Here is a 72,089-nt window from a genome sequence, read left to right on the forward strand (position 1 = left end):
CATATCCAAACTGTTGCTGCTAACCTTCCTCACCACCATGCAGACGTCATGTCCATTGTCAAATTCCTCCACTTTGCCTATCACATTCATTAAAATCTTCCCGTCCTCTCCTGCTGAACTCAACTATGGTACACCTTGGTTTACACTGAGGGCTTCGGGGTTTATTAATTTCATTTTTGGGGTGGGTTATTTTTAGTTTTATGTAAGATGTCCAAAAATCAGGGGGGTTGGGGGCTCTCACTTAGCATGTACTGTAAGCAGTAATGTATATCAGACACTGTCACAGGGTTCTCTACTCACTGCTGGGATGCCTCCTTGAGGCTGTGTCTGTGGAACAGCTCCGCCCAGTTTGGCAGCCTCTTTTGTCTCTCAGTCACGCTATGGCCCCTCCTACACTCCAGGAATTGCAGGACTTCATCTTTGTGAGTCAGGATGCTCCCTCTTCATGGCTTGGAGTATTGCCTTTTCATGCCTTGGTCTTCCAGACAGGTCACTATGTGGTCTTCCCCTTTCCAGGGTATCAAAGTCTCACTGGACTGGCTGATCGGGGACTGTTTCCAGCAGTCCTCCAATCCAAGGCAATGTCACTTCCCCAGTGGCTGATAAGAGAACCTGGGCACACCCAATGCTTCAGGTTCCAGGACAGGGACCCTTGAATCAGCGACCAAGGTCTGCACCATGCCAAATCTTGCTGCTGTTTCCCTGAGCCTTTTCCTGCTCCATCGCCCTTCTGGGTAAAACCTTCATTCAGGTTCAGGATCCCAGGATTTCTACTATTCCCCAGGTCTCCTCCTTTCCTTCTCTAAGCCCAGAGAGTGACTGCAGGTTTCTACACTACAGCCCCTTTCTTTGCAAATGTCCTGGTTTTATACTAGCCCCACTTGCTCCCACTCAGGTGGGCTCCAGACTTAATTAGTGTTTGCTCATGAAGCCTAACTTTCCCTCAGGTGTAACCTCTTGGGGTCAAATTAATCCCATTCCAGACTAATGTAGGGTGAACACCCCCATCACATTCATATTCTCATTGCAGCGATATATAATGTAATAAGTCAACTCTTTATAGTGTTCCCCAATGTATCAGAATGTTTCAAAGAGCATGGTCTTAAAGCACACTGGAGAACCTTTAGTGCACACCAGCAGGGTCCATGTGGACCAATTAATGTGCAACACGTTAGCGCACTTTAGAAATCACATCTCTGTAGCCCACATTACTGCTCCACGTAGATGAGCTCTTAGATAAAACTAACCATTTCTGGTGCTTATTGGGCAAACAGCAGTTTCATTTTATTTTTTTTATTGGGGGTGTTTTATAGACTAAAAACAGAAGTCCAAAGCCGTACTTATATCTCAGACCTTTCTTCTTAGTGCGTCCTGCCACATTTTCTTTGCTCTTACCCACCAACACCAGCATCACTATGTCCTTTGTTCCTCCTTCTTCTCTCATCTTCACACTTTCTTCTAAGTGAGGCCCCCCAGACAATAACCCAGATCAGCAAAATGCTCTCTCCATCTTGACACTATGTAAGAGAAGAGACTTAAAGTAAAAAACATAATCAAAATTACTCCCTTATTCTGAGTGGAGTATCATGGAAACTTGGAGTGCACAGGAGTAGGGTAATATACCTTTAAATAATTTGTGAGACCACTAGTGGTGCTCTATGTGTTTTAAGAAGCTTCTAGAAACCACTCAGAGCAGCAGGAGGTAGCCGGTAGACCTTGGGTGTTTAGGTAGATTTTGTCAAATGTTTATTTAGGACCCAACTGTGCCCATGTGTTTTGTTTGTGTTGCTATTGTTGTGTAGGGAGCAAAAAAACCACAACAGAATAGTAGTTTTTTCAGGAACAGTCACCAGGCAGTCTCATCCTAATGACAGGGATAATATTTCTCATCAGGCATTGTAACCTCAGCTTTCCAAATGCTTCTAGAGCCCTTAGGATTCCAGAAAATGAGAATAAAAGGATCCGAGTGCTGCAAGCTAAACATCAGGGGAATTGAGGCTACCCAACACCTTGCGGGCTCTAATCCAGAAATGACATAATATAAATGAGCAATTCTGCTATTCACCTTCTCTCATTTCAATTATCTAAAACATGCCACACCATACCAGGGCTGGGATGGAAGAACATACCATTAAAGAGCTACTGCCACCTAATATCATGAGACAAGATTTATCTTATCAGACTTCTGGTTGATTATTATAAGGCCATAGAAGCTCAGAGATAAGAGAGAACTCATCAGCTTGCTTGTCAAGTGGATTTCTCAGACTCTCCCTCAGCCCTATGCAGAGACCTTAGAATTCCATAACATTTCAGGGCTAATATCTGTGCCTCACACAGAAAATGTTAACCAGTTCTTCTGAATACTTCCAGAATACTTCACAGGGCTACATTCTCCTTTGCATCCCACCCCTTTTGTGCTGCCTCAGTGCCACAGAGTGGACAGAAAGCAGCTGGAACTGGCAAAATGCGAATGCTCCTGATGTGTGAGAGCTATCAGCTGATGCAGAACATATCTCTGGACCCCACCCCAATCAGCACTGGCATAGGGAACATATTGGGGAAGAGTTGGTGTGATCAAAGCCTTATGTGCTATAGCAATGCTCACCAGTCCTGCAGTGAGCATGGCTTAAATTTAGAGCAGCCTTCAGGGGGCTCAGCATACTGCAAATCTGCCTTGAGAATCAGTAAGCCATAATAGGTTCCCTGACAGCCTCCTCCCTTTCTGCTTGCAAAGCGAAAGCCCGGCAAAGCAGAGAATGTGGATCATTTTCTTTCCAGTATTTGGCTTCAGAATGCCAGCATTTCCATGGTGGCTATGTAATTCAATTAATCATTTACTTAAACTTGACTCTAGAGTAAATTTCTAGGGAAAAAAACAAAACTATAAACGAACATCACTGAGTGTTAAACAAAATCCAGGACAGGAAAAGAATAAAACAAAAGATTAGTGCAAGAAGCAAAGGATTTCTAGGCAACACCGTAAATGTGGGGAGAAACTATTCTTTAACAAATTTTTAAAAGCTTCTAGATAACATTTAAAAAAAAACAACACAGAACATCTGTAAGATATAAATGTAAACCTAGACTTGTCAAAATGTATTCTCTAAATAGTAATGTTTCGCTACTTTGATACTCAGGGCTTGTCTGCATGGTGCATTAGTCCACAAAGAGGGGTGTAAATTCTAGTGTGCGCTAGCATATTGCTCACTAACTGGCCTATGTGGACCCTGCTGGCATGCACTAAAAGGTCCCTAGCACATTTTAATGTAGTGTTGTTTGAAGTGGGACTATGCTAACATGCACCAGGGAACTTTTAATGCATGCCAGCAGGGTCCACATGGGCCAGTCAATGTGCAACAGACTAGTGTGCAACAGAATTCACATCCCTCTAGTGCAGGCTAATGCACTGTGTGGACAAGCCCTTATAAAACTGGAGGTAGTATCAACTTTAATTCATTCTTATGTTAGATGGACAGTGAACTATCTTCAATCCATGAATATAATTGTAATTCAGAGTAAATGAAAATATGCTTAAATTCATCTTTTCACTTTTTAGACATTTTTATATTGTAATTGATAAAATCCTAAAGCTATCAGATTGTGTTTCGCTTTTCTCTGCAGAAGACAATTGAAAAGCACTTTATAATACAGACCATAATGAAGAGTCTCATTTCCAAACTTCACCTTTGCAGAATTCTGTTCACCTAGGGTGAATATTTATTGTTTTTATTAGATATGTAAATTATGATCAGTTTTTTTTCCAATGTCATCAGTCATCATTATAAAGGATGATCAAGAAGATTTTTCTCCGGCAAACTTCAGGACAAATTTGCTAGGCTGATTTACACAGTGCATTACACAGAAAATCAATGATACAACTGAATAAACCAGTGCTAGCCTTGCTGGAATAATACTGGCATGAAAAGAATGCAAGGATCTAGAGCTAGTATAGAGCAACACAATGTATATTACCCAGATACAAACCCCCTGTTTTGAGATTCTTAATCTCTCACATTATAACACTTCACTTCATATCAGGAGTAGCTTTTTTTTAGGGTGATCTTGGGGCCAAAGCTAAGATTTGTCTATGGATAGTTGAATCAAAGGCACCAACAAATCCTCTCAAATCCAAGACACAGAGACATAATCAATGACATTGGAGCCAATGGAATTACTACAAGCATACAAGAGCAAAATCTGCCACAAAGTTCCCTGTCTTCTCTGTCTATTGGCTGAACCTCCTGTCTGGTCTTGAAAACAATACTCTTACATTAATAAGTGTCTGAGAGTACTGGGGGCAATACAGGCAAATGGATTCTTCATGATTGGATGAAATGATAGCCTGCAAGTGCCTAGAAGCCTCAGCTTCACTGCTGCTCACTCTACAAACACATAACAAAAAGACAGTCTCTGCCCCCTGAAACTGACAATCTATGGAGCTATACTGGTGTGATTTCTTTCAAGAGATGCCAAGCTAGAACTAGAGGGCACCATAGGGATAAAGTGAGACCAAGATCCATTGGTCTCCAGCATCTTTGGTGCAGTTTGATTACTGCTTTTTCCTGTCACTAACGTTTTGCAAATGATTGAGTCAAAAGTTTCAGGTAGCTGTATCAGCGACTACAGAATTGTATGTTAAATTGCTTCCATTTCTTTGTGTGTTTCACTTATTATATAGGAAAGTGTTACATACACATACACATGCACACAAGCTCATGTGCATTTTAGATGTCAAAAGAATAGGGGGCCAAGTTTTTGAAGTCCTGCATCATGTGTAAGCCATTTATACCCGTGCAAAATAGATGCTAAACATTATCATTGTGATATGGTAGCATTTTACACCCGCTCCACCCTGGTGCAATGACTACACAAGGTGCAGGGCAATGGATGTTCAGGTTTCTGGGCAGATTACATACCTCTTGATTACAGTGTAGAATGTGTTAGGAGATGATACTCGAGTGGATGGTTCAGAAGAGGATCCTTTAAGAAGAGTGTGATCGTACTGACCTCACTTTCACCAGACTGACAGCTTGGTGAAGAAAGCTAAACTGAATATCAAAATCATCAGCAAAACTCTCCTCTCTCTTTGATTGTACGGTTTAAGAGGAGCCATTCAGCTCAATTTATTCTCTACACAGGAACTTCATTGATTGTCTCAGACATTCATGCAGGAAGGAAGAAGAGATAACATTTTTAAGTGATTGTAAGATGGAGCAAACTGCTTTGTGAGAGTAATATATACCGTAAAGTTTCTTTTGTGTAATCTGCTACTGAAAAGTAACAGGAATTTACCTTTTTGGAACAAAGGAATCATTACAGATTATCTAATGATTACTGAAGACAGAAACTTGAATGCTGGGATATAGATTCAGATATATTTTGGATATTAAGACACAAAAAAGTTTTATTGGGGGAAAACTTGTAGAATACTGCCCCATTGACTTCACCTCTTATCATATCCCTATTCGGCTTCAGTAATAAATAGAGACTGTAAAAGCAGCAAAGAATCCTGTGGCACCTTATAGACTAACAGACCTTTTTGGAGCATGAGCTTTCGTGGGTGAATACGAAGACAAAGTGGGTATTTACTCACGAAAGCTCATGCTCCATAACATCTGTTAGTCTATAAGGTGCCACAGGATTCTTTGCTGCTTTTACAGATCCAGACTAACATGGCTACCCTCTGAAACAGAGGCTGATCACATCTTATTGACTTCAAAGGATATTTTGATCTGATCTAATCTTATTGCCTGCAATTGGGATTTCAGTGATTTAGAGAGAGAGTTAATCCTGACTGGGAACTGCTGATATCAGTAGGGATGTGATTCGAATCATGTGTCATAAAAATCAGTATGGATTTTCTACCAATCACATCTTCTGGCTGTCAAAGGGGATACCCTGATTAACATTTAGGATTAAATGTTGTACTTGATAATGCAAAAATGCAAATGAAAACTCGGTACTCAAGTGTGTGATGGCTGTGCATATTCCACCGAGGTGGCGGTTTAGAAATGTATTTACGGAAAGTAAATGCAGGGAGGAGTTCAAACTGTAGATGTTTTATGTGGAATTTTGCTCATTTTAGTATAATTTGATTAAATAGCAACACAGAGGGTCTCTAATGTCAAACAGGTTGTTTGGATGATGTTGTCACTGTCGTGCTAAACTTTACGCTTCACAAGATAGGCACGACATAGATTTTCAAATGTGGACACAACCAGTCTATTGACTAGTATTTACGTACACCCTAATTTGTTCAAGCAAATGCGAATCCATTCATTGAATCAATTTATGGGCTACTACTCAATATTCAAATGCAAACTTAGATGCAAGAAGGCAAATGTCTTTACAGACATACATTTTGTAACCATTGTCAAACTGTCTGAAGTGAGTGCCAACCTCAGGGCAGACTGTTACAAAGCACGGCACAAACCCCAATCTTGTTGTGAGTTCCATACTTAGATTTCACCAATCACATATCTAGTGTGAACTCCTCAAGCACTACAACAGCCTTAACATGGAGTCATAGACAATCCCTTTGGATACTCAGGTCTATCTTGCCACCCAGGTAAACTTGCTTTTGTGGTAGATGGTCCCTTACACCAAAAACCACAACAACATTCACATTACTCCTAGTCCCAAAGGACCAGTCACTTACCCCTGATCAATTGGTACTCTAGATCTTACATCAAAGACACCGCTTGTAGCCAATCTTGTAATAAAATTAATTAAGAAAAGGAAACTAGAAATAAGAGAGTTATTTACAGGTTTATGGCAAGTAAACATACACACACAAATGAATTACAGTCTTAGGTTTCAAAAGTTAATAGAAGCTGTAAGATGCAAGCTCTGAATGTCCTTCAGGGCTGACCCAAGCTAAGCAATTTGGGGATCTCTTGCTTAAGCTTAGAAATATTGCCCTCTCCAAATTCCAAGCAGCACAGTGATACAGATCCTTCTGGTCAGGATTTTTATTCCCTTTCCAGAGTTCAAACTGTGATGGGACGAGGGTTCATGCATGTCCCCTCTTATGGGAATGCAAGGAGCAATCAATAAAGTCTTTTGTCCAATGATGTTCCATAGCAGCTCACCTGGTTTCTATAGGCCTTCTTTTGTTGGGCAAGAGATGACACCTCTTGTGGTAAACTAGTATCTCACACTTGGTAATGCTTCTCTCCTGCCTTGGGCGAGGCAGGAAATTCCATTTTCATAGCAAACACTTTTATAGTTGCAAAGCAAACCTTAAATATTACCTCATGGGACACAGATATTGCAAGTCAGACTAATGCATGCAGCAACTCACAAGCATTTCATAAAATCCAAATGCTAAACATATCTCTATAAATTGAATACCTACTTTCACAATACTAACACACAGGTGAACCAACCTGGTTTCCAGCTATGCATTCGTCAGTGTTCAGTGAGGCCTAGGTACACAGGGAGACGTTGGCAAACCAGTAAAGTGCTTGAAACCACTATGGCTTCTTGTTAAAAAGCGACCTAGTCAGTAGGCTGTAAAGTGGCCATGCAGCTTGACCAAGGCAGGAGGGGAGGGGGGGGTTGGGTGTCACAGAAAGGGCAGCTTGACCCCGCATCCTTCTTGATAAGAATTGTATTGAAGTTGCTGATACATTTTAGAAGAGCAGGATTTGCTCCAGACATGTCTATTGGGGTCTCAGGAACGAAAACTCTGGAAAAACTCACACCTGGTTAATCAATAATCAAAAGAAGCCTCTTGCTTGACCATTGGGATTGCTTGCTTAACAAGTTTTCTTTAAGGGACATGTCATTCTATTACTAATGTATAAATAAGGGGAAAAGCTTGAGACAGTTAGACTCGTTTGGGGACTCTTTTGGACTGTCCTTCTGGATCCATCTAAGCCATCTTTGATCTCTACTCCCCTAATTGGCTTCTCTAGGCCAGGCCAGTTCCTTGGCACAAACTGGAATAGCCTAAAGGCTGCTCTAACATGTATACCAAAAGGCCGTTACAGCATCCAGCAATCAGCAGGGAATAGGGATGCCATGAGCACAGCCCATCTCTTCCTTGGTCATGCCATGTGTCTGGGCAGCAAGGAAGGAGATGGCATGGGAGTCTCTATTGCATCTGCATGCCACCTGGGAAACCACCTACACTGATGATTCTCCTCTGGCCAACTAAACTGGCTTTAAGGAATCTTTGCAAGAAGCCCTCAAACAGGGGATATCTGGCCTAGTATCTTTAAAATTTATTTATTTTTATATAATATATATATATATATTTTCAAAGTGTTGTATCACCAAACATGAACTAAGTCCATATGATTATTATGGCAATTTCATCGATGCCGTCAACAGGGTTATGCAGTATAGAAATCAGTGAAAAAATTCACTTTAAGTGTGGCCTCTCTTGCAGCACTGGAGCCAGGGCTGCTTGGATTCTAATCCCAACACTTGAGTTTATTAATGTGTAAAAATGCAAATAATGATGCACTGTCTACATCACAGGGGTACTGAGAGGACTGAATGCTTCCCATTAAGTTGTGGGTTTAAACCACAGACCATCACAGCAGGAGCTTCCAGATAATTTGCATCCTGCTACACTCTTTGAAAGGGTGAGTTTAGCCTGCTGTCTGGGGGTAAAGTCATGGCCCCATCTTCAGCCTATAAGAAAGATGGTTATAGGTTTCCCAGTGGGCTCTAGCCTACAGTAGTCGTTGCATTCCTCGAGCATAATTTCAGCCCTTATATCTAGACTCTGCACAGAGGGACAATATAGGCTCTTCATAACCCCGCCTTCCCTTGCACATGCATGCAGGGCTGGGCACATTCTATTCCTTAATCTCTGTAAAGCCCTTTGATGCAGGCAAACCAAGTGCCATTAAATGGACACTTTTCTTTAAATCTCTCTCTCTCATATATCAGTTACTAAACCAATCACACTAGGTTGCAGACCAAAATGAAGTTTGAAATCTGCACCTTTTAATAAAATAATCTATATGAGGGCAGATGATATTTGGTTATGAAATTTATCTGTAAATATAATTTAAAAATTCAACCACAGAGTGCTCTGAACTAAGAGGTAAATATTCAGTGTAATGCAGAGCAGTCGAACTACATGATTCCTATTATAGTTAATGGGAGTCTTAGAGTTAAATCCCTGAGCATCATGCTAAAAATTTACCCCCTAGTGTTTGCAGATGGAGCAAAAGGATTATTGTACATACCAGCAGAAAATAAAGCCACAACAGATATTTTGACCAGAAAGCCTTCCTGATCAAGAAAGGCTCAGCAGAAGATTTAGCTTTGTTAGTTATTTTCCTGTAGGCTCTTCCTGAAGGACTTTTCCTATTTGAGATGACATTATTGGTTTGTGTTTCATTCACTTTTATTTTCTCTTTTAATTTTACAATCATGCTCAAATTTCTTTTTGTATGTCACTCAATAGCCCAATCTTACACCACTGAAGCCAATCAGGGATTTATCTTTGACTTCAATGGGTACAAGATCAGCTCCAAACACTTGTTTTGCAACACCATTAAGGGACACAAGGATACAGCAAATGTGCAACCGCTGTTGCAACCTTCAGTTTATTTAATTGCATGTGCAAATGGGTGATTGTCTGTGCAATTGCCTACTTTGTGTATAAATGGCAGCTTTTGTGGGGTATACCCCATTTTGAAAACATGGCCGTGAAGAACTACAGTTTTGTTTTTGTAATATCTTTTCTAAACATGTAGGTAAAAAAAAAATTCTTAAAAATCTAACTTTGATTCCCATTTTCACTAGATTCATAGACTCATGGGTCAGAAGGGACCAATATGATCATCTAGTCTGACCTCCTGCACAAGGCAGGCCACAGAACCCTATCCATCCACTTTTATACAACCCCTAATCCAGGACTGAGTTATTGAAATCCTCAAAACTGGTTTGAAGACCTCAAACTGCAGAGAATCCACCAGCAAGCGACCCATGCCCCACGCTGCAGAGGAAGGCGAAAAACCTCCAGGGCCCCTGCCAATCCGCCCTGGAGGAAAATTCCTTCCCGACCCCAAATATCGCGATCAGCTAAACCCTGAGCATGTGGGCAAGTCTCACCAGCTAGTACGCAAGAAGGAATTCTCTGCAGTAACTCAGTTCCCATCCCATCCAACATCTCCCTGCAGACCATTGAGCAGACTTATCTGGTGATAATCCAAGATCAATTGCCCAAATTAAACTATCCTATCATAATATCCCCTCCATATTCTTATCCAGCTTAGTCTTGAAGCCAGATAAGTCTTTTGCCCCCACTACTTCCCTCGGAAGGCTGTTCCAAAACTTCACTCCCCTAATGGTTAGAAACCTTCGTCTAATTTCAAGTCTAAACTTCCTAATATCCAGTTTGTACCCATTCGTCCTCGTGCCTACATTAGAACTAAACTTAAATAATTCCTCTCCCTCCCTAACGTTAACCCCCCTGATATATTTATATAGAGCAAGCATATCCCCCCGCAGCCTTCTTTTGGCCAGGCTAAACAAGCCAAGCTCTTTGAGTCTCCTTTCATAAGGCAGGTTTTCCATTCCTCGGATCATCCTAGTAGCCCATCTCTGGACCTGTTCCAGTTTGAATTCATCCTTCTTGAACATGGGACACCAGAACTGCACACAATATTCCAGATGGGGTCTCACCAGCGCCTTATATAACGGTACTAACACCTCCTTATCCTTGCTGGAAATACCTCGCCTAATGCATCCTAAAATCGCATTTGCTTTTTTAACAGCCGTATCACATTGGCGGCTCATAGTCATCCTGCTATCGACCAATACCCCATGGTCCTTCTCCTCCTCCGTCGCTTCCAGCTGATGCGTCCCCAACGTATATCTAAAATTCTTATTATTAATCCCTAAGTGCATGACCTTGCACTTTTCACTATTGTATTTCATCCTATTACACTTACTCCAGTTTACAAGGTGGTCCGGATCTTCCTGAATAGTATCCCTGTCCTTCTCCATGTTAGCAATACCCCCCAACTTTGTGTCATCCGCAAACTTTATTAGCACATTCCCGCTCTTTGTGCCAAGGTCAGTAATAAAAAGGTTAAATAAGATCGGTCCCAAAACCGATCCTTGAGGGACTCCACTAGTAACCTCCTTCCAGCCTGACTGTTCATCCTTCAATACAGCCTGCTGGAGTCTCCCCTTTAACCAGTTCCTTATCCACCTTACAACTTTCATATTCATCCCCATCTTTTCCAATTTAACTAACAGTTCCCCATGCGGAACCATGTCAAACGCCTTACTGAAATCGAGGTAAATTAGATCTACCGCATTTCCTTTATCTAAGTAATCCGCCACCTTCTCAAAGAAGGAGATCAGATTGGTTTGGCACGATCTACCTTTAGTAAATCCATGTTGCAATTCGTCCCAATTACCATTGACCTCTATGTCCTTGACTACTTTCTCTCTTAAATTTTTTTCCAAGACCTTACATACTACAGATGTCAAGCTAACAGGCCTATAATTACCCGGAGCACTTTTATTCCCTTTCTTAAAAATAGAGAATACGTTAGCAATCCTCCAGTTGTACGGCACAACCCCCGAGTTTATCGATTGCTTAAAAATTCTCGCTAACGGGCTCGCAATTTCACACGCCAGTTCCTTTAATATCCTCGGATGGAGATTGTCCGGGCCCTCCGATTTTGTCCCATCAAGCTGTTCAAGTTTGGCCTCTACCTCAGTCGCAGTAATATCCACCTCCAAATCCACATTCCCATTTATCATCCCTCCATCATTGCTAGTCACTAGTCTTATTAAAAACTGAGGCAAAGTACTTATTTAGATATTGGGCCATGCCTAAGTTGTCCTTAACCTCCATTCCATCCTCAGTGTATAGCGGCCCCACTTCTTCTTTCTTTGTTTTCTTCTTATTTATGTGGCTGTAGAACCTTTTACTATTGGTTTTGATTCCCTTTGCAAGGTCCAGTTCAATGCGGCTTTTAGCCTTCCTCCCTTTATCCCTACATGTTCTGACCTCACCAAGGTACCTTCCATTGCTAATCCCGCCTTTCTTCCACTCCCTGTAAACTTTCTGCTTTCTCCTAATCCCCTCTCTGAGTTGCTTGCTCATCCAGCTTGGCCTATAACTCCTGCCCATGGTTTTTTTCCCCTTTCTCGGGATGTAGGCTTCCGACAATTTCCGCAGCTCCGACTTAAAGTAATTCCAGGCCTCCTCCACATTTAAATCCGCAAGTTCCTCCGTCCAATCCACTTCCCTAACTAATTTCCTTAACTCTTTAAAATTAGCCCTCGAGAAATCGAAAACCCTAATCCGAGATCTACATTTGTTTATCCTTCCATCTAGTTTGAACTGAATCAGCTCATGATCACTCAAACCAAGGTTATCCCCTGCCACCATTTCTTCTACGAGGTCCTCACTGCTCACGAAAACCAAATCTAAAATGGCATCCCTTCTCATAGGTACTTCAACTACTTGATGAAGAAATCCATCCGCTATCACATCCAGAAAAATCTGACCTCTATTATTCTTGCAAGCACTCGTCCTCCAGTCTATATCCGGGAAGTTGAAGTCTCCCATAATCACACATTTCCCCTTTTGTGTTTACTTCATTAAAGACATTAAAGAGGTCTCTATCCATATCCAAATCAGATCCCGGTGGTCTGTAGCACACCCCAAGCACTATCTCAGGGGAAGCTCTAGTTGCTTTTTTACCCAGTGTGATTTTTGCCCAGACAGACTCTGTCTTATCCATTCCATCGCTTCTTATTTCATTACAGTTAATCTCATCGTTGATGTACAAGGCTACTCCACCACCTTTGCCTTTCTTCCTGTCTTTTCTAAACAGCACATAGCCTTCAATACCTGTACTCCAGTCATGAGTACTATTCCACCAGGTTTCTGTTATCCCTATAATATCCGGTTTCACTTCCTGCACCAGTAGCTCCAGTTCCTCCATCTTGTTATCTAGGCTCCTCGCATTAGTGTAACTCCAAATGGCCAAGCAGGTTTGTTTATGTTTTGTACACAATGCTTCAGTCCAGAGTGAATTTTTACGGGTGAATTTTAAAATATTTGGCAATAGGGGATTATAAGGGAAATGCTGATAGACCGCTATTATAGTGTTGCTCATAAATACAACATAATTTCATTTTATAGCACATTCTTCATACAAAGTATCACTAAAAACTTTACAGTGAGTATCAATTGTAAGCTAAAGCAAAGAGAGAGAAAAATTAAAGGTAACATTTAGTGATGGGGAGAGAATTCCAAATAGATGGGGCAGCACAAGTGAAAGAGCAACCTGTCTCCTGCCACACTTTATTGTGGGGAGTTGATGGGAAGGGGGTGAAGATGTATTTATTAGGTTTATTTCAAAGTGTGACCTTCCTGAGAATGGACGAAGGCTCCAATCTTGCAAAGACTCACCCATGTGTTTAACTTCACACACTGTTAGCAGTCCCATGGACATACATAGTTAAGCAAGTGAAATAAGTCTTTCGGGATCGGGAGCTAAGATCCAGAGTTCTCATCAACTTCAACAGTTAGGGGAAGGGGGCAGCTAAAGTTGCTCATCACCTTTCAGGATTGTGAGTGTAAGACTGGAAGACCATCAGCAGTATAAGAGAGTAAAGGTAAATAGGAGGACAGGTTTGAAATTGTTTGTCCAAGTCCTCCTCACAATCTTATTATAGGGTAAGTAAAATAATGAAACAGTCCCTATATGACACAAGGCACACAGGCACAGACAGCTATTAAAACTGAAATGAGTTATTTCATAACATTCCAAGGTAGCATACTTTAACTCTAGGTACAACAACCCCTCAATTTCTGCTTCTCTAATTTGCATAGGTAATTGACAGCTTGTTAACAGCTCATTAGGAACACTGAAAACCATGTGACAGATATAAACCTAGCGCTAGAGGGGAGAAAATCTGTGAATTACAGTATATTGAAAACTCAATCAGATTCAGCATTACAGGTCACAGAACAACTTGCTTATTTTGTTGGATTAAAAAAATTAAAAGGTTAACATACCATTTTTAGATATTTTAGATGTCTGTATTTTAAAAGATAGCACACTATAGAGCAATTCATTAGGAATCTAATTGTGGTGTTGAGTTGCCTTCCATTTTTGTTCTCCACTGCCATGGATATGATTTGAGCATTGCTAGCTTTATACAAATAATTATTGCTGAGAATTTTAGGCTTTTAACAAGACATTAAAAAGCATTGATGTGGTTTCCAATTTTGTTTCAAGAATTCACCTTTCCCAAAGTGCAAGTCACTTACAGACACTGCTATCTAATATTCTGTAACTGAGAAAAATGTAAGGAATAATTTGATTTTAGTCTATAAAAAGAAGATAAGTGTTCTGATTTCCACTGTTACTATCCATAAATTTTGATGATGCCTTATTTTTTTTAGGAGATTTGAATATAAAGAGTGAAAATAACTGTTACATCAGCAAATCTACTTTGTGTATTAAACACAGACCCATGCACACCATAATCTTGCTTTTCTAGCACTGCTAGCAGAAATAGAGCAACCAGTTTGAAGAAAATGGTCTCCTTGAATCAGTCTCCTTTTCCCTGAAATCTGATATGGATTCTGTAACCAGAGTGACATTTGCTGATGAGGACAGAGCTGGTCAACTGCACATTATTTTGTAAAGGAAACTAGAAAACTGTGATTCCAAAGAATGTTTTCTCTCTTATAGATTCTGGCAGCTTATGGATTCTTTCCCCATCCCTCCTAGAACTAAACACCAACATAGCTTAAATAACAGCAAAACAAAAAAAAGATTCCTTAGATGAATGAAAGAAGAAAGATTTAAGGATGGGGTTTTCAAAAGTGCCGAGGGATTTGGAACATGTGACCTGAAAGACAATGAGAGTTGTGCTTCTAAATCACTTAAGGTACTATCTCCATCTTCACTGTGGGGACAATGAGAGATTTTTTTGTGTGTTCTGCACAAGGCTTTGGTTCAGGAGTGCCTACTATAGTCAGGCCAAACCACAGAAACAGCCTTTCTTGAGGGTGTTTTTTTTTTAACCCTTCTATTTCCGGTCCTGACTTCGATCCAGTCTGACAAAAGTGTACACAAAAACGATAAATTCTTTCAAACCTCGAGTATATGATTCCAGTTGGATTTTGATTAAGTTATAGGTGAAATTTGAGGGGAGATTCTTATTCCATCTAAGCCAGTTTAGCCACCTCATAAGCAAATGACACACTGTTCAAATGAAGTTCTCCTAGATCAGAAGTCTGAACTGATTTTACAGGTTAATTCTATGGCATATGACAAAAGTCTTCTAGTTTTCATTAATTGTAAGTGCCATTTTCTGTAGACTTTTATTTCTGCAGTTTGTACTCCTCAACTTTTTAAATGACCTGGCCTCAAAATCATATTCTCCCATATTGCCCCTTCCCCTAGTCCTTGCACAATGTATATACTAGCTCTGCAGGAAATGAAAATGGTTTCTTTACTCAGGCTTCCAACTTGATGACGTATGAGCATAAAGCTGAAAGACAAAGTATAACCCAGATTCCATTTCTGAGTGCGGTTGCTGATCAATCCATTGCTTGAATTTTCTTATCGACCTGATAGGCAAAGCGTTCAGCTTCTGGCTCTGTAATTACTCCATGCTCTTGAAGCACACCACCTGGTTCTACTTCAAAGAAAGTATATTTTCCAGCACAATCCACCCTCAGTAACCATAGTTCAACTCCATAACAACAGTCTGAGCATGGTCAAGGTGCCACCAGCCTCCAGAGTATTACGTGGCATGTTCAGTAGACTTGATTGAGCAGTGTTAGGTAATATAGCACTTTAAATGGTATGGCTCATCTGGAGCTTCACTAAACTAGCTCTCCCACTGCTGCTCCCACTCGTGCAGTTGAACCAGTAATAGCTATAGTAGGACACTTGGGGCCACTGAAGAAATCATGGAACTAGAAAACAGGTTTGCAACAAATCTGCTTCTCATGAATTTGTAAAGCTTCCTCACTTTCTAGACTCACAAATAGCCATAGTTTGTTTTTCCAAGTCTGCATGATAACAATAGGCTGCTTGCCCTTCGGTAGGTTGAGAAGTACACTGAAGTCACCCCTTCATACTAAAAGTTTTGGGGAGGATTTGAAATTTTATATTATTTGTAGAGAAAATATTTAATTTCTATAGGATCATGTTATATTTACTGAAGTGGCACCTTTAAAACAGATGTAAAATTTTCAAACTAAGGATGTCTGGGCTTCATTTCTAGTTCTTCCACTGGCCTGCTGTGTGACTTTAGGCAAGTCTCTACTCATCCTTTGTCTATTTAGCTTGTAAGCTTTTCAAGGCAGGGCCTGTCTCTTACTGTGTGTCATATCAAAAGTTACGATACTATTATATTAGTTTTAGGAGCTACAGAATGAACTTCTATAGAACACTATAGAACTTCTATAGACACTTGGTACTCAGCCTCAGATTGATGAACATAATTTATTTCAAGTATCAGAGGGGTAGCCGTGTTAGTCTGGATCTGTAAAAGCAGCAAAGAGTCCTGTGGCACCTTATAGACTAACAGACGTTTTGGAGCATGAGCTTTCGTGTATGTATGTGTGTGTGTGTATATATATATATATATATATATATATATATATACACACACACATACACACACACACACCTGCCCCTGGAAATTTCCACTACATGCATCTGACGAAGTGGGTATTCACCCACGAAAGCTCATGCTCCAAAACGTCTGTTAGTCTATAAGGTGCCACAGGACTCTTTGCTGCTTTTATAATTTATTTCCTTAAATGTGAAACAAAAGTGTGATTGGAAATGCCATATTCTGGGTATGAGAGTAATGTTTTTCTACTCAAGCATCCAAAATAAACTCTTTGATTTGGGGAATCTATGTTACTAATTGAAGGCATGCAAGTTGAAAGCATGTGTTAAATTCATTTGACATACTTCAAATACCCCAGACAACTATCTATTTTTCCTACATGAATACTGTATACTGTTTCATGTTGAAGATAGTTTAGCTTATAAGGCCCTTCACTAATCTGAGTGTATGAAGCACCACAGAAAGAGAGTGGAAAAAAATGCTGACTTGCATAAAAGCTACATGCAACAAAGAGATGTGAAGGTACATGACTGGAGCTGCCCACTTACAAGTATTTGAATATGCTCCTGAATATCAAGATGCAAAAGAAATGCCTGCTTACTAGCAAACCTGGTTGGTTCAATGTGTGCAGACAAACGCAAACTTCATTTTGAAAATATTGCCGTTGCAAAAAGGCATAGTTAGCACATTTAATACCCATGCAGTCTTGGGCAAGTTGACTTGTTTGCAGTTTTCCTTAGCATCTAGCCCTGTAAATGTACATTATCATGTGTGACATAAGTTAGGTCCAGAATGCAGATTGCCTGTTCTTATCCACAAAACTTCTAAGCCACTGCACTAAATTTCCCTATGCCTCACTAAGCACCACAGGGGCATGCAAAACAAAAGCAGATGGAGCAGGCACACACACACACACACATACACACACACACACATTTTATTCCCATTCAGAAATAAGAAAAATAACTAAATCCAGATAATGCCCTTGACCAGGCAGACCAGCATTTATACATTTACCTCTGTCACTGCTTTTCAACCCCTCCATTTCTTCTTAGCTTTTTTCTTAATGGGGATTTGCTGGATCTAAATGGGGTTCCCTGCACAGAAATTACTCACGGAACTTTAAAAAATTCTGTAAATGTATGCACCTAATTATTTCTCACTACAAACCCTAAATTATTATGTTGCTTAAGGGATGCACTTGCATTTCTTAGCAGAACCAATGTGCACATGGACAAGCACACACACATAAAACCACATTCATTTCTAAGAATTCATTACATATTTCACAAAATCGCTCTATCAAAAAACCTGGTTCTCTTTCAAAATAAGGTTTTCTTACCAAAACTAGTTAATTTATATATATATAAAATCATTAAATGTATGTATATATGCATTTTTACTTCTTTAGCCCCCCCTCCACAAGGCTATGAAAAATTTTCTTCTAGCAATGACAGATGTCTCCATGGCCAGTTCCTCGGGTGGCTTTGTTGACTGCTCTGGAGTTGCCCCAGGTCTGTCACGTGGTTATGCTGCTGATGGGCTGTCATTGGTGTCTTGTCTTGCTGGCTGCCATTTCTTTTGATTTATCTTTTGATTCTGAGGAATTTGCATGCTTTCATCATTTAGTGGATAAGGTTCTGTGCAAATCCCTCATGGCACTTCTCTCTGGAGGCAGTAAATAAAGGGGTGTTTCCCTATGTGCATATTTCTTTGAGGTGTAAATCTTGGCTCTCTGCTGGCCTATGTCATCCAGATTTCAGAAGCTATTGCTTTAATGTGGCAGGCATGGACTGTGATTCAGAAATGAAAATCCACAGCTTCCCTGTTTCTCAGAAATAAACTTCATTTTGTTGTTGCCCACTTATATGTCTCCAATGAATGGAGCCAATACTACACAGATGGGCCTAATTCTCAAGATTTGGAGCTTACTCTGAACTTCACAGATTTTAGTGGTTATTGTTGTGCTGAGATATCTAAATCCAAATCCATCTCTAGCCCTTAAACTTCAATCAATTTACCAAATACACCACTGCACAATGAAAAGCCTCAATAAGGCAGTAATCTGGGGTTGGTGCTCATTCAGATCTTCTCCTGCCTTAAGAAATGAGCTAATTAAAGGTCTTTTACCCCCACCTGGGAAACTCTTGCTTTGAAACAATTCAAAACTCCCATCTTTTTTTCCCATTCCAATTGCACTGAAGTAATGACAGGGTTAAATTGCTAATAGAGGTTTCATGAGGTCTGCCAGAGCCCACTCTCCAACACTTACATCTGTTCAACAATTATTACAGCATTTTTGTCATAAAAAATTCAACACCCTGAGTGTCGTGCTAGCAAAACCTGAAAATTTATGCAGTGAATAGAATAGCTAATTTCTCTGAGGAAATGCAGGGGGAAAAAATACAGATTTAACTTAAATTCTCAAGTACTATAGAGCACATATCTGACTCCTTCTTTAGATTTTGCCACTGTGTAGCATAAGTAGAAATACCATCAACAGTGGATCAGCAGAAGTAGCAAAGTAAATTTATGCCTTTGAAGAAACAATGGTTAAAACTCAGAAGGGTACTGTACCGGATTTGCCTCTTTATCTCTTCGCAGAATCTCATTTAAATAATATATTCTTTAGTTTAATTTCAGGATGGGGTTATTCTCTCAGTTCATATTGCTCCCATAGAATTAATGATATCTTTCAAAATGGATAGATTAACCGCATAGATGTGCAGGAGAACAGCTGACAGGAAAAACATGCTTTAATCTTATGAACTCTGTGTAATATTGCTTGATGGTTTCAGTGAAAAAGAATCTTGCTTCTTTCCTCCATAAGGTTAGAAATATGGATTTTATGCTAAAATTAAAGCTGTCTAGTTAGGATGCCAGTGGACTAGGACAACATGCTAGAGACTATAGCCTTCTATTCTCAAGGGCCATAGTCTTACTTCTAGTACTGGTGAGTTTGCAGCCATAATGATAATTGCAGACATGATGAACAGGGAGTTCTTTCACTGTCACAGGAATAACAAATAAGACAAATGGTTATTAGGGGTTGGGGAGGTGGAACAATTTCAAATATTAAGGTGCACAGAGTATGCTGGCTCAAGGAAGGATGAGCATTTTACATTTACTCTCTGGGGGCCATATCCTGCAGAAGATACAAGAGCTGGGCAAATGCTGCTACAAAAAAGTATTTAAGAACAATTCATTCAGATATAAAACTACCAAGTGACTTGAACAGTATTTACATTCACACAAGTGAGCTTGGTTTTTTTCATTCACAAGAACGTGAGAAGAATGTGAGTCTCGCAACTGCTCATGTAAACATATGTTCAAACAAAAGTTTACATGGGAAGGGTTCAGGTAGTCCCATCATCCAATCAGAGGCCAGAAACAATCCCATGTGATTTAGTAAGCAATCACATACCACAGGGAGCATATATTGAATAGTTAAAGTGTACAGTTCACAAACTGCCCACAGGCTAAAATATACTGGTATAAAGTGCTTGATGAACACTTTTAAATAACCAACAAATCTAAAAATCAAGTCACACAGTTTCAAAAGGGCCAAATGATTTGCATGCCTTAGTTTTTGTATGTCCAACTTGAGCTATCTGGGACTTGATTTCAGAGGCGCTGAGCACCTGCAGCTGCCATTGACTGGGTTCCCGAAAATGCCAAACATCAAGGGCCATTTTTGAAAATTTCAGGTCACATTACTCAGATATAATTTGTGAAAAGAAAGAAAAAGATTAAATGCTAGTCCTTAATGAACCATAATACCACTGAGGTCAAGATGACATAATTTCGTCCTTGAATATTAATTCACTTCCTCCCATTTTCAAATTGTCAATAAAAATGAAAATGTGCATGTTATAATAAAAAAAAATCACTCTGCTCCATAAATACTCAAAATAATTCTCTCTCCACGAATGAATGACTGCTATAAAATGGTCATTTTTATCCCTTACCATTGCAGCAAGTGGTAGAGGTACATATGCTCTATGAATCTTAGGACACATTCAAATTTTTTGGTATTGTTATGTAATGTGAATTTCAAACATTCATCCTCAAAATACTTGGTGATTCTACATCCTAATTCTAGATAACTGTTAGTGCAATCAATTATATGCCACAAAGAACAGAAAGAAAAATAACTTTTCTTCTCCTCTTTGCTTTCCTTTTCTCCTTCTTCCAGCAGTGGGGCTAGCACCCATGGAGTATGGTTGGCCTTCACAGGACACAGATGCTAAGTGTTGGCAGATATTATTGCAGTGTCAGAATATTTTTCCTTGTCAAGATCCCCTGGCAGTTGTGTTAATGGATCTGGAGCTGCCTCTGGGTCTGTTGTGTTGGGCAGCAGCTAATGGGTTGTTTTCTACAGTGTCCTCCTGCATGACATCTTCCTTTAGCTCATCTTTGGTCTGAGGAATTTGTACACTATTGTTTGCTTGGAAATAAACTTCTATAAATTCTGCATCAGGGTTGTGAATTCTTCACAGATTTCCTTGCTGCTCTCAGAGCTCACGTGCACAGTTTTCTTCTGTAGTACAGCTTCTATATAACTCTGACTGTCTTGTAGTTAAATAACTTCCTCTGCAACAATAAAAAATGGTTTGAGCTGATGAAACTATTTGTTATGAATTTGTGTCACTGTCCTCCCACACCAGACACTTTTTTGATTGTTTTTGGTTAGTTAATCTTTTGCCAACTGACCCAGACTTTCTTCTACTGTATTTGTCACTTTTGAGTATTCATCAACTCACTTGGAACAATAATTTTTAGCCTGTGGCTTTTCCCATGAACTGTTCACTTTCTTAGACTATTTGCCATTCGCTATTTGTGCTACATGGACTAGTCACTTAAATATTAGGCCCTTGAGCCTACAAAGACTTACCTGAATTCACTGGGATGACACGCAGTGCATATAATTAAGCACGTGTACATTTTTGCAAACTTTGGGCCTTTGACTGTAATCTAGTATTCAGACTGTACATTTTTGGGGATAGGGACTCATGGGCTTGATCATGCTTGCTCCAATCCACCAAAGAACTGGTAGAGAAAAAAGGCCAGCTCCTCATCTGGTGTAAATCAGCACACATCTATTTTCAGTAGAGTTATGACAGTTTACACCAGCTGAGGACCTGGGTCCAAAGTATTTGGCTCCAGACTGATTAACTTTTTGTGAGCAACACTGACTCAGAGCAGAGCTCTTCCTCACACTTCGTAGCTCATGCACACGAACCGCGCAGGCTCCATTTGCCCTTTCATTTGTAAAATCATTCTCTCACCCCCCACAATAAACTTGAGCTAATGTTTACATTTTTAAACAATCTTGTAATGTTTTGAATGCACGAAATATGTTTAGCATAGAGGAAACAGGTGATGATTAGGATGAGTCAGTGCACCTCAAAGCAGCCTGATCTGGCTACACCACCACCCAAAAGTTGTTCCATGCAGACCAGACGCAGTAATACACCTTTCCAAATGCACACTGATGGAAAGGTTTAGTCCTATGGCTTTTTGGGTAATCAGTTTTTAAACTCAACGTACAAAGGGGAAAAAAGGGGTCAAGGAAATGTTGAGATTCAGACAGCAATGCCATTTTCTATTAAATAGCTTGAAACACAAACAGAATTTGTAAATCGCAGCATGTAACATGACATGAAATTCTGAGGGGCAGATGCATTCCTGCACTGAGAGGCAGCTTGATGCTTCTCTACTCACAGGTTTCTGTGAGCCCATTAGGTCCCTGGCACAAGCTAGAGTAGCACTGAGGGCTGCCCTAAGTTGCACTACTACATCAATAGTCCCGATGGGCCATTGTAAGGATAAAGAATCTAGGACAATAGGCCTGTCTCAGTCATTCCCTATTTTGCCCAGGATCTGCTCCCTCACTTCTCTGTGCCACTCAATCACACTCGTGCTCAGAGGCTATGCACAGCAAGCTTTGCAGCTGGAGTACAGGCTCCCTGCTCTGGTGCTGCTCAACTGAGAGCTGTAGATCAGGGGTTCTCAAACTGGGGGTCGGGACCCCTCAAGGGGTTGTGAGGTGATTACATGGGAGGTCGCGAACTGTCAGCCTCCACTCCAAACCCCATTTTGTCTCCAGCATTTATAATGGTGTTAAATATATTTAAAAAATGTTTTTAATTTATAAGGGGGAGTCGCACTCAGAGGGCTGCTATGTGAAAGAGGGTCACAGTAAAAAAGTTTGAGAGCCCCTGCTATAGAGCAATGCTGAATCAGGCCCTCACAGACTGTGGACCTGTTTCCCCTCTCATTTATTCAATCATAAAACAGGAGCAACTCCAGTGATGTCAATGGGTTTATACCAAAATGAAACAGGTGTAATTGAGAGGAAATCATGCCCACTGTATCTCTTAAAGACAAGAAGCCAAGTAACCACATTAAAGGCTGGAATCACACTGACTGAATGATCGCATGTTACATTTGAAATTTTCCTCAAACTCTTATTGCTAAAGCAGAGCAATTTTTTTAATAAATCTCATCAAACAGTGTTAATTGAGAATCTTATTTCTACGCCCTTGAGGAGAGAGGCAGCATCTTCCTCTGTCTTTGGAAAGCACCCTGTGCATTTGGATGTCGCTGCAACCCAAGTAAATAATACACCTGTTCAAAACTAGAAAAAAAGTTAGTATTCTGTACTGGAAAGAAGCCTGGTCATGCAAGGAACAGCAAGAGGTATTAGGTGAAGTGACTCTACTCTCTCTAGAGAGAAGAAAGAATGGTCAAAAGCCTTCTGTGACCATTATGAAGTGTCTAAAGGGCTGAAGATGGAAAACAAAACATCTCTTCTCATTATTCTGGTATCTCCGGAAGAAGAAAATGAGACCTGTAACAGTCTTATCCTCATGAGTCAATTGGCTCCATAGTGAGGGAAGACAGCATGCTGAAACACCAGTAAATGTCCACAAGAATCTGCTATAGTCAAACCATGTGTACAGTGCAAAGCCCAGACATTGCTTCCCCATATGAACTTAGAAAGGGGGAGCAGGATGCCAACAAACCTCTAGGTTGTTCTGCTTCAGATAACAATCTGCTTTCATTAGCAAGGGGCAGAGGAAATGAGCCACCGGGAGTCTCTACCCAAAGAAAGGCAAGTCTCAGAAGAGGGTAAAAATGGAACACTAGCAACACCCTCCTGTGTGACACTATGATTCTGCTGTCCCTGAAGTGGGGAGTAACTTTCTTCTGTGACCTCTGATGTAGGAGCAGGGAGGACGCATACCCACCAATAGCTTCCCCAACAGTCTGTCTCCAAAGGCTGAAGGTGTGGTAGATGCTGGAAGTCTTGTCACACTCTATGATAGGTAGTCTTAGGTGGGAACTGAACCATCATCTGCCTTTTGCTTACATAGGAGAAGGAAGTAGGTCAACAGCATCTTCCTCTCTCCCACTATCCTGCCATTTCTTGAAAGAGGAAGGGAGGCAGGCTGCCAAGGAAGTGAGACCTCAGCAGTCTCCCTTTATGAATATCTGTGGTGCAGCAAAGACTTACAACAGGTCACACTCCCTCATGTTCACCTGGCAGTCTAAAACAGTAGTTTTTTATTTCTATTGTCTCTTCAAATCAGGACTAATTGAGCCTGACACTTGATTACATCAAGGTTGACCCACAATTTACACCCATGAAAGCGGCAAAAGAACCAAGCCCATTGTCTCTTTTAAGTAATCTCACTTCATACTGATGAGTCAATACAGGGGCACAGTTATCTGTTATTCTCCCAGAATATGGCTCTGTTTCAAAAACCCAAAATAGCAAAGTCTGCTGCATTGACAGGCAGAAGACCCAGATTAGAGAATTTCAGACATCAGTCTATCACTAGCCCATCAAAACCATGTATACTATGCAAATGGTGATAGGAGAGATGGACTGGCTGACTGAAACAATATAGCAATACAATATGTTTGCTTTTAAAAAGTTAGATAATTAAGGTAGCAAACACAATTATTCCCCCTTATGAGGCTCTTTTGTTTTACTATGTTTATGGCTGGGGGACTATTTTTAAAGAAAGAATTAGAAAACAGCCATGATTCATGACAAAGGTCAATTTTTAAACACATATAGTTGAATTATAATTAGTTGTGATTTCTAGTTACTATCTAAATGTAGGGTCTTACCCCCAGGAGACCATTCTGTTCTGCTACTGAGTTTCAGAAACAAGCATCTGAGGCAAATGAATGCATACAATGCATGCGAAAGGTAAAAATAATAGTTGAAATAACCTATTATCTTTGAAAGGTGGTTTTAGTGTTATTTTTAATTCCGAGCACAAACTGAAATTCATAGGTGAATGCTGCCTCAGTTGGTTTCACTTTATAAAATGGTCATCAAGTCCATATCAAACATGTGTGTCTTGGAGCTAAATCCTCTAAAACAATGAGATGAAATAAGTAATCATTTGATAGAAGTACTTACAATGAATTAGATTTTAAAATGTTGGAAAGTCATTCAAGGAAAATCCTTCTTTTAGCTTACACTGAAAACATATCATTAGCCTTAAGTCAAGGTGAGGGGGGGAGGGGGAAACAGACATTGCAGGAAAATCTTGAGTGACTATTGTTTAATCCCATTTAGGGACACTTTGAACAATGACATATATATAATGAGATATTTAAAATTCTTTGGTCAATCTCTAGCTAAAGGCTTTTACTGTGGAAAGAATGAGTAATTCAATATGGACTACACAGCCTTTCACATGCTTTTATTCTTGATTTGTTGGACATGTGTAACATAAATTTTGAAACCAATCTATTAATGACTTAAATTGGAAACTGGTTTCCTTTGCTTTACATACAGCATTTCAGTAACAAGCATAATAACAGGCAGATCAATAGATCCTATTCGGTGCAGTATGTTAACATTAGTCCTGTGTCTCTATTATTGAATATTGTGTCAACAAATTTCTGTTTCAAGGAGGATGGCAAAAATATTTTTCCAATGTCAAGGTTATTTAACTACATGAAATGGTAGAAATTTTTGTATATGTGTTTTGTTTCATGCTAACCTTCTCCCTCCTCCCCCATTTAAATAACTCATGTTTTGATCAAATCAGCGGGTAAAAATATTTTTGCATCAAATCTGTCTGCTGTCAACTCAGATTATGTTCTTTAAAATGGACAGTGGTTCTGGGAAGAAAATCAAATTTTTTTTCTTTCAGTGAGAGAAACATAAGGAAGGAGAAGGGCACTAATGTAAACACAAATTTAAAGAGAGAGAGAGAGACAGAGAGCGCAAATGACTGAGTTTACCATTTGAAGAAAAAATTTAGCTAGGGAATTATTTCCAACCTATAGTTCTCAAACACAGCATGAAAAGACAGAAAAATGAAATTTTAGTCATTAGAATTTGACAGCTCCCAGTCATAATATGCTGACATGTGTAACGGGAATTAAGGGGTTCTGCAGGCAGAATGAGCATTAATAATTTTTTAGGCAAAGCATTTCTTTTAGCTCCATGAATCTACTATGTTGGAGGATCTCTGGACACTTACAAATGACAGGTATAGCACAGCTGTTCTGTGCTTTGTATTCTTTGTTAAATAGATTTAATCTAAGGGCATTAATTATTGTTTGACTGGAACAAATTTTCTCTGTCACTAGTATGTAAGGGCTCTGTCCAGGAAGGCACAAGAAATGAAACATGGGTGCAGTCAAAATAGATCTAGTAGGCTCTTTCGCCCCTCACCTGTGAAGCACAACTTTGGCTCGTTACCACAAAACCATGAACACTTTCGGGGCTCCATAGACTAAATGTTTCCTGCTTGACTAATGACCTTCCTTTTCTATACAACATCAAATTGTTTCTCCATTCATGATCCTATTTGGAAATTGGTCCACATGGAATGCATCAAACCCACAGAACCTGATAATACCCAGCCAAAACTAATATTAAACAAAGGGAGTGAGGGATTTGTTCCTGGGGGCCAAACGGGATGAAGTCATTGTAAATGGGCTGTAGGTGTAGGGAAGGGACTCCAATGTCAGGAGGTTGAAGATCAGAATCCTGTGCAACAAGCTGCTGCATATGGTGTGAGCTGAGCCACACTGGCTGCTGCTGCTGGGTGTGAGGAGATGTGACCTGTTGTTTCTCACCAGCTGAGGTATTTACTTTCTATTCCTTGCTGTGCATAAACCCATTAGCAGGCACCATTTCCCCCCCCTGCACTGCAGCCCAGAACCACAGTCAAGCTCTGCTCTGCTGGGCATTGAGGTGTATGGAATCCCTCTGTGTGAATTCTCCCCTGCTTGGTCTATGGCAGCATCATTTCCACTGTATCTGGGCCTTATAAATTCACATTAGGGCACTCAGGGTTTGCCTCCACTACAGGGAGCCCTACTGCAACAGATCAGTTACAGAGAGAAACAAAGAGGATCCCAGCACATTGCATACAGTACATTTCTCCACTAGGATCGTCGGCTTTTTATGAGCTCTAGATCAAACAGCTTGTTTCCAGGAGACATAACTATATAACATACAGGTCAGGACCATTAAGCAACAGGGGATGCATTTCTTCGGCACTTCTCTGCCACTATGGTACAAACAATTGGGATGATTATCTGACTCAAACAGCTGCTAAGACTCCCCTTGCCTTTACCTTCCAAGCAGACAACACAACACACCTTGTCTACGTCCTATACACATGCACTGGTTCAACAATGTCCTCATCCAATGCACAACTGGTTCTTAGAGTGACCCCACATAATAGCTCTATGATGCTGCTGCAATATCTTCTTTGTGTATCCCTACAGAGAGAGTGAAATTCATGTTGGGTCAGAGGCCTGCATCAATCTGAGATTTAAATGATCCATAGACCTTGTGATGGCCTTCTGCCTAGGGTGAACTGTACCCTGAGTATTTCACAATAGTAATGGATAGGCAACGGGCATGCAATACTGTTACAAGTCTCTTTGGTACAGCATGTTATTTGTTATCAGTGGCTTCAGGAGTATCTGTTCTGTCAATTCAGAGACCCAGTCACACCACTACCACCACCACCACCTAGTAACAACTTTTCCTCTTCACTTTCTGCTGAGTGCTCAGCTCTATTGACTATAAGCAAGTCCCTTTGTGCAATATATGAAAACTGCAGAGGGAAAAGACAGAACAGTTTGAAGAAACAAACGATGGATGAACCTCCAAACCTGAATTTGGCGAGTCTTCCTCCAACCCAAAAATACCGGCAAGCTTAGCTGAAGCTTATCAAATGTTCTGAGGTTCTCTCCTCATTTCCTCCTCTTCTGTGTGTCATCCTTCTTCCTTCCCTGATCTCATCCTTTCCTTCCTTCCATTTGCATGCTACATCCTACTCCCCTTCTTCCTTCTCTCAGAGGACAATCTGCTTTGTGGCTAATCCTCTCTACATGGACCTGAAACTTCTCTTTCCCACAGACCCCTTCACCAGTTCTGTTCTGCTTCTAGAAGCTCTACACCTTTGCTGATATTTTGACTCTCTTGCAAGGTCTCTGCCAAGCCCTCTCTGATAGCTCTCATAAAACCTTACAAGACTCTAAGATATCCCTGCCTCAAAAGGTATGCAGTGTCCTGGGATACCAACAAAGGGGAGAGAAAGAAATTATAGCTATGGTGCCTGCATGAGGCGACACCACAGACAATGAAGCAACATGAGGTCATGTTACACTTTGGGTGCTACAACGGCACAGCTTCAGCATTGCAACTATGTCACTCACTGTAGTTTACATGCTTCCTACACTGACAGAAGGGTTTTTTCCATCACTGTAGAAACTCTGCCTCTGAGCAGTGGTAACACTTGGGGTTAGCAGCAAAGAGTCTTGTGGCACCTTATAGACTAACAGACATATTGGAGCATGAGCTTTCGTGGGTAAATACCCACTTCATCAGATGCACTTGGGATTAGGTCACTTAAACTATAGCCCCTGGGAGTGTGAATTTGTCACACTCCTGAGTAACATAGCTAGGTCGATCTCAATTTTAAGTGTAGACCAGGCCTTAGTTTCCAATGCTAGAGACTGGGCTATAGCTTCAGGAGGTCCATGACAACAAACAGATTCCACTAGTGGCAACAGACACCTCTCCAAGATTCCTTCATGACACTGCATTGTCTTCTCATCTTGTCTCCTAGCAGTACATTTTATTTCCTCCTGCCTGGAGCTGGCATTTGTCAATCAGTTAAGGGAGCTAGAGATGGCACAGGTATCCAAATGTGGGTAGGAAGCCGAGCTGTAAGGGCTACAATATAAATATTTTTTTTTATAAAGTTTGGTACAGACCTTTTTCAGTAAATGTGTTTTTTTCAGCGCCGTAAAACAGTAAATGTGTTTTTTCAGAGCAGAGCCTTAAAATAGCCAAGAACATAGAGCTAAGAACAGGTTTAAGAAACCTGAAGGTTGAGAGATGGAGTAGCAGCAGACATCTTGGCAACACAGATCTACACGAGCGGAATGCCAAGATTAAAAACAACAACAAAAAGGAGGGGATATCTTTGGCTGTCTCCTGTTCTCATATCTCAAAAAAAATGAGCTCAGCTATAACTATTGGATTCTGACAGTGGTTTAATGGTAAATGAGAGAAATAGCCTCAGACGCAAGGGAATTTTCAAAGTGAGGTTAGATGCACATTCAACACCTTTCAGTTGACATTTATCAGCAAGGCCCAATGATCTACCAACTTTTCAGTGACTAGGTAACAGGGCCTTCTGTTCCTGTCACATTTTGGGGTGCAACCCAAACCAGTAAGGGCTTGTGTCACTGCTTGTCCTGCAACCCTCTTTGCCTTAATACATTCTGCCGCTATACCTTTGTTTTGTGCCCAGACTCAGGGCAACTTCATGCCATTTTTCCCTTCCTGTAGACTTCCCATCCCCTTGTTGATTCATATGTAAAATGGGGCTTCCATAATTTTTAGTTATACAGTGCTTAAATTCACTGGATATGGGTAAATGGCTCCCTTCCCTCCTGTCTGGAGGAAAACCTGTTTCTCCCTGTGTTTGGTCACAGAATTTAAAGCATAATATAATTAAGTATCCATAATTCCTCATTGTGACAGACCCAGGCCAGTAGGGTGCAGGAGTCTGGTAGAGGGCAAATACACCCGTCACTGGGTGAATAGTTTTCTGTTCCCTGAGTGACCAGAGCAGGGTCTGCACTAGAGTAGTCAGGAACTTGCTAGAACGAATTAAGGCAGACAGACTGATTAGAACACCTGGAGCCAATCAAGGCAGGCTAATCAGGGCACCTGGGTTTTAAAAGGAGCTCTCTCCAGTCAGATGGGGAGGAGCCAGAGGAGAGGAAGTGCATATGAGGAGCTGGGAGCAAGAGACACAAGGAGCTGAGACTGAGAGGGTGTGCTGCTGGAGGACTAAGGAGTACAAGCATTATCAGACACCAGGAGGAAGGTCCTGTGGTGAGGATAAAGAAGGTGTTTGGAGGAGGCCTTGGGGAAGTAGCCCAGGGAGGTGTAGCTGTCTCACAGCTCTTACAAGAGGCACTATAGACAGCTGCAAATCCATAGGGCCCTGGGCTGGAACCCATAGTAGAGGGCGGGCCCAGGTTCCCCCCAAACCTCCCAACTCCTGATCAGACACAGGAGGAGTTGATCCAGACTGTGGGGGAGATCACTGAGGTGAGCAAATCTGCCAATAAGCGCAGGACCCACCAAGGTAGAGGAGGAACTTTGTCACATCATATATTGTTAATACACACATTTCACCATGAAATTAATCACCTGTATGTCATTAGCTTTCATAAAAGACCTTGGCACACTTTTATAGCACAATGATACAGTGTATAATCAGTTTATTTAATTGCTTCTCAACTGAGGTTCAGACCCCCTCAAGAGGTTCTCTCCCTCCACTTGCTAGCTTGATGGCTTTGTTTACCTTTTATGTAAATGTACCTTCATTATCTGTGCCTGACAGCTAGACTGGTCAGGCAAACAAATACACGTTCCTTTGCCTAGGCAAACTGTGCTTATGCATGGTTTGTCTAACAAATTAAGAACATAATTCTGGCACATTCATAACTCTTTGTATGCTCATCACTCAAGAATATTAATGATCAGTGAGTTGTTAGTTCTCCAGTTACATATGACATGCCACCTTTTTGGTATATATCATGACTACAATGTTTTAGGTGTAGTGAGTACATTAGGTCTGATAAGAGAGTAAGGAGCCATCAATGGGCCTCTGTTTCACTGCCCCATCCTGCCAATTAGTGTAAGAACACTACATAAAGTTGCTGAATTTCTGCTGACTCGCTGTGGCAGCTGCGGTTTATTACCTCCACTATGGACAAAGGGAGGTAGAAGTAACAGAGTGATGATTTTGGACACTGATAGGTCTGTGTGTTCCGATGAGGCTGGAATAGGTACAGAGTCCCTCCACAGGATTCCTTAGTTCCTAACAATAATATTATGTAACCTTCATAAAATGGGTTACAAAAGGGATGAGAAATAATTTCAGGAAGTCATATTTTTTGTAATAACATTTCTCCACTGTCTATCCAGAATTCTGTCTAATCTAATCTAATCTTTATAGTACACCTATCACACTGAAATCGAGTTACCATTTTTCATAATAACTAGTTAATCCACCTTTGAAAATTCAAAACACAGGTCAGAGGCAGACTATAGCCCTGTGAAATAAAAACAAAAGTAAAACAAAAAGCTCAGACCCCTGAATATATGCAGTGAACTCCTTAACAAGAGTTAAAATGTTCATTGAACTCCACAGATCTTTTGTCCTTCAAAAGCAGGAAGTGCGAAAGAAAAGTTTCCACGGCCCAGATATGTCTTTATTAAATCACTTAGCTAAGGTGTGGACGCCTGAGTCATAAACTTTCACACTACAGATGGCTATGTATCTTTCATAGTGAACCTAGCTCTAAAAGATCTCTGATGTTTTTATGTTATATGTTAGCTAAAGATGCATATTATGAAAAAACACATAGGGCTTGATTCTCCATGTGTACTGTTGCTCTGGACAAGAGAAAATCATTTCTAACGTTCACTTAAGAGACTTGTTTCCACATTTTTAATCTAATCTTTAATGCAATATTTATTCCATGTGGATTGTTATCAATTGGAATCCCTTTTATGATTAAAAAATGTGTATCAATATGATTGTGTATTCAACACAAATTCTTCAGTTTCATCATTTTACATCCCTTTTAAATGTTATTCTAAGTTTTGACATAAAAACATTCAATGAGAGGACAAAGAGCAAAATTTTCATAGACTGTCACCTAATCTGATGCCACTTTGAATGATCTACAAACATCTGATGCTAACATATATCTTCATTTATTCTTATGCATTTAAAAACAATCAGATATTTTAAATAAATGTTAATTTTTTTGATAATTTGGTGATGTAAAAATACTTGATGACTGATCTGACCCATTTTTTATAGAACATCCCCTGAATATAAGGCCTCACAACATAAAAGCTGACAACTTTGACTATAGTAAGTCGACCATCAATGCTATAATAGCTTTAAGAGCTACAGTAAAACTCCTATTTACATTTTGAGTGCAAGCACATTCCCTAAACACATTCATTTCTGAATCAGATGAAAGAGCATGAAGTGATGCCCATTTGACTGACAGATAGTTATGTGGCAATGGGCTGAGGTACAATCGCTAAGAAGGATCAATAGCTAAAACTAGCATTAACACTCCATTTATTTGAACAAAGAACATCTTGTTCACATTTCCTTTAACCAGTTGAACATTTTTATACAAGCACAAATTGTTCTCTAAGGCAATTATGACTGACTGTATGTTTAAAGAAAAACAAAGATAATTTATAGGCTAGCATTTTCTATAGTACACCTATCAAGATAGAGCCTCTCCCATGGGCAACAGCAGCTTCACACAAACTTGTAACTACCAGAAGTAGTAGTAGTAGAAGACAAAATTGCTGTAATTATTAAAATGAGGTACAATGACGTCCATTCATTAGGGCCAGATCTCCAGCAGGAGTAAATTGATGCAGCTCCATAAGGAACGAGACGGACTTTGCACGACTGGGGATCTGATCTCATATTTTTAAAACTTTTTAAATGCCTCTATGCCAGTATAGGCTATTGAGTCTCTTCGTGAGATGTAACAGCACATCAGGTTGAATCACAGACAAATCCACACCATTCTTATTTATGCTTTAGAACAGGGCTGACTAACCATGTCGATCGAAAAGATAAAAGTCCTAAGGGTCATGGAACGACTACTTTCTACGGACTGAGGGGGGGACAGAAAAGGCAAAAACAGGAAGTAGAAGGCAGAAAGAAAAAAAGTGGAAAGACAACAGGAATTGTCCAATACCTCCTGTCTTTGTGAATATAAGCCATATCTATACAATCAAATTGTTCCATCAATCTTTTATCATAGTCTCCAGAATTTTACACAGAACTAGTTATTGGCCTAATACCTAACAGATCTAGTGTGCTGCTCACACCTTTTCATGTTGTGGTAACAATCAGATTGTCTTGTACTACATGCTCAACACCAGAAGCAGTGGATGTCTAAGCTGGTTTGCCAGATGCTCACTGAGACAACTTCATATTCCAGGATGCAAACCATCCTAGCCTGGTACTTTTTTCAAGGCTTAGGTATTATTTTCAGAAAACAACGCTCAGTCATACTCATTGTCATCCCTTATAGTATCTATATGTGGCACCTGCACATTGCAAAATACTGTGTTAAAAGAACTTTAAAATTGCAAAGTCAAGAACTCAGAAGTTAGGACAATGCCAGAATTAAGGTTGCGCATGCTAACTTAAACACTGAAAAGAACAGAACATTCATTGTGTGGAACCATATGGACCCACCATCCCCATCTTCAAGTCAGCAGCAGGATTTGGATCACAGCACAGTCCTCTGCCACTCAAGCTTACGGAGCTAGTACCATAGTAGGCTGTTACCTTCTATGTGGACCTGCTATTACAAGAGAGAGACTTTGCCAGTGGATTTTCAAAGCTATTTGCTAGACAGCAAAGGAATGCTGGGACTCATGTTCCATTCCAGGTCCTGAAGAAGAGTTTGGTCTAGTGGTTACATGCTCTTTGCCCCTCTCCCCTCCTTCCCAGCATCTCATTCTTCCATTCTGCTCATATCTCCCTTCTCCCCAGCTCCTGCTCCTGTTAAAGCATTTAACAACCTGTGCAGAAATTAAATAAGATCCTCATCACCACACTATAATCACTATAATCCCTACTACAGCTCAGTGGTTTTTGACCTCTAAATTCCCAATATTTTTTTTCACACTCAGTGCTAAATTTAATAGCATCTCTACACTTACTGGCACCCTGACTAGCTGTAACAAAGTTTTCTCACACAAGAAAGCGCTGGTCTGCTTTGCTGGTAACTCATCCTATTACTACTCTCATAGTAATTACCATCTCTGTTTTAACTGCCCTTTTAATTTCAGACCATAGGTCCAACTGATAGTTTGTAGAGAACATCCTCCAGCAAGTATATAATCATTCCTATCCATGCACAGTTATAATGCTCTACCATTTGTCTGTAACTCTTGCACCCTATCTGCATGCTCATGCACAGCCCATTTTGCTAATGGGTTTCTCCTTTTCCCAGTTCCCACAGCCTACTTCATGTTACTTTCTGAAAGAATTTCCTACTGCCATTTTCCCTCAATGTTCAGTACTCTTTCCCTACATCCTTTCACTACACTACCAATGTTAGTATTTATGGGAAACAGCATGATGAGAAGAGCCAGTCAAAAATGTGGACCAAAAAATTGTCAATAAAACTTTCGCAATTTTATTTGGTCTCATTTTTTCAACATTTCTAATTATGAGATTTCAAATGTTCTTTTAACAAGACCACTGAGATGTATTTTATGAGCAAATTTAGAAGGAGGCCGGTTGTGGTTTCATCCTAGTAACAAGTGTTAAAAAGTTAAATATTTTCATTGCAATGGGCAGGTTTTGCAAGCTCCTTCTGAACATGAAACAGTCAGATCTCCCTGGGAAGAGCATATCGAAAGGCACACTTCACATAGTTTCCTGTAGAATTTTACAAGTCGTACACTATATGAAATTTACTGTACAATCACCTCTTCTGTAAAACATTGAAGTGGTTTTTGCATAGATTCATCCTCATAATAAGGTTCTTGTAACAGCACTCTGATATGATAAACTCCTAAAAATTGACTCCCAACCACATTAATCCTTCTCATCAGCCAAACATGTGCTTGCTGTGTGATGTTCTGGCTAAAAAGGCTGAAGCTATCATAGGATGTATAAACAAGGGAATATCAAGTAAGAGTTGGGAGATTATATTATCTCTCTGTTTGACACTGGTGTGACCACTACTGGAGTACTGTGTCCAGTTCTGGTGCCTACACTTCAGGAAGGATGTTGAGAAACTGAAGAAGGTTCAGAGAAGAGCCACAAGAATGACTAAAAGATTGGAGATCAATTCATGTAGCTTGTCAAAGGGAAGGTTAAGGGGTGATTTGATCACTGTCTGTATGTGCCTAGTTGGGAAAGAGAAATTTGGTAATAGATAGTTCTTCACAGGATAAAAACAATTCAATGGCTGCAAACTGAAGCGATATACATTTAGAATAGAAATAAGATGCAAATTGTTAACAGGGAAGGTAATGGACACCTTACCAAAGGCTGTGGTGGATTCTCCCTGCAAGCCCCCAATGTGGCCTGCACCAACATTCCTACCTGGGTTTGAACAGTGCAAGCCCCATATTACATTGGTGAAGTGTTTTGATGTTGCAGATTTACACTGGTATAGCTGCTAGCCTAACTATCCTGGTACAAGCATTCTTAGTACAGACAGCCTTAAAGAGTTTTATCTAAGGAGCAGCACTGAGCCTCTCAAAGGACTGAGCCTACAATGACTCTCAAAGGAGCGAGACACATCTGAAAGGAGTGGGAGACCAACACCCCACTGCACATTATATAAAGGTTCTCAGCCATCTGCGCACCTACTGCCATACAGCAGATGTGTGTAGTATCTTATAGAACAAAAAAAGAACAGGTCTCTGCATTGAGAAACTAGCCATTCAAAATCAGACAATGCGGATCTGCATAATTACAAACACTATGGCTCTTCCCCTGGCTCATCCCCAATGCTATCCTAGTCACTGGACTACATGAATCCAGCACCTAGACCACTCCTCTACACAGGGCCGGCTGCAGGCCCCAGAGCGCCAAGCATGTGCTTGGAGTGGCACGCCGCGGGAGGCGCTCTGCCAGTTGCCGGGAGGGTGGCAGGCGGCTCCGGTGGACCTCCCGCAGGCGTGCCTGCGGAGGGTCTGCTGGTCCCGCGCTCCGGTGGAGCATCCGCAGGCATGCCTGCAGGAGGTCCACCGGAGCCGTGGGACCGGCGAGCGGCAGAGCGCTCCCCGCGGCATTCCGCCGTGCTTGGGGTGGCGAAATGGCTAGAGCTGGCCCTGCCTCTACAAGCAGAAGATGCAAATATCCCCCCTTGTTATCTGGCCTTTCCCCCTCATAGCTCCATCACTGTATTCACTTGATGCAGATGGCTTTGTGTGAGGCCCGTTTGGCTGAAAGTGAACCAAAGTAACCTTGAAAAAGGAGAGGAGCCATGGGCAAGGCAGGGTGGGTGGAGGGGAACACACTGCAGCATCATGTCTCAGCTTTTAGCTGAGGTTGGTGGATTTGCTCTTTTACTCATCATGCACTTCATCTGCATGAAGCTGATAATTCAGTCTTCATCAGGGTGAAGTCAATTTCACCCTTAATATGTTTGGATGGTGAGGTGAAAGCAGTACAAAACTTGGTCCTCAATCCTCTAAAGCAGTGTTTTTCAATGACCAGTCTGTGGACTGATGCTGGTCCCTGAGATTTCCCTGACACAGCTTAGGGAAGCAGCAAGCTGGTCCCTGGTATCAAAAAGGTCGAGAAACACTGCTCTAAAGAGTGTGTGGGCAGATCTCTATGCAGTGCAAGATCAGGGCATATGTTGGTTATAGGAACTGAAGAGCAGCAAAACTGGGAGGTGCCAAACCCCTCCGAAAAAATAACTATAAAGTGTTTCTAAGGTTAACTCTTGAAAAATCCTGATTTCAGACTGAATGCGAAAATTCTGTGTGTATGGTGGGTTGTTTATTCTTGTGCATAACATTTCATTTATCCTAAATATTAATCACTACTCTATACCCAGTAAAAAAGAGTCACTCTCGTTCCAAATTAATGCAGAATCATCTTCCTAATGGCTTATGGTCGACACAAATATGCCTCTGTCTTGAAGAACACAGCAATATACAAATAAAGCTTCTGTTAAAATTCATACATAATCAAAACAAATTGAATATCCACTCTTATTTCCATAGGGAACAGAGCTATAAAGATTAATGTGAGACAATGATATTTAATTAAAGCTTATTTACTTTATAAGTACTTCCATGTTTTCAAGACTACTCTTCTCTCATGGCGCAGGAAGCAGTAACACATTCCAGAGCCATCCAGCAATCATAGATGGAGGAAACTAGTTATGATCACAGTGCAACACTTACACCGAAACTGACAAACTGTCTAGCAAAATTTTTCACATTAAAGAAATCTGATGTTAAAGAATTTAAATGCATTTTAATTGACTTTTCAAACTTCAATTTCTGTATTCACAAATACACCTGAACACAATAAGAAGAATTCATTTTGATATGCATTATTCTCTCTGATGGCATGTTGTTGTTTTGCAAACACACACACACAGAGCTCTTTCCTTCGTCTAATACAAAACAAAAGGTTGTGCTTTTATATGTAAGAACTAAAAAAGTTTCTTTTCCTTGGGCGCTAGTCCAGTGTAGTTGTCTCAATTTTTATTATTATTATTATTTTTACAAAAATAAACTTAAGTACTTCAGTGAAATTAGATGAATTGGTTTAGGTATGAATGCAGATATTGACTTGAGGAATCAAAAGGAGTAAAGAAAATTACATATAATAGGAAAAAAACCTTCCATTCTTTTTGCTAAGGTTAAAAATTACAACAGGGCAATACTGCAATACTAGTTTCTAAGAGAGAATTTAGTTTTAAAATGTACGGACTGTAGGGGTATATGTTGCTAACTCTTATTTCTCATTTGTATGAACACTCGACTCCCCAACACAGTACATTCCATAACAGTTGTATTAGTCATCTACAGCTATAAGCTGCTTAAGATGCACAAAAAAAATTGCTTTATTAGATTTGTAATTAACATGGCAAATATATTGTACAGGAAGTAAACATTCCAAATATATGTGTTTTATTTCTTCTGACAACTGGCAAAGTATATTTTACTACAGAATATTTTATTGCTTCTTAACTATTTATTCTACCAGCATACATAAAAGCTTAATGAATATAGCTGCATACAAACTAATTTTAATGCTTTTAAAATCAATGGTGAACAAAATGTTGTGTAGATTGTTTTTCAAACAACTCTATGCAACTGATCCTTTGAGGAAAAATAATTACTTCATGTTGCCATAGACAATCCATTTCTTTATTCCGCCATTTTAGATTTACCTTACTTAGACACCTTTACACTAGTTGCCATACAAACAGTTAAATATTTGAGCAAGTATAGGAGAATATAGTTATTAAGTATCCAATCGATAAGATGCCACTTCTGCTAATAGGCTAACAGTAGGGAGGGAAGGAGGTGGGTGGGGGAAAGAATGAATGTGTTGTTGTTTTTTAAATTAACAAATAGGATATGCAAGTTTGCATGATTAAGTATGTCTTCAAGAAAATATTTTAGAAAATAATTTATATAAATGGTGTACAAAGATCCTTACAAAGAACAGCTGTTATAATCCATATTTAGATCATTGTTCTTTTATCCATTATATGAATAACCACCAGTGTTTGCTATTTTCCAACGCACAATCACATATAATCTTTTTTTATTTTGTAAGTTTCAAGTGCTATAAATCACTGGGAACTTATGTACACCTAATTTATGCAATCTTATTGCTAGTAAGGAAATCATCATTCTTTAGTGTTTTGTACCCCTGTCATTCTCTCCCAGTGCATTTCTTTATTACCACAGGCACCACAACAGTTAAGAGTTTCTCAGCATTTATATTACTGAGAACAATTTTTAAAGGTATATAACTCAGTCATAAAAATTAAAATCACAGTGTGAAGGGATCTGTGAATTTCTCACACACATACATACCATACACACACACTTCCTATTTTCCCCCACTTTTACTGCTGGGATTTTAAAACATCTTTATTTTTAAAGTAATTTTCTAGGCCATCAGTCCATAATATAGATTAGCTCTTGTGGTAGAGACAAAGGAGAACAAACAAAAAGCCCCCAAACCAACAAATGGCTGAGGTATTGAGATTTAAAAAGCACAACACATGCATAAAAGCCACTTTTCATAAGGACTTGCTATGTATTCTGGAGTATGTTTCAGAGATACAGAAAAGTGCATAATACGCAAGCGTATACTATTATTCATGGGAATTCACAACACACATCTCCTATGATGCGTGTTGTGAATCCATATTAAGAGTAATACAGAAGCTTGGCTAAACATGTTCCTTTTTACCCAGTGCACAATATAACATACACACTACTCTTGCTATAGAGTAGTGCAGATCATTGGACTATAGACCATTCTGGTGCATGCTTTGAATACGTATTTATTTATATTTATAAAAACATGTTTCTATTGGGAGTTTTGCCTGTACAAAGGCTGCAGCTTCAGGCGTATGTGTTACAACAGCATGAGTGGGTTAAACACAGACTTTCCTTGCTTTTGTGAATTCAGGCAGCCTTTTAGAAAGAAATTTTTTGAGGAATATTTATTTAACCTTGCTTTAACCACCTGGTCCAGTAAAAAATAATAGACATGAGTGGCCTTGTAATTTCTTAACAGCACAGCTATTTAATTTAAGTACCTATACTTTTTATAATGATTTTTTTTTATTTGCGATGTGAATGATGAAAAGCAATAGAGGCAACAGAATCTGAGCACAAAAGTACAGCTCCAATCATTTCAACTGGAAATTAAGCAAAAATCAGGAAAAAAATGAGATTAAATTTCAACTTTAAGGTAATAAAAGATGGATATGGAAGTGCCAATGAAATCTGCCGAAACGAAATTTCAGGAAGCACGGCTTTCTCATCTTGAAATGTTACACCTATAAAAGCTGCCCATAAAATTAATCTACCTGGAGATTTTCCGTGTTAAATCAGCTCAGAAATAACTTTTAAGCACTTATAGTATTATAGCTAAAATCCATATTCTCCTGTTGTCCATATTTCAAAATCCTGCGTATTTTGAAAAATAATATCAGAGCTGCACTGAAATGTTTGTATTATAAGAAAGAACAGTAGTAAAGTATATCACTTTCAGAGAGAGTTGACATTTGTAAGCATTCTCTAAAATGCAACATTGGACTGCAGTATGGAAGTGGGGGGAATAAAAGATACTGTTAGAAGATTCCTAAGTCTATTTTTCTATGCTGATTCAACAAAAATAATCCAAACTGACATTATTTGATCAGAAAAGGAATCTGTACATTTTAATTACATTCGCTTGTACAGCTCATCCTCTGTTAATTCTGAGTTAGTGTTTTAAATATTACTATACCCTCACTGAGATTGCCTTGCAATTTTAAGGCAAAACCATGTTAATTTTGGAGGGAGGAAAGAGAATACATATAATTGTCACTCCCATTGTTTCAGGCTGGCTGGCTGTTGACAGAGCAAGTGCATCTTTTAAACTGTACCTGCAAATGAACCTGTACCTTAAAATGCCATTGTTTCCCATGTTACCAGAGGTTTGACATGATCTATTAACATAAACTCTTATATTTCACTGGGAGAAGAATAAAAAAGACACAATATGTGAGAGAAACAATGAAATAACTTCCAAGTAAAACAACTCTATTTTATTTTAAATCCTTTTCCAATTGACCAGATCTGGAAAGAAAATGAATTTAAAACACAACAATAATACACTAATTAACTTTGTTTGAGTGAGACTTTAAATTTTTTTTAATGAACTATATAATGCTCTGTCTAAATTTAGGTTGTTTCTCCTTCAAAGCCATCTTTAAGAGGCAGAAGTAGCCCGGGATATAAGTGAGTTAAAAAAAAAAAAAAAAAGAAAGAAAGCTGCAGATTCCATACATTTGGGCTCTTTCCAAGAACTTTTGTCACATTTTGCAGATTCTCAGCTTTCAAATAAAGGGGTCTTAGCCCTTCCAATCATGGAAATAATCTTGCCTCTGTAAATCAATGTATTGTTACTATGTAAAGCCAGCCTTGCAGAAATCTGTCTACAGCCAGCCAGCCAGAAACAATGGGAGCGACAATTATATGTATTCTCTTTCCTCCCTCCAAAATTAATATGGTTTCGCCTTAAAATTGCAAGGCAAACTCAGTAAGGGATATACTAGTGTTCAAAACACTAACTCAGAATTAAACAGAGGGTGAGCTGTAAAACGGAATGTAATTAAAGTGTACAGACTCCTTTTTTGCTCACATAATGTCAGTTTGGGTTACTTTTATCAAATCAGCATAGAAGATCAGGCACAGAGTCAACTGACTGTTACAGGAAATAAATTCAGGGTGAACACTAGAATTTTATCAGGATAGGATGGTCAGACAGCCAGAAGTTTCAGGCAAAATTATTGAAAACTTAAAGGATGCTTCATGGTGCAAATTCTGATCTGTTATACCAGTGTATATCCTGAGGAAGTGACTTCAGTACAAGTGTACCTTGTTTACTTCAGTAAAAAAGCATATTCATAAAGTTACTCTGAATTTACTCTGACCTAACCAAGTTCAGGTTCTGGACCAATGGCTTTTTCTGGATACCTTTATTAAAATATATTTTGCATTCTTATTCTAAATTATTATATCTCACATTACATTTGTACATCTGTAAAAACACATGAACATGAATTAAATTCTATACTCCACAATTTAATAACTGCACAAAGCATGGTGCAGTATAGTGTGTTGTTAATATGTTTCATATTTCTGAATCCGGAAGCTCTAAGCAATTTAAACCTGTTCACTTACATTCCTGACACATTTATACACAGATCAGGTTCAAAGGTGGACATTCTTTGATGTGAAATCAAGGTGCTACAGAATTCTGCAGAAACTATAGAAATACCTCCACAGATTTTGCCAAAAAACCTCAGCAGATTTACATTGGCCCTGCCAATGACTTTCTGTTTAACTTGTAATCAAAACAACTCAAACCCAGTTACTGTTTGCATATCTGCCAAGCCTCTCAATTTCAGCAGTAGGCAGCAGACTCTCAGTATGACAGCCTGTCTTTCAGATTCAAGCTGAATCTGCCAAGGCTCCACTACAGAGGCAACTGGTAAATTAAATGCCAACAAGCAAGGACATTCATGTACCTTTATACTCTGCACATGAAGAGACATCACAGGCCTCTTCATTCTAATGGGTGCTTTGTGTATTTTGGGCTGAAAAATAAAGAGTACCTCCTCTTACGCATAATGAAGCCATTACATATATATCAGCTTAGCTGTATCTCTAATTCTACGGTCACAAATTTGCTGACAAGTTTTCTTATTTCAAAAATACATACAATTCTTCACTGGCAAAATGAGCCCATGGAAAACCAAACAATGCAAGAAAAACCCACTTTTAATTGCTCTTCTGTCTCATAGAGGCTACAGATAGCATTACGTATTCAGATTACAACAGAGTCAATGCTAAACATAACTGAAAATAAGAAATAAATTCAGAACATACATACAAATCTTTAATCTCTCATTCCAAAAGATAAGCACTCTCTTTGATTCTGGGAAAGTATGGGAAATCTTTTTAAACCATCAGAGGTACGGTTGATTCTTTACGGCAGACAGGATACATTAACTACATTTATTGTTTTTAATAAATATTGACTGATTAGTACTATTTGACCACTGCTGGCTAAGGTAGTCATTATTGCAAAGTTTAGATAGTATTGGTGATTATACAACCATAGAACAACTAGTGATATTAATACCATTGAATATAAATAACAGTACTTGACAGAATTATGTAAATCAATAGGGAAAAAGCACTAACACGGGTTACTCTAATAGACAGATTAAATGATAGATTCAAATTATGAGTTTATATCAACCAGTTTTAGTTATATCTGTTTCTGAATTAAAGAGTGAGAAGGTATCAGTTTTGGTAAAAGAATAAGGATACAAACACAACAAAAATTAAAAGGGTGTTTTCAAATAACTGAAAGAAAAAACACTGACATGGAAAATTTATCTGTTGTAACTCACAACATTCCACAGTGGGCATTATCACAGTTTCCTGACATAGGTTTAATCTGCCATCATACCTATAAATGAAAGCAAATCCAAGTGTATGAGCTTCCCAAGAGTTACCACAATAATGGGAAAGATGTTTTAACAAGGGGAAGAAGAGAGATCCTTGGTCCAATATAAAAGAGGTTACTGGTGTGCAAGTATCTTTATTTACTATAATTTGGCAGACACAGATCTGCAAGACTTCAGAACTAAGAGCGTGGCAAACTTTGATGTTCCTTTGACATGAGCTGGTTGAGATGCATCTTTTTGGAAATTGTACAGAGATATAATATTGTTGCAGTTGCCTGATGTTAGCAATGAATTATGCTTCGTTTTACAGAGGAAACCCTCCCTCTCCCCCACGCACCCCAGCATCTAGAGTACTTACTTTGTCATATTAATCTTTACTTTAACTGGAACTGCAACAGGTGTCTCAAGAAAGATGATAAACCAAAATTAACCTTTAATTGTAATACGAGCGTGAAGGCATGTGGTTGGTGGGGAGGAATTCACCTTCTTTGGGCACATAACAGCAAGTGTTAAAAGGATGTATGAAATTCCAGAAGCCACATTTTCATTAAATCAATGAGTAAATCAGTTATCAAGCACCTTTGCTTTTCTCAGTGTAAATGTAACTTGCCTATGATCTAGAACAGGGGTAGGCAACCTATGGCACATGTGCCGAAGGCGACACACAAACTGATTTTCAGTGGCACTCAGGTTGCCCGGGTCCTGGCCAATGGTCCAGGGGGCTCTGCATTTTAATTTAATTTTAAATGAAGCTTCTTAAACATTTTAAAAACCTTATTTACTTTACATACAACAATAGTTTAGTTATATATTATAGACTTATAGAAAGAGACCTTCTAATAAGTTAAAATGTATTACTGGCACGCGAAACCTTAAATTAGAGTGAGTAAATGAAGACTCGGCACACCACTTCTGAAAGGTTGCCAATCCCTGATCTAGAGCATACATTGTGCAGGACAGCACCATCTCCAAGGTCTGATCCAGCGCCCATTATAAGCCATTGGCAAAGCTCCCATTGACTTGAACGGGTGCCGGATCATGCCCCTAGAATATACATTTCCCTCTACTGCACTGTCAAGGATACTTACAAATCACCTAGTGTAATCTGCCTAGATAAGCAGCACTTAATTATACAAGTGAAGCTATAGACTGGTCTAAAAAGGAATGAACAAACACACACACACATCATACAACCCCCTCATCTTTTACACTTTCTTTTTGCCCTATGAACTTTTTGGTCACCTACCTGCCAAATTAAAGGAGATTTTCTTTTATTTGTTGCTGGGTAGCCAGAAAAAAAAAGGTCTATTTGCAGCCAACAGGACAGCCAAGTAAAAATCAACTACACTATGGAATATGTAGTCACGCTATCCCCTCCAAGAGGCCTACCTCAGTCAGAACATAAAGTTCAAGCAAACACGAGTTTAAATTAATGAAACTTCTCCACTCTCCAGGAACTATTATACTTGATTTTTATAAATAGAAGTTTCCATGTAAATATTCTCCTCCGTCCCCTTCACTCCTCCTCACCCTGCCCCCTCCCAAAACAAATATCTTGAAATAATGCAGTTCAGTCTATCCTTGCCAGAGTTGTTGTGTTAGGGCACATATCTTCCTCTCCTCTCTCCTCCTTTTTTTTTTTTTTTTTTTTTTAACATCTAGATATAAAAAGTTCCAGCTTACCTTGAAAAATAATTAATGGGTTTTTTAAAACGTATCATAGATGTTCAATCATAATAGGGAAATAATTTAATGTTTTGTGTCCTTAAGTCATTTGATGGCAATTGATTTTGGGTTGGGGGGAGGGGAGAAGGGTGATTAAAGGGTTAATATTCAAATCAGAAATTTGCAAGGCCTGCATAATGGAACTGCCACCCTGATAACAATAGGAATTTTTAACAATATCGAGCCTTGTTAGCAAGAGAGTTACAAGCATTGAGGGCAATCAGTGTGTCTTGTCAGTTTCTTTTTATCTACCATCTCCAACCGCCAAGGAACAGAAATGAAGCACTTTGGAATTATCAATTTCAGCCACATTTGCATAACAAAGCCCCCGAGGAAGAGGCATGATAAATGTGAAGGACCCCTCTTGGAAAAGAAACTGTCAACCGCGCCCCGAAAGATTCTCCGACCGAGCGCATTCTCGGGGATTGTAGTCAGCGAAAATAAAATGAAAGCATTAAAGAAAGTCATTCTCTCAGAGAGAAAAATCTCCCCCTCTGCACAGAGAGAACTGGATGAAATGACATTATGCATATGAAAATGTCCAGAAAGATGTTTGATTTATGTATGCATTAGATGCAAATTCCATTACCGCACGCGCGCTGTTGTGTGATTTGGCTCTGAACACATCACTGCCCTGATCAAATCTGATCTCATTAATTCCGACAAGGAGAGAGAGAGGGAATTGAGAAGAATTTATGGCCTGGACACTTGAAAGAAGTAAATTGTAATTCTGTTTAAAGCTGTAGCGAACCTTTTAAACGCCTTTTATTATAGAAAAAAGCACTTACTTTTATAACACGGTTAGAACTTACTTAATCTTGTACTTGGAACTTCTAGTCCTCATTTAAAAAAAAAGTCTATGACCTTGTTTAGTAAGGGTGGGGGGAGAGAGAGGGAGAAAATATGTCTGTCTTAGAATGAGATCCAGCAGAAGCATCATAATAATATGATCAAAGGAGACCTACTGATGATCTGAATAATCATGTGAAAATGCAGCTTCAGTGGTACATGTTTATTTTTAAACAATCTTTTAATATCCTCAAATAAAATATCAAATACTTTACATGTGTTTTTATGGGAGTGGATAGACATTTCATGCCTAAAAATATTATTAATTTTGATCTAGATAAAAATGGCAGTGAGCACATATTTTATAGCAGTTTTCTCAAGCACTGCACTGGTAAGTATCAGCTGAAACTGATATGGGTTTCTTTTTGAGATACAGACAATAAGAAAAAAATTGCTAAAAAGGAAGTATATTTCTGTAGGGAAAAAACAAATTGTTTCTTACACTAATAAAGATTCTTATCCTTGTTTTGCTCCTGAGAAAGACCTTAATAACTCATTTCCTCCCTTCATGAAAGATAATCACCCTTCATGGGTGAGATATCCTGTATTTACTTGATACCAAGTGTAAAACTGAAAGAGTGCCTCAATATGTTATTGCATTGTATAATCACTGTTCCTCCCCCAACATTCATGAACCCCGAGGGTGCATCATAGCCCAGAATAGTTTAGTTTCTGTTAGGCATCTTCACCATATCTCACTAAAACGGAAGTACCTCCCTAATAAAAAAAGAAAAAACAAAAATCTTGATTCCTGAAATCTTAATTGTCTCTCGTGATTCATTTATAGAAAAATGAAGAGATTTCTGCAAACAGCTTCCCCAATGAAGCCTGCAGCTTCGTTTGGAAATCTACTCCAGCAGAAGTAATTGTTGAGCAAATGTTACCCAGAGAGATAGTGGAAACTTATAAGTTACAAGTTACTACATATTAACAAGAAACAATACTTGCAAGATAAACCATCTTAGAAGCAAAGGGGCATATTTTAAGTGTCATTCAAATTTTCAATGGTTAATGCTGAATTATGTGCAAAGTGGTTCCTTTCCATACGCAGGAAATATGTATGCATTTGCAAATCTGTATGTATATGTGTATAAATATAGAAAATGCAATTGTTCTTTGAAGAATTACAGTGACTAAATTCAATTATTAGTATAGAAAAAGGGAGAAACTAATCCTACTCTGAGTAGAAATTTCAGTGCAGCCCTAGATACGGTGTCGCTACCAACACATCCCTATTATATACAAACATGCACACATTGAGTTATCTACATATGAAATATGTTCTGTCTTTTTTACTCTCTTCTGTGTGTTACATATAAACATAAACAGAAGAGAGCAAAAAGGCAGAACATACTTCATATGTAGATAATACAGTGAGTGTAATGTGCATAATATGTGTGTGTGTGAGTAGACAGATAGAAGTACAATCACACATGCAGATTGCTATACTAAGAAATCTGGGAAATAACTTGGCAACTGTGATACTTAAAACATCTAAAATATTATTGTATATAGCTCTGTTTGCCTTCAGATATTAAAACATTTTTTCTTATATATAAATCACTCATTCTTTCTAATGTATTAATGACATAACTACAAATTCCTGTGTGTATGGATTGCAAGTAGTGTAACATTCTGTAATATAGGGGAGGGACCTAGAAATGTCTTCACTTCAAGACTTAAAGGAAATTAGCTTATTGAGAAGGAGACATTGCAATTTCAAAATTTAGTTTGATGTTTTACATAGGTTATCCACCTCTTCCTGCAAGCCTTTAGCATATCAGTGAATGCTTGAGCATTTTTATTAAATATTCTCACCCACTGTCCATTTAAGTCTGTTTCACTTATAACCCAAAATAAAACAATCCTGTACTTTAAAAATAAGAGGCCTATGAAACAAGTTTTTTAATACCGGTGGCTAATTAAGCCAACTGTTCATATTGTCTCTTTAAAAACACTCATATTGTCACTCTAACCACTCCTTCCAAAGCCCCCCTCCCGTCCAAATACACACACTTTCCTTCAATGAGTGGTTCAGGCTCCATGATTAAGGTCATGCCGTTTGTTCATTACTGGCCTGGCTAATGTGATTGAATTGGAACAATACCTTTGAACTCCTTGCCTCTGATCTGCATACTAATTGACTCTCTTGTCCTTGGCAGTGACCTTGACAGGCTCTCAACCACTCTGGGAATGTCTGACCAGTTTCTGATCAAAAGTTCCTATAAAAAAACAAAACAAATATTAGTCATTTATGTTACTCTTCTCTGTATTCATATTCCCTTATACACCATTAGACGAGGCAAAATTGTTACTCCCTAGCTCCCCCTGGATGTATTATAAAACTAGAAAATCACCATGTCGTTTTAAAGTACTGACACAGTGACAGCACTGATTTTACAGCATTCATTGCTGTAACCTAAAACACATTTTCACATATATTTTGAGGGGATTTTTTCCCATCTTTGTTATGAGAGATGCATGTTTCTCAAGGCTCTTGAAACTTTCCCAATAGTTCATTTTTTTAAAGAATAATCTTCCATTAAGTTTTATTTTAACACAAGAAAATTGCACATATTATTTCACTTTTACAGTCCTACCCATACCTTTACACATGGATGTTAACAGGTTCTAAAAAGCAGTACAACTTATTGTAATTAAAAAAACCTGCATCTAAAAATGCAAGATTTCAGGCTATGATCTAAAGCTTTTATATCTATATCTCTGAGGCTCTTTGAACAACACATTTCTCTGCAGAGACAGGATTTCTCTGCAGAAAAGGTTATGAAACATTGCACTAATGTTATGAAAAAAAGCTGTTACAGAAGACTACTTTTCTGACTGGAAACCATAGCTTGATTTGGTTCTAACTGGAGGGGAGATTTACTTCATGAGGCAAGTTTCAGCATCTGTGAATCCTTCTTATTAAAGAACCCACATCATGTAGTAATAACTTAAATCACTAAAACTGAGTATCTATCAAGAAATATGCAAAGAGAGACAGACAGACAACAGAGAGAGTTATTTACAATAAAGATCAAAAAGTTTTAAAACAAAAAAACCCCATGACATTCATTTTGATTTTAGGCAAAATCTACAGTGAGAAAAAAACATTAGGAACATTACACTTATTCATTCTTTAATAGTACTTTGAACTTCTGTAACACTTTTCATCCAAAGCTGTCGAAGTGCTTTAAACACATTAATGAATTAAGCCTTATGACAACCAGGTGAGGTAAGTATTATCATTCTATATCTGTGGTGACCTGTAAATAGTGTAGAATACTATAAAATTTCTGACAAATACATAGTTTAATGTCATTTCTACTTTTATTCTGCTCTGATAATTAGAGCAGCTGTTTTGAGAGAATGGTTTGAAAATGCATAAGAGGTTTTCATGACAAAGAATATTAGGATTCTTTAAAAAAAAATCTGGCCCATATCCAGGTACTTAGACAGGGCCAGATCTGGGCTTCATGGAAATCTAAATGAAGTATATATATATGGCTAGAGTATTATGTTCTTTTTCAAATCCAGACTTTCCACAAATTTGGGTTTCCAATTCAGAAATAATAAGTTGAATTAGACATCAAGTTCAGATCCAGATCCAGGGGAGACTTGGATCCAGGATTCCAGTTTGGACCCAACGCTAATATACATGTGGTTTCATCCAGTTTCTATGCCTGGTTCCATCCCATACTTAGTACCTAGGAGAGGCCGCTTACCTCATCTTGCGCCTGTCTGCTTGAAAGCCTTTGATTTATGAGGCTCTGTGTCCTTAGGTGATCTCTCTGAGTTGTTCAGGAAATCTAGAAGAACAGCTAAAGAGGAGGCAGCAAGGGAAGACAGCTCCAGAATTCAGCATCCACAGTGGTCTGTAGCAGCAGATGTCAGATAGGGCTGCAGGCGGCAACCTGAAATAGCATTTGGCTGATGAGCTGCTTGTGTGTAGTCAGGACCACCAGAAGAGTGGAGCTCTATGTACCCTAGAACGAAGGGCCAGAACTTTAAAGGTATTCAGGCACCTAAAGATGCAGATAGGTGCCTAGTGGGCTTCTCAAAAGAGCCTAGGTGCCGAACTACCATTGATTTCACTGCTCTCAGCCTGTGGTTTGCCCTGGGAGTAGCTGCTAACCAGGTGACATTAACATACAGATGCATATAAGATACTGAACTATTTTAAAAATAATAACACTGTTTATGTAAAAAATATTACATTTATTTAGGATCCCACGGTGTATTCCAAGTTATGTACACAGATATGATTCACCCAACAACTGAAATGAAGCTACCTCTGCAGTGGAATACACCAGCCATTCTGAAACAAGACTGAAAGCAGAAGAGATTTCACAAAGAATACATTCTCCAAATGAAGCTGCAAAGGGGATGTTCTAGGTACGCTGAATGCAGTTACCCTAATTTAACAGAATTTACTCAGGCAATGCTGCAGTTCCCTGTGCTCTTTGAATTACCTCAAGGAGTCAGGACCTTGGTTTTATGTATCATTCAAAAGATGGTATATCCAATGTCACACTGTCCCTACTTAGTGTCATTGCTTTGGTAACAAGCGCCTCCTACAGAAAGGGAAGAGTACCACCTATTTGGTCACCAAAATCTCTACTTCCTGCATTTTCCTAGGATGTCACCCATCCAAGTGACCAGAACTAACTATATCTCATATTTGAGATTGGAGATAATCACACCTAAAAGCAGCATGTACATATGTGCATATACGGATCTTTCTAATATGGACAAGATTTAACCATAAACCAGTTTCTTCTTAAAACTGAAAAGGAGTATCAAATGGTTTCCAGTCCCTTCATCCAATATGAAACAAGAAGTCAAAGGAGTTCAGCCACTTGCAGCTGACTGGAATGTATTCTAGTTTGCACTGCATCTGTAAGTAGCATGTGCTGGAATAAGGGCCAGTCTATCATTAAAAAAATAAAAAAAAATCATCAAGTTAGATCCTCTCCTGTGCCACAGCTCACTTTGGCCCAGAAAGGTGAGAATGAGGCACCAGAGAGCCTGTTTGGTTGTCCTGATTCTAAAAACCAGCACTGGCCCTGACACCACTTAGAGCTGTTGCCAGGCTGCTCCAAGTTACACCATAAGCATGGATCCTTAAAGTACCCTGTGCCAGGGGTGGCCAGGTATAGTGTAGGAGAGCTTTGCCGTGCCCCTCCCCTGCTCCTTTCCCACAGCTGGGATGGTGTCAGAGGAGTCAGTAATGCCCAGCAGAGTCTCCCTACAGCAAGGGAATTGTCTGTTGGGCATTTTCAGCCCGATTACAGCTGCCTGAAGGGTGCAAAGGGGCTGCCACACATGAAACAGTCTAGCCCATTATTAGTGTAGAGTCACATTAAAATAAAGATGTTAAACTAAACATCTAAGAAGTATTGTACATAGTGCTCTAAGTGTGCATGGTGTCATATGTGCATTCTACATAGCACATGCAAAGTATGTAGAAAAACAGGGACGTGGGAGCTATGTTTCTTTGACCTTGTTTTCTCTAACAAACATATAGCAACATGTACATATAGACACACTATTAAAAAATCCAAAACCAAGACACTTCACTGCTCACACTTCTGTGAGAACAGGGTGTTAGAACAAACACTGACGGATGTGTAATCACATGGCTTAATGCACTACTGGAAGGTGCTCAGAAACTACAGTGATGACCAGGGTATAACACCCTACACAGGAGAAAATATATGTGAGAAGTATTAATTATTGATAAGATACAAGGAAAATTAATGTCCATATATTCTATCTGCCCACCTGCCTACTATGAGGATGGCAAAGATGTCTTCTCTGTGCCTAATAATCAGGGTGGTGTGTAGCAGTTTTCCCTTCTGGTTCGGTAGTCAGGTTCTCTTCTTCCTCCCTGGCTGAAATGCTGTTATACATATACTGTATTATTTGAACTTCCTATTAGGGTCTACTGAAGTCACTGAAAGAAAAAAAGTATAATTAAATAAGGCTTTAGAGGACAGATAATAAATGATTAGCGAAATCAAGGGATTGAGGCAAAGCTAGAGTTGCTTAAACATTCTGCATGGCCATTCACTAGATGTAAGACAGCTAAATAGTTCATTGTGACCAATGAAGATCTCAATTAAAAACAGTACTGACTGGCTTCAATAAAATGTAAGGCTAACAGGGCCTTTGAGACTTATGTGTGTGCTTTAAATAATCAGGGGCTTGATGCTGAGCTGACTTACCTGATCCCGTAAAGAATTTAGGCACGTGCTTAAAGTTAGGCATTGTCTTTAATGGGACTATGCATATACCTAATATTAAAAATGTTTTTATGTACATTGGAGTGCTTGGAAATTTGCAGGGTCAAGCATCTGATGAATAAGGAAGAGATTATAGATGTGTTTAAAATTAAGCATGTGCTTAACTGTTTGCTGAAGCAGGTGCACAGGCAGGTTTCAGTTTTGCTTCTATTGTTTGTTAGTTCTATTAAGTTTTAGCATAGGCACATTTGTCTGTGATTTATTTCTATTTTTTTAATCATTCTTGGTGTTTTAATATTTAATAGCACCATTAGATGTTGAGGTACTTAGAATTTTTGTTTGTCAACATTCTGTTTCCATTATCACTCTGGTAATTATTGCTATTTTTTAATTGATTAAATAAGAGTTCTACTTTAACATTTAAACCTAAAGGTTAATAGCAAAGATGTGTGATGACAGAAACTGCATAACAACTGCATGGTTTAGCTGCCTACCAGGGTCAAAGCAGAAGCTACATGTGTCCTCAGTAATCCACAAAGTGGGGGAAGTCAGAATATTCAAAACAAAATCCTTTTTTAGTTGAGACATGCCTGCTTCCATGTTTGCAAGATCATTATTGTATTGGGGCAATTTTAAAATCTCAATTGTTTTGTATTAAACTTCAAAAATTGTTTTGCTACCAAGTTTATTGGGGAAAATGTTGTGACAGATTTATATGCAATTTTTCAAATAGGGCTCGTTGGTGATACACTAAACACATGGAACTGTATCTGCTTCTCAGATCAGCTGAATCTACCCCTTATGGCTCCAACCAAATCTTTGTGGGAAGATGCCTGCCCCTATGAGAAGCCCTATTTGTCTTTCTGTTTTTGTAAAAGGAAACAGTGTCTGGAAAAATCAACCTGGTTATTCTAAAGGGAAATCATGCCTCACCAATCTACTAGAATTCTTTGAGGGGGTCAACAAGCATGTGGACAAAAGGGATCCAGTGGATATAGTGTACTTAGATTTTCAGAAACAAGGTCCCTCACCAAAGTCTCTTAAGCAAAGTAAGCTGTCATGGCATAAGAGGGAAGGTTCTCTCATGGATTGGTAACTGATTAAAAGATGGAAAACAAAGAGGAGGAATAAATGGTCAGTTTTCAGAATGGAGAGACCTGCTGGGACCAGTCCTATTCAACATATTCATAAATGATCTGGATAAAGGGGTAAACAGTGAGGAGGCAAAATTTGCAGATGCTGCAAAACTACTCAAGATAGTTAAGTCCCAGGCAGACTGCAAAGAGCTATAAAGGGATCTCTCAAAACTGGGTGACTAGGCAACAAAATGGCAGATGAGATTCAATGTTGATAAATACAAAGTAACACATACTGGAAAACATAGTCCCAACTATACATATAAAATGATGGGGTCTAAATTAGCTGTTACCACTCAAGAAAGATCTTGGAGTCACTGAGGTTAGTTCTCTGAATACCTCCACTCAATGTGCAGCAGCAAGTCCAAAAAAGCTAACAGAATGTTGGGAATCATTAAGAAAAGGATAGATAATAACACAAAAAATATCATATTGCTTCTATATAAATCCATGGTACGCCCACATCTTGAATACAGTGCAAAGATGTGGTCGCCCCATCTCAAGATATACTGAAACTGGAAAAGATAAAGAAAAGGGGAAAAAATGATTAGGGGTATGGAGCAGTTTCCATATGAGGTGAGATTAATAAGACTGGGACTTTCCAGCTTGGAAAAGAGATGGCTAAAGGATTTTATAGAGATCTATAAAATCATGACTGGTGTGAAGAAAGTAAACAAGGAAGTCTTATTTACTCCTTCTCATAACACAAGAACTAGGGGTCACCAAATGAAATTAATAGGCAGCAGGTTTAAAAACAAACAAAAGGAAGTATTTCCTCACACAATGCATAGTCAACCTGTGGAACGCTTTGCCAGAGAATGTTTTGAAGGCCAGGACTATAACAGGGTTCAAAAAAGAACTAGATAAATTCATGGACGATAGGTCCATCAATGGCTACTATCTAGGATAGGCAGGGATGGTGTCCCTAGCCTCTGTCTGCCAGAAGCTGGGAATGGATGACAGGGGACGGATAACTTGATGATTACCTGTTTGGTTCATTCCCTCTGAAGCACTTGGCATTGGCCACTGTTGGAAGACAGGACAAACAGAGATGGTATCCCTCCAAGTGTTCTCTGCCTATAATCTGATGCTTCACATTTGTAAATACTCTACAAGATTAGCAGTGTATTGGTGGCGCTGCTCTGAGTTCCATGCCAGAATGCTTGAGCTTGTTCTTTGACTTTATTGGGAGATACGCACATGCAACTGATGGGACCAAAAACTCTGGGGCCTGATTATTCCTATCCAGGAGGGGAATGGCTTGAATTAAGGAAATCAATAGATAGGCAAACTACTGCCTAACACCCAGTTTATTAAACAAGCAGGAAAGTTACCTACCCACATTCATGCAGATTCTGTCCTCTCTGCCTCCCAGCTCTGCTTGAAGAAACAACAATTATTATGTATCTGGAATCATCTCTAGTATTTTATGGAAGTATAATTTAGATAAACTGTAGTTTTTTTTTTAACGTTGACAAATTTGGCTCTGAGCTGGTCAGTATGTTTTTTCTGGCACACGGATGATACTACAATGAAAAGTGCCTACCAACCCATTAATCATAATAGTAAATAACAATTTAAAAATCACATATAGACTCTGGGAAGAGGTGGAAATAGAAACTGTGAGCAAGGGGATATTGAATACTATGTGTCTAGCCGGCTTGGATTGCCCACCTGTACTTTTAATTAATATGCTTGTGTTGCTCTTTCACTGAACAGATTATCCCCTCCTTTTACAGCAGTGATTTTTAACCTAAGGTGCGAGATGCCCTTTCTAGGAGTGCGAGATATGCCAGATTTTTTTAGAAGGTAAATCATTGAAAACACAAGTTAAGCACAGGCACGTAAGTACAACTATTTTGTTTTATCAAACCTATGTATTTATTAACATTGTACATTTTTTAATGATTACTGTAATATACAAACAAAAAATATATCTAGGTTTAAGGGGTGAGAGAACATACTTTGAGAACCAAAGGGGTGCAGGCTGCAGTAAAGGTTAAGAACCACTGCTTTACAAGGTGTGAAAGTGTTGTTTCTGCAATATTTTCTGCTCTTACTAGCCCAAAAAGCAAAAGACTAGTAATGTTAATTGAACTTAGGCCTTCTGCATAAAGATTCAGAGTATTACTGTTAGTTTGTGGGCTAACTACATAGTTCAGTGGTTAGCAAATTGACCTCTAGTGGAATGAAGGGGACTCATAAATGAGTGGCAAGATGTGGCAGGTTTCACCTGACAGGCTGCATCTAGATAGGAAAGTAGACTACCACTTTTTCCAATTTTCATTTGCTAGATAATGGGTGCTGGCAGCTGGCATTATTTGACTACCTACATCAAAGTACTTTACCTGTACCAACTGCAGTGAATGCAACTGACTACGGTCTGCATCATGGATAAAAGGCTTCAAAGCAAGAGGTTTCCAGTTTGACTCTCCAGGCACTAAGTTGAATAAAAAAAAAAAAAAAAGAGAGAGAGAGAAACACAGAGAGACCCAAAACAAAAGAAAAAAAAAGAGAGACATAAAGATATTTATAGCATGAAAAAGAAGAAGACAGAAAACAGTAATCGTCCAAAACCAGTTTCTCCTACAGTTGGGCCACATTGTTATACCCTCAATCAAGCAGAGTGGTACTGTGTTCTGTGAGTCGTCCCATGGAAGTCAAGGGGAGCACTACCCAATGTGAGTAAGGGTTGGAAAATCAGGCCCTATATAAGCTACCACAATTTGCCTTTATACAGAAGAATTGTGGTTGGAGGCAGGTTCTTTTTGTGCAACAGGCTACAGCTCCCAACTGAGCTCCTGGCCATAGGTGCCAACTCCTTGGGTGCTCTGGGGCTGAAGCACCCACAGGGAAAAATTAGCAGGTGCTCTGCACCCACCGGCAGCCAAGCTCCTCCCTCCAAACCTCCTTTCCCCGCCCGAGCGTGCAGTACCCCCACTCCTCCTTCTCCCTTCCAGTGCTTCCCGCCCCCCCCACCACCTAACAGCTGTTTGGCGGCACTTAGGACTTTACGGGATGGAGAGGGAGGCGCAGGGACACAGCGCACTCAGGGGAGGAGGCAGAAAAGAGGCAGGGCAGGGGTGGGAACTTAGGAGAAGGGCTGGAATGAGGGTAGGGAAGGGGGGTGGGTCGAGCACCTACTGGGCTGAGGGGAAGCGGCACCTATGCTCCTGGCTGGAAAGAGTTTAGAACCTACTAAGGTAAATTCTTGATGAATTTTCAAGAGAAATCAGTGAGCCATCTTTTTTAAATTAAGAAATTAAGACTTCAATAATATAAAGAAGGCTAACTATGAGACCTACATTATCCAGCTGGATGACACTGGACAACACGAGCTGTTTGATTCATGTTTGTGCTCATTAGGTCCTTATTTATATATCGTTCAGAATAATCCTTTGTGCTTTAAAATTATGTTAAAATTAATACTGTCAAGGAGTCATTTTATAGGAAACAAATGTATTCATGTCAGGGAAAGTATGTTAAATTGTAGCCAATAAAGAATGAAGAAGGGGACATTTAAAAAACCGGAAATCTGGGAGAAGACATACAATTGTTGTTCTTCACTACCTCATTATTTGTAATCAGTGATATGTAAACTTCAGATTATAATTCAGGATCAATTCAGATGCAAATATCTGAGCCTTAATTGTATATGTAGAAGAAAGAAAACCATGATAATGTTAAAATGTGCTTTCTTCTGCAGTTTCCATGTCTCCTCAAGACAGACATTCAAAGTTTAAGCAGTTTCACATCACCTGGGTATGCTTATAATGAAGTAAATTCCCTTATGAATATTCTGTGTAAATTGCAAAAAAACAAGAAGTGGTTTGTACTGAAGCCAAATAGCAAAACTGAAATACTGTAAAATCACAATATTTCAGCGAACAGGATATATACAGCAATACTCTCATATAACAGAGTACTTGGCACACTCTTATATACTCATTTGGGCCCAATCCTACATTCCTTACTCAAGCAACATTCCCATTATTCAAAATTCATTTATATACTGGAGTTTCACACACCTATGTAGAAGGAGTTGGAAGACGTAATACATCGATTTACCTGGTAACAGTAGGCTCAGTTTAGGCCAACTGTTAAAGTCCAATGTGTCAATTAAAAGAAAAAAAAATCAGTTTTTTGTAGGCTAGTTGTTATGTTGCTTTTCCATGGGGACAGATACATTCTGCAGAGTTCAGAGCCAGTCTGTTTTCTCCTTGATGCAACACATGCATAACTCTCGTTATGGAAATTAGAGTTGTGCATGTAACTGGGAATGAAATTCACATCCCCTGTGCAACGCCAGACCTCAGAGTTTGCAGAGCAGGGAACTGACATGAGGGATATGAAGAGACGAAATTTTTTCCCCTAATCCAGCAGGGTGCCAGAATCCCACACAACTATGTCTCCGCTCGTTATATTCCTATCCCTCAAGGTTTTGAGGACAGTCCACACAATTCACATATCTGCTCACCATAAGCCTGATCCAAGCCCACTGAAATCAACAGAAAGATTCCCAGTAACTTTTTTGGTCTCTGAGTCAGGTGCTAAACCCCCTCCAACAAACAGTTTCCAGCTCACATTCCCTCACAGCCATGGAATGTGGTGATATGAAAATCAGCTTCACTTTGTGAAGTGCATTGCAGAATTCCCCTATGAAGGTTCTCCACATCTTACCTTTCAGCTCCAAGCAACAGACCTGGCAGTTCAGCCTCATTTTGACACTTACACACAGACCAGACTACACCCTGAAAGTAAAGGGAGAAGAGATTCCTACATGGATATTCTGTAAATCAAAATATCTTATTTAGTTTAAGGAACCTGGATATATGGACTGCAGGTAACACTTATTTTTTGTATTTAGAGAAAATGTTACATGCATTAAGGTCTAGACCATGCCTTTAAGACAGCCTCAAGGCATGTGGGAAGAGGTTGCCTCACTCTAGCCCTTACAGACACTATACCTGAGGCAGGCACAATACTGCCTGAGGTTTTGAGGGGACTATCGGCCTTTTACAGCTCTGCTGGGCAGGGCACATGGACTTGGCGTCATGAACCCACCCACAAACCATTCGGTCTCCTTTGGGGAGCAAAGTTCTGCCATCAGCAGTAACCTGGAGCATAAGAAATGGAATTGTGCTTGATCACCGAACAGAATCACAAATGGAGGGATCATGTATCCCCTTTGCATCCCTACACATGACCAGAAACAACCTTGCCAACCTTGCTCCTCTGGAAAACACTCATGTTTTTATAACCATCTGACAGCATACAACTTACAAGCACATGAGATGCAACTCATCATTGAACTGACACCTATCCAACATGGCAGAAAAAATACTGATGCAGATAAAAGCCTATGAGAACACAACATATCCTACAGCAGCACGATGAAGGCAGCATACGTCCAAATGTGCAGAAGATTGCATAACTAAACTATTTTGTCACTCCCCAAATGCTTATAACAAAGAAAAAAAAGGTAAAAAGAAAAAAAAAGTTTGACTTTCGTTAACCTTCTCTTGTAGTTCAGGTTATTTCTTTAATGCATTTATCTGCTTTAAAATTGTCTCCTTAGCCTCTCAAGGGAAACCAATATAATACACCATCACATTTCTCACAGGAGAAAAAAGAACACTTACTCTTAATAGGTGGCAATTTTGCCAGATGTTATTGACATAGTAAGTACGAAATTTCAGTGATACTAAATGCAAAGTGCAGCAGATTAAAGAACAATGGAACAAAGTGCAAAATGAAGTTTCAAAAGCAGCAGTGTCAAAGTCAGAGAAAGTGTGAAAAAATACATTTTAACAACACTATTAAGAACAAGTTTACTAATTACTGTAACTGGCACAAATTTAAAAGTACATTCCTTAGACTTGGGAAAGTTTTTAAAGTGTTACATTTTTTTCTTGTCAGCATTTCTTTTTTTCTTTATGCACTGTAGAAGAGACATAACACTGCTGGTACTAAACCAATGACACTTCAGGCTCTTTGGCTTTCACTTCTTAACCCTTCCATAACATATTTGCAATTTCTGCTTATTCAGAGCATGCAGTGAACTACAGAAAATGCTTTGATAATTAACACTGACATCATTTAAAATAAAGACCATGGGATTGATTCATTCATGCTTTACACATTCTCACATTAAATAATGGAATTTACACACCAAGAATGGCTTCTTATTAAAAATTCAACAATATCCTGTTTTTCTACTACAAAGAAAAACTGTATATTGTGCACCATCTCCTCATACTTAATTATCCACTAAAGCTCAATAATAGAACACTACAGTCCCCAGATGCTCAGCTGCTGTAAATCAGCGAAGCTCCAATGATTTCAATAGAGCTGTACCAATTTACACCAGCTGATGATCTGATCCTTCACTTATATTTTCAAAATGTATTAACAAACATAGGGCCAGAATCTTATCTGGTGTAAATCAGCATTGCTCCACTGAAGTTAATGGAATTCTGCTGATTTACACCAGAGGAGTATCTGACTCATACTACTGTACTAGACCAGTCCCATCTACAATTCAACTTTAGCTGCTTGCAGCACAGCTAAGATGTGTAATGTGGACAAGATCTAATTGTGTCTCCATAACAAAGCCTGGTCTACACTACGCGTTTAAACCAAATTTAGCAGCGTTAAACCAATTTAACTCTGCACCCGCTTACACAACGAGGCCCTTTATATCGATATAAAGGGCTCTTTAAACCGATTTCTGTACTCCTCAATGAGAGGAGTAGCGCTGAAATCGGTATTGCCATGTCGGATTAGGGTTAGTTGGCCGCAAATTGATGGTATTGGTCTCCAGGCGGTATCCCACAGTGCACCATTGTGACCGCTCTGGAAAGCAATCTGAACTCGGATGCACTGGCCAGGTAGACAGAAAAAGTCCCACGAACTTTTGAATTTCATTTCCTGTTTGCCCAGCGTGGAGCTCTGATCAGCACAGGTGGCGATGCAGTCCCAAATCCAAAAAGAGCTCCAGCATGGACCGTATGGGAGATACTGGATCTGATCGCTGTATGGAGAGACAAATCTGTTCTATCAGAGCTCCGTTACAGAGACGAAATGACAAAGAGTTTGAAAAAATCTCCAGGATATGATAGACAGAGGCCACAGCACAGTGCTGTGTGACAAGCGTAACGGAAAGCCAAAGCATCAAATGGACGCTCATGGAGGGAGGGAGCGGGTACTGAGGACTCCAGCTATCCCACAGTCCCCGCAGTCTCCGAAAAGTATTTGCATTCCTGGCTGAGCTCCCAATGCCTGAAGAGTCAAAAACATTTTCCCGGGTGTATCAGGGTATATGTAATCAATTTACACCCTTCCCCCCCCCTCCAAAAGGGAAAAAACGTTTCTTGCCTTTTTTCAATGTCACCCTATGTCTACTGGATGCTGCTGGTAGACGGGGTGCTGCAGCACTGAACACCAGCATCCCCTTCCCGATGGCAGACGGTACAATATGACTGCTATCCATCGTCATCATCAGCCCGTGAGTGCTCCTGGCTCGCCTCAGTGAGGTCGGCTGCGGGCGCCTGGGTAAAAATGGGAATGACTCCCAGTCATCCGCGGCAGATGGTACAGAACGGCTGGTAACTGTCTTCATCATAGCAACTGGAGGCTGAGCTCTATCAGTCCCCCCCTTCCCTGTCTACAGAAAAGATTCTGTACTGCCTGGACTATCACAGCAGTGGGAGGCTGGGCTTCTCTCCCTCACCACCCTTTAATGTCCTGCCTGGACTATCATAGCAGCTGGAGGCTTCCTCCCCCTCATTTTATCTCACTAAAAAGTGAGTGTTTCTTATTCCTGCATTCTTTATTACTTCATCACACAAATGGGGGGACACTGCCACGGTAGCCCAGGAGGGTTGGGGGAGGAGGGAAGCAATGCGTGGGGTTGTTGCAGGGGCACCCCCTAGAATGGCATGCAGCTCATCATTTCTGCAGGATCTCTGGGGCTCTGACATGGAGCGGTTGTGCTCTCTGGTTCTCTAGTACACTTGCCCCATATTCTAGGCAAGACTGACTCTATTTTTAGACAAAACATAAAGAAGGGAATGACTCGGGGAGTCACTCCCATTTTTGTCCATGTGAGGCCAGCCAGGAGTACCCATGACAGCAGCAGATGGTACAGAATGACTGATAACCGTCATCTCATCGCCAATTTACAATGGCATGGCAAATGGTGCAATAGGGATGGTAACCGTCTCTGCTACCTTGCAAAGGCAAATGAATGCTGCTGTGTAGCACTGCAGTACCACGTCTGTCAGCAGCATCCAGTACACATATGGTGACAGTGACAAGGCAAAACGGGCTCCAGGGTTGCCATGCTATGGCGTCTGCCAAGGCAAGCCAGGGAAAAAGGGCACGAAATGATTGTCTGCCATTGCGTTCATGGAGGAAGGATTGAGTGACGACATTTACCCAGAATCACCCGCGACACTGTTTTTGCATTGGGATCTCAACCCAGAATTCCAACGGGCGGGGGAGACTGCGGGAGCTATGGGATAGCTACAGGATAGCTACCCACAGTGCAATGCTCCGGAAATCGACACTAGCCTCGGTACATGGACGCATACCGCCGAATTAATGTGCTTAGTGTGGCCACGTGCACTTGACTTTATACAATCTGTTTTACAAAACTGGTTTATGTAAAATCGGAATAATCCTGTAGTGCAGACGTACCCAAAGCCTTAGAGATACAGTCAGGTCACATCCACGCTAACATTTTAACTGTTCCAACAATGACTGCAGATGTTATAGGCCAGATCACCAGCTGATGTAAATCAGAGCAGAATTACACTGATTAACATGGACTTAGTACACACCCTTACATGTATACATTTCTGAAGAGTACACCTCTAAAACTAAAAGCAATGAATTACGATTAGTTGAATTCAGCAGCCTCTCTGAAGAAGAACTCTAGATAGACTTTATAGTCCTTCAAGTTTCAGAGACAATTCTTGAACTAATATCTCACAGTGAAATCCTACTGATCAGCAAAGGGTTCCCATTCAGTTTTTTCTAGTAAATGTAGGTAATTGTGCATTACCAGGTTTAAGTATCACTCCTTTCTCTATTGTCACACTGAGCATAACTTTCAGTTGATCAAAGGAGAGAAACAAAGTTATCAGTGTCCTCTGCTCTCTTAGTGGGTATTCATGATTTTTATCCTCTGGAAAAGGGCTAAATTTAAAGTCTATTTGCAAATACAATACAAATACAATACAAATAACAAAGCAACAGACCTTGCTAAAATACTATGAGCTTCTCCGAGATGCTGGAAAGCTGACTTTACATGGGACGCAAATAGGCTGCACTAATTATGATTCTGTTAGCAGTAGCTCTCGAGCATATCAGTGGCTACCCTTTCCATGGGAAATCTGATATTATGCAGCTGAATACATCTTCACAGCTTTCTTGGGGCACTTTTCTTTAAAGTGCATTTAACATACTCATCTATCGCCACTTTTCCACCTCATGACTGCACTTGACTCAATCAAATAATTTGTGAACTAGAAATAAAATTGGTTCAACTTCAAAAATTGTCTACTGTACAAATTGACTTGGGACCTAAGGCTCTGACCCCTCAAGCAAGAAAAGTAGCTATACTGTAGATGACTAATTTCCTTAAGGGTCTATTCTTGCTAATAAACAAAACTTGATGCATTGTAAGTTCTATACTCTGGAACATCATACCAGCATAAAGAAAGCTATTGATATTTTGCACAAAAATTACTTTTTATAGCCAAGCAAAGTAAACACTGAGCTGATGTGAGGATCCTGAACCTACTGATCCAGTTAAACTTACTCAGTTTAACATTGCTAGTGTCACTTATTTCTCTACGGCAGATTTAAATGAGAAAAAAAAAGTTTGTTTCTTGTTGCAAAGGCAGTCTGTTCTATTCTACTCTGGGCTGAATGAAACTTATTCTCATATAAGGTCACATTCATAGCACCTGCCCTTTTCAGTGATTTCACCCAACATATATTAATGGTGAGCTATATTGATGATGCATATCCATTTCCCAGCAGATGTGATGTAACTGTCAGCGTTTCATGCCAAGTTCTCAGTACCCAGTAGTCATTGGTTCCACTGGATTAGACAGAGTATATACACATTTCATGACTATAAAGGTGACTGCAGAATTCTTAGTGGTTTTGCCACCATGCTGACTTGGGTTTATATATCCCCACTCCCTGGCTGGTGAACCACATTTGGTCCTTATTATTACATAAACGAAGCATTTGGTATAATAGTGTTAACTGATTTGCTCTTTATTGTTATTTAATATGTCTGTAGTGTTGTGAGGCCCCAGTCATGACTGGGTCCTGTTATGCGAGACTCTATGCCAATAAATATGCAGACACAGTTCTTGTTCAAAAGACTGTTCAGACAGAATGCTGTATGCTGGAGGGAGGCAGTGCAGTCCTGGATTCAGAAGGCCTGAATACTTTTTCAAGATCGGTCAATAACTCATGGCATGGTCTTGGGCAAGTCACTTCACCTCTATTTTTCCATCTGTAAGTGGAGAAAATTATAAAACACTTAAAAAGGAGGGATTAAAGTACTCTGAGACCTATTGATAGAAAGCATTAAGAGTGCTACGCATATTATTATATTATAGTTTTTGGTAAACATCTATGATCTGTTCCATCAGTTGTCTCAAGACTTATCTCTGCAGTGGCTTCCTCTATGCCTTCACTGCTTCCTGAGTTGATGAGCATTTCTTCATCTTCTTGATATTTACACTAACACATACTACTTACTACATGATGCTCTTCTTCCCAGAGACAAGGTAGGAGAGGTAGTACCTTTTATTGGGCCAACTTTTGAACTTACAGCTTGTCTGTCTCACCAACAGAAGTAGGTCCAATAAAATATACTACCTCACCTACCTTGTCCCTCTAATATCCTCGGACCAACACAGCTACAACACTGGTCTTCTTCCCATGCATTTTCACTTGAAAAACAGATGTGTTCACTGCTTCCCCTCCTTGTTTTCTCATTTAAATGAAAAAAGTTTTGATGGAACTTTTCCAACCATTTAAAATGTTGACCAATTACTATGGAGGATCTATACATGGTGTTGATGTTTTTATTTTGACATGTCTGTCATGAAGGAAAGCTCACTGTCTGGAGCTTTACATTTACATTCAGTTATAGCAATCAGATTGGTATTCAGAGTGTGCTCCTGAGAAAATACCATTAGAATAATTTGTTCTGCCTTTTCCTTCTCGATCAGAAATAATTGCCCATCCACGTCCCCCTCCTTTATCTCCTTCTGTAGTTTTCACCTTCTGAGTCTCTTCCAGTTACCCAGGGGGCCCTCATCAGAGCTACATAAACCTTTATGACATATATTTTACCTCCTGCTGCACTGTTAATGGAACTCTTTGATCTTCCACTAAACTACACTGGACTTCTCCAAGATCATGTTTAATCTTTTGCTGGACTTATTCTTTAAGTCACTAAAACTGTCTTTTAAAGTTACAGCTCTAAGGAACTGCCTCTCTATTAAGTATTTTGTATAAGGGACACTACAGAGTTCATTTTTATCCTGTATCCAAGTTATGTTCCATCTCCTCATCTTCTTGTGAAACTGCTTCTCAAAACACTTTTGGGACAGGTGAGTTCACAAAAACGGCTGTTTGGGGTTTTTTGTTTATTTGTGTGTTTGTTTCTTTTAACCCGTGCTGACATGCTGTTTTAACAGTCATGGAGCTTTTCTTGGTTTGTGAATGGCCATATTTTATCAAGTGCAAATACAGGCAAGGTGGTTAATCAGAAAAAGTACAAGAACGGACCCTCAAATCCAAATGTCAGCTTAGGATACAGGCGAGTAGTGGATCTGATTAAGATCTGCAGATCTTATTCCAACTCTACTGTTCTAGTGCTGGGTCAGATCCGCATCTAAATGGGGACTATTTGTGGTTCCAGTTTAGCTGCGCCCAAAATCTTGCAATAATATTCCTTCCCATGAGATTTTTGACTCAAGATGCCTGATATTATGGATACCACTCAGCTGTAGATTTCTACAGTTTGGTGCTGAACACATACTATGATTGTTTGCCAGACTTTAGCACTGCCAAATCTGGACCCACACCCATTAGCCTCGATTCAATCCCAAGATCTAACATCTGAACACTTCCTCCTGAATCAAACTTTACTACTGAGTGTTGTGAACAATCCTCATCTTACTGCTTTCCAGTAGAGCAATATGCAGCCATTACTATTGTATTTATGGAAAACAGTATTGAAATTATGTTCTCTTGATAGTTTGAGACAAGGTACTAACATTCGCCATCAGAAACAGAAAATACTTTAAGTTAGGAATGAGGGAAATTTGCAACTAGATGGGTCCCAATTCCAAAGCTTCTGTTCTTTCAAAGGCTAGATGTTATATTATTAACCTTCCCACTGATTGCATTATAGCAGATAACTCAAGTAAATCAGTGAAAATCTAAATTAAAACTGATTCTGATACCCCTTTAGTTTATGTTAGTTTCAGATTCAAGAGTAAGCTGTTCCTATCACTGGCTGAATGTGCTGCTTTCATACAGTGTGCTTGACCCATGCCCCCATAAACCTCAAACTGTAAAAAAAGCAGCAGCAAAAACAGAAGGCTCAGCCTCATACAGTCCATTGAAATAATCAACCACACTTGTTATTCACATGGTCTAGACATCTAAACTCAGGATGACCCTGATACTTCCAGGCTAAAACAACGAGGCTGGACTATTCAAGTCTACAAAGAACTCCAAAAAACACTGTTTTAAGAATCCATTTTTAGACTTGGTCTGGATTTAACTTACAGCTGCATTTGATTATACATGGGGTCATACGTCACTTTTCTGCATGTTTCCAGAATGATATGAAGTGACTAATATGCCCTAGTAAACAAAAAAATTACTTGAATGATTACTAGGCTTATTATATATATCTTTTCAGTCATTACAGCCCAAATAAAATTTTCCAGCATATCTTTTCCACCTTAATTTGCATGAAATTGGCACTTTTTCCTAAAAGTCCCCATGAAATTAGCACTTTTCTTTGATATTCCATGATATCACAAAGATTTTATAGTTTTTGCTAAAGTCTTGTTTGTATTTGTTACTGCAAAAAGTTGCTTTGAACACCCTCTTTTCTGTTGACATTTGCAGTAACATGGAGAGATGCTGGCCACAGTTAAGGTTAACATTTGCTTCCCAGTATATGCCTGCAGTAGGCACCTGCTCAGAAATCATCACAAAGGTCATTTCCACTTTAAATTTTGTATGAGGCCTTGGTGAGCTAAGATCAGTTCTGAGGCAAGAAAGGGCATAACTGGGAAATTTTTCACTGGTATTTTAGGAGTACCACGATACTCAGGATCCGGCAGATATTTCAACAGTGCTGAATTATTAGTGAGAACATTAGAGTTTTCATCAAAAAGAAAAGGAAAATGTAAGTCTTTAGCCAAGAGCGAGTCTACAAAACATAAAAGCAATTGTTATGATTAATTATTTATATTATCAGTGCCCAGAAGACCCCGGCATGGGCCGGGACCCCAGTGTCCTAGACTCTCTATAAAAACAGAACAAAAGACAGTCCCTTCCCCAAAAAAGCCTACAATCGAAGTATAAGACAAGAGATAACAGATGGATACAGATAGACTGATAGGGAAGTACAAGGAAACAGTGAGACAATATTGGTCAGCATGATAGTCTGTAGTCTCAGCACACCAACAGCCTAGCCATTGTCAAGTATTTTGTAGGCTTCACAGCAAAGGAGAGGATTCTCAGGGTGACTTTTCTGGAAAAAGCACCTGGAAAAAATTACAGCTTGCAGCCTCCACCCATAACTCTCTCTCATTGCTGCATTCTTATCTCTTAACTAACTCAAATAGCTACTCCTTCCCCTTTCTCTTTGCTCCCATACCCTACCAAAAAAAGTATGCAATGTTCTTCCATGGGCACTGTCTTCAGAAAACAGCCTTTAGACTTAATGGCTGTGCCAGAAGTACCAACAGAGAAAATAGTCAATATTCCACTCCCTAGGTTCTGAACCAACACATTCCTGGGAAAATACAGTGCTGCTAAAAGGGACGTTCTCTAAAGTTGTTTCAGGGTAATTAAAGAGTTTCTCTAGGCTCCTCTCCTCACCTCTTTGTTCTTGAATTGAAGTACCACACGTCCTCTTCCTTGCAGCAGTAATTTTGTCCTAGAGAGTGCCTAGATGGTGATGTACTTCACCAGTAAAAGAATATTCTAAACTCTCTTCTACACAGGTCAGTTGGGAGGCAGGCAACCGAAGAATTTTCTCCAGCATAAACACTGGAGGAGGCAAGTGTCAACAGGAACCTTCGTCATCTCCCACATAAGCAGAATCTTTCAAACACCATCCGTAAGCAATGGATAGCAGAATTTTCACACTTATAAATGACACATGGAAACATCTTCACGGCAAGGTGACAGCACTTCTCTGATCCCACATAGGTCTTTGGAGGAAAAAAGAGAAAGTTCCTGGGGTTCAAGAAAAGATGGGAAATCATGGAATCTATTAATTCCAAGAGCACTATTATAATTTAGGGAAGAAGGCAGAGGTATGGTCTATTTATCGGCATAGAGAGACATTCATATTTAAGAATTCTGTAGCCTTAAAATCCTTGAAAAAAGTCCTTGATCCATTTTTTATTTTTATTTATTTATTTTTTATTTACAAATTAGGAATGAAAGGAATAAAGAAAGCATGACAGGAGTTTGGTTTCTCTACAGCGACATAGGTAAAGTTGTTTGGATTCTTTGTTCACTTTTGTACTTCCAAATATTTTAGTGTCTAAATTTAATCTTAATTTTTAATTTGGATTTAAATGGTTATTTTGGATAACTATAGCATTCTTGTGATTTCTATAGCCATCAGCAACTGATATGTACTCAGCCTTAATTCCCCTAGAACTAAATTTTTTGGCAGGGAATTAAATAGTATGATAAAGGTCCCTTAAAGAATGACAAATCACCATTGATTGGATTGAATAGGCCATAGCTTTGTGGAATTCTGAATCCTGTGTTTGCAAATGGTATTTTCTGTCAATTGTGTCAAAGGACCATTATTAAGAAAAGGTCACTTACAAAGCAACAAATATAATAAAACCAAGAAACAAGTACTCTAACCTAGGCAGTTACAGTCCTCCCCTTTACAGGTTGCCCTAGCATAGCATCAAAATAAATAGAAAATTACTGAGGGGAAAAAAGTAATAAAATACACAATATTTACCTTATTGAATGATTTTTGGCCTCCTCTTAAATTTCAAAAGTACCTTTCCCACAATTCAAGATTAAAAATGCTGTCAGATCAAACATCTTTTGACTGACATTTCTGTCATGACAAATCTTGCTCTGACTAGGTTTTTTCAAAGTCCATCTAAACATACTGCTATTAAGGGAACGCTGAGGACTTTAAAAGGAAAGATTAGCAAAATGAAGGAGACAAAGAGGTCTTATTGGTGTGAAAGGAAAAAATCAGGCCAAAACAGCGGGTGGGTGGGTGGGTGGGAGTTTATGGAACTATAACTTTTAGTTAAGATGACAAAGGGCAGAGAATACAGGATATATGTGCATGGAAAGGGATAAAGGAAAGAGAGAATTAGGAAGGTGGAACACTGAGGAAGAAGAAATGGCATTTAGGGGTATTTGGGAAGAAGGCACAGACCCCCAGAAGAAAAAACCAAAAACCAAAATCTAGTCTTATCTAAAAAGTAAAATGTAATTTTTCAGCAATAGCACCAGATCATATTACCTAACTTTGCTGAATTCAAACCTCAGTCAAGTACTGCTCCGAATAGACTATGATCCCAAATCTGCCCTTGCTTGGGGCCCGATGCCGAGCACCTGAGGTTCTAAACTCACTGGGAGATTTTGGGTGCTCAACATCTGTCAGGAACACGCCCTGACACAAGGGCATCTTGCACTGAATTCATCATCCTGTACTGAGGATAGTGTCTATCACCACAAGCAGAACTATTAAATTGCATCTTATTTATGATGTTCCCATCCCACAGCAAGAGAAACATTTAGAACAACAGTCCACTTAACAATACAATTATTATTATTTATTGCACTAGCACCTAAAGCAGTATTTCCCAAACTTGTGTAGGGAAAGCCGCTGGCGGGCTGGGCCGGTTTGTTTACCTGCTGCGTCCGCAGGTCCAGCCAATCGTGGCTCCCACTGGCCGTGGTTTGCTGCTCCAGGCCAATGGGAGCTGCTGGAAGTGGCGTGGGCTGAGGGACGTACTGGCCGCCGCTCCCAGTGGCTCCCATTGGCCTGGAGCAGCGAACTATGGCCAGTGGAAGCCACGATCAGACGGACCTGCGTACGCGGCAGGTAAACAAACCAGCCCATCCCGTCAGGGGCTTTCCCTAAACAAGCGGTGTCCCAAGTTTGGGAACCATTGTCCTAGAGGACTACCAAATTGGGGTCCTTTGCACTAAGGCTAAGTGCTGTACATGCTTGTAGTATATGACAGTTCCTGTCTCCCCATTCCTGATACAAGTAAGCTGACGTATACACTTCATATTTAACATACTCCCTGCACCAATTGAAATACCATGTATTGCAGCTAGCACAGCAGGACCTTAACAAGTAGCAAAGCAAGTATTTCACGGAATAGCATTCAACATGTTGGCATTAAGTTACCTTGGGGTTTTCCTCCCTAATTTTAAAGAACTCTGCATCGAGGTTTCTGGAAGCTGAATATAGGTCGGTAGATTTATTGTTACATTTATCATCCAAAAGGCTACAACTGAAAACCATGAATAGGGTGAATAAACTGAAAAACATAAGGGTGCCAAAAGCAAAATGAAAGTATTTATTTATACAATGGACATAATTTTGCCCTTGCTTTCACACACTTACCTAAAAAAGGTCTGATGCCCAATATTTCAGTTTCTGAGGACATGGGAGTAAGAAGTGCATGGCTGAGACCACAGTTATTGAAATCACATGGTTAAGTACTTACTAATTTTGAAAAATGCAGGCCAACTTCTCTTAGTTACATGGCTACAAACCCATTAACTTCAGTCAGATTGCATTGGTGCTGCTCAGCATTCCCTTAAGTGTCTCACATTGACATCTCTGTCACTGTTGATAACACCACCATCTTCCCTGTCACTCAGGGCCACGACTTGGATGTGTTCTTTGACTCCTCCCCCTAATATCTCATATTCAGGTTCTGTTCAAATTCTGGCACTTTTCCTCCATTACATTTCCAATACTGACTGCTTTCTTTTTGCCTGCACCACTAAAAGTCTTGTTCCAATCCTCATCAGCTCCTGTCTTCACTACTGCTACCTCTTCCTTTGTGGCCTCTCTGACACTCACAACACCCTCTCTCACTGCCATCTATATAAAATGCTGAATCTAAGCTCCTCTGTCTGGCTGTCATTCTGACCATTCACCATCCATTCTTCTTGAATCCCTCCATTGACTCCTTCTCTGTGGTGTCAAATTGAGGTTTCTTGAACCTTTTTCAAGGCCCCCTCACAGTTCTTCCTCTCCTTATTTATCTACATTTGGCCCTTATTTCATTCCCCTCTGCTCCCTCCACTTTGTCAGCTATTCCAGCCTTGACTGTCCCACCTTTCTACTTCTCTCTCAAACATGTAGTGCTTTCTTCTATGCTATCCCTTTGACAGAGAGTGCCCTCCTTTGAACCAGTCAATAAAGCCACTACCTTCTTGTCCTTTAAATTCCTTCTTAAGACTCACTTATGCTGAAATGCCTACAAGAAGACTCCTAACAAATGATAGCCAGGATTCAGGAGTGGAAAAATCTCTACATTTGTATAAAATATTTCATAAACAGTGTATAAATTTCCTTCTCCTCACTCTTCATGGGTCACTTGTTTCCTTAGACTGTAAGCTGCTCAGGCAAGGATTATATCTGCCTCTGTGTTGGCACAGTTCCTATCATATTGGGGCCCCAATCCTGATTGAGGTCAGTGCCTGTTGCCTTATGAACAGGAGAAAATATCAGTCAGCAAGGCAAATGCCACCCTCTGTTTCATCACTTCAAGGCTGAACAGGTGTAACTGAAAACAGAATTTGGCCTGTATTCTTAATGAAATGTATTCCTGTCAAAATGCTCTTACATTATCTGGGGACAAAAGAATAAAAAAAGAAAGAAATTATGGAGAAAGGACTTAAATCAGGAAAAGTCATTAAAAAGAGATCATTAAATATATAGAAATTTAAGCAGCTTTTAACAAAGAATGCAGCTGGAAAGAAAGCCCAACCGTATTTTAAAATCTGACATTATGTTCAGCTTTATAAATCCTAATCTTTAAAAGACAACACTACTGTACATTGAGGAAGGCTAGGGAGAATTTTTCATGCAAAGTCAATGACAATCCTAAAATTCAAGGACAGATAAGAGGTATGGTTATATCAGTCTTATGTTTATAAAGTGCTATCCATCCGCTCTTGCATAATATATTTTTGCAGAATCCTAAATCACCTAATAGTGTGATAAAATGCATGTTGGCCCAAGTGCCAGCATCAGAGTGTTGCAATAAATTAAGTTTTAATACAGACACATAGTTCTGTTTGTTTATCCATGCACAAATATGCTTTTGCACACATACAATACACGTGACCAAAATCACCAAACAAAAGGCCTGATGCTGCAGTCCTTACGAAGACAAAATTTCCACTAAAATAAATACAGATTTGAAAACAGAGTAAATCTTGGGTCCCCTATAACAGTGGTTCTCAACCAGGGGTTCAGGGCAGGTCCACGAGCAGGTTTCAGTGGGTCCACCAAGCAGGGCCAGAATTAGACTCACTGGGGCCCAGGGAAGAAAGCAGAAGCCCACTACCTGGGGCTGAGGCCTGAAGCCCTGCCACCCAGGGCTGAAGCTGAAGTCTAAGCAATGTAGCTTTGTGGGGACCCCGCGGCATGGGGCCCCAGGCAACTGCTCTGCTTGCTATCCCCTAATGACAGCCCTGGCTTTTGCATGCAGAAAAGCAGTTGTGGCACAGGAGGGCTGTGGAGCTTTTACTGCATATTGGATTGGGGGCTCAGAATGAAAAGGTTGAGAACCCTGACCCTATAACATACCACATCCTGCAGAATTCATGTTGACTTCTTCAATGGGAGGAGCCAGAGGAACAGGCCCTTAAATTGTAAATCTACAACTGCCTCCTTTCCCTAAATACC

The 72,089-nt window shown here is 39.6% G+C and overlaps 1 long non-coding RNA gene across 1 annotated transcript; it reads right to left on the bottom strand.

The window, feature by feature from the left end:
* Positions 1-1,404: 1,404 nt before the first annotated feature.
* On the bottom strand, positions 1,405-55,318 carry LOC115651358. Its single transcript, XR_004000335.1, has 6 exons — positions 55,228-55,318; positions 54,218-54,256; positions 51,283-51,454; positions 49,224-49,412; positions 47,606-47,720; positions 1,405-1,517 (listed from the first exon to the last, which is right to left on the bottom strand). It is a non-coding gene; the product is annotated as an uncharacterized LOC115651358 (long non-coding RNA).
* Between the last annotated feature and the right edge of the window lie 16,771 nt (positions 55,319-72,089).

This window comes from Gopherus evgoodei, chromosome 4 (assembly GCF_007399415.2).
Source record: "Gopherus evgoodei ecotype Sinaloan lineage chromosome 4, rGopEvg1_v1.p, whole genome shotgun sequence".
Classification (NCBI taxonomy): Eukaryota; Metazoa; Chordata; order Testudines; family Testudinidae; genus Gopherus; species Gopherus evgoodei.